Source organism: Thalia democratica, chromosome 4 (assembly GCF_965202585.1).
Source record: "Thalia democratica chromosome 4, ktThaDemo2.hap1.1, whole genome shotgun sequence".
NCBI lineage: Eukaryota > Metazoa > Chordata > Thaliacea > Salpida > Salpidae > Thalia > Thalia democratica.
In genome coordinates, this window is record NC_139168.1 from 26,940,639 (window position 1) to 27,001,586 (window position 60,948).

At 28.5% G+C, this 60,948-nt stretch overlaps 3 protein-coding genes across 4 annotated transcripts in view; all 3 read left to right on the top strand.

Annotated features, from left to right (window-relative positions):
- LOC145834409 (uncharacterized) overlaps positions 1–16,462 on the top strand; it is a 16,625-nt gene extending 163 nt beyond the window's left edge. Inside the window, exons 1-7 of one of the 2 annotated variants that reach the window (XM_082941834.1) lie at positions 1–165; positions 3,319–3,534; positions 3,786–4,011; positions 4,449–4,546; positions 12,671–12,859; positions 14,291–14,315; positions 15,686–15,821. The exon at positions 1–165 is cut by the window's left edge and continues 163 nt beyond it. In XM_082941834.1, the coding sequence (XP_082797960.1) occupies positions 1–165; positions 3,319–3,534; positions 3,786–4,011; positions 4,449–4,546; positions 12,671–12,859; positions 14,291–14,314 (918 nt within the window). In that variant the 3' untranslated portion in view covers position 14,315; positions 15,686–15,821. Of the gene's footprint in view, positions 166–3,318; positions 3,535–3,785; positions 4,012–4,448; positions 4,547–12,670; positions 12,860–14,290; positions 14,316–15,685 lie in introns of both variants that reach the window. The other variant, XM_082941833.1, reaches the window with a different exon arrangement.
- A 13,207-nt stretch (positions 16,463–29,669) lies between these two features.
- Positions 29,670–30,083, top strand: LOC145833184 (protein FAM200B-like). Its single transcript, XM_082940382.1, has one exon. The coding sequence runs from the start codon at positions 29,670–29,672 to the stop codon at positions 30,081–30,083; it is 414 nt and encodes a 137-aa protein (XP_082796508.1).
- Positions 30,084–54,120: 24,037 nt separating this feature from the next.
- LOC145833185 (visual pigment-like receptor peropsin) lies at positions 54,121–60,532 on the top strand. The gene is made up of 6 exons (XM_082940383.1): positions 54,121–54,296; positions 55,424–55,563; positions 56,910–57,075; positions 59,208–59,350; positions 59,815–60,001; positions 60,259–60,532. The coding sequence occupies exons 1-6, from the start codon at positions 54,121–54,123 to the stop codon at positions 60,530–60,532; spliced, it is 1,086 nt and encodes a 361-aa protein (XP_082796509.1).
- Positions 60,533–60,948: the final 416 nt, after the last annotated feature.

The window sequence follows — 60,948 nt, forward strand, 5'->3', positions numbered from 1 at the left end:
CCTCCCTTGTGGGGTCAGGGGGAACCCCCCAAGACGCACCACCTGAAGAGTGACGACGATCTGAGGGCCAAGCCGAAAGAGTACCTGCTGCAGATAATCAAGAAACTGGAGATGGACACCCACCGGCTCAGTCTGACGGCAGGCGACTACCAGCACACCTTGATGGTTTGTTTTTTTCATGTACTCCTAGTTTTTTTGTATTTTAAGGTGTAGTTTTTGTTTTAAATATGCTGTTTGGTTTCAATATTTTTGAAATGGTTTGTTTGAACGTGTAAAGTTGTATTTTGCAAGATGAAATGTTATATAGAAGTTAATAGTTATTTTTCTGACAAATGTAGTTTTTGTTACTGTATTTAAAAAGCCTAAAATTGTTGTTTATTACATACAAAATGAGACATTTGGTTGCTGAAAATATTGTTGTAACTAACTTTAATGTTTTGTAAAAGTTGTAATTCTTAAGCTCAAAGTATTTTAATTAACATGAAAATTTAAATTTAAAGTTAAAAAGATGTTTAAAAGATTGGCTACTTATTTTGAGTTATAGTTATTTAGTTAAATTTTATAATGTACAAGTACATACAAGGAATTTGGAAAATTTTACTGTTTTATTAAAATTTAAGGCCATAAAAGGTTTAACATTTTTTTTACAAAGTTTAACATTGGCCAATTTATGAACGTTTAGAATATATACTATAGAATGCTTTTAACAATTTGAAAAAGTTAATTAACTTTTGGATGTGTAAAAGTTTCTGTTCAATCGTATTGAAGAAAAATATTTAATCAGTGATTTTCTCTTAAATTTATAAAATTTACTATCAGTCTATCTTCACTTTTATTTTTAATCAATTTTCAGTAAATGTTTCTTGATTTTTTAAAATAATTCTATTACAATGACTAAAAAGTTAAGTTAAGGAATTTTATGACTAAAATAGAATAGTTTTTATTAATTTTTTAAGGGAAAACTTATCTAAAATAAAATAAGTACTGTGATAGGATTGTTTGTTTTTACGTTAAGATTCAACTCTGGAACTTTCAGTAGGATTGCTGTAGGGCAATAAAGATTTATAAAGAAATTCCTTCCATAAATAACCTGTTGAACTCTCTGTCTATTAGTCCTCATATATCAAAATCTAATTTGATTTTTAGAACACAGTATTGCTACAACTGCTAGCTAGTTTTAAGATATTTAAAATTAGATTATCATGTAAGAAAGTGCTTTACCCCATATGGCCTTTACTAAAGTATCAAAAACCTATCTTCTTTTAGGATTCTAAAAGTAGGAAAGATTTGGTAATTAAATTTTAAACTTAGTTCCTTTTTTTCAATCAACAGATATTTTTATAATACTATTTAAGTTTATTTAAAAGAAGAAAACTGTTTAGAAAAATAAAATTTTTGTAGTTAAAACATTTTGTGAAAAACTTAATGGTATAGAATAAATTTTAGAACTTTACTTTCATTAGTTGAAACCTTCAAAAAGAAATGATCTCCCTGAATGTGATATCTTAGAAAGTATAGTTGAGATTTAATTAATTTTAAATAATTGTTGCTAAGATGTAAATATAATAAATAATACCAAATTGTAAAGAAAACAAGGCTGATCCCTTACAATCTTAACTTTTTTTATACAATGTACTAAACTATCTTAAAACAAACATACTTTGTTAAAAAAGTATTATATATTATATATAACTAAATTTAAAATGTTTTGTTATGTTATTTTTGTGTTGAAATGATAACCTAATTGATTTTAATTTGTATTTCTATAGATATCTGGAATCACTTTTATTGTATCTTAAAACTTATCTTTTATTGAACTTATAAGAATTTTAAAAAGTATATTTAGTCTGTTATCTGAAAATAGAAAAAAAAACTAGTAAATATTTTAAAACTTTTCTATTGTCGTAGATAGTTATAGTAATAGAAAATTTAATGTAGTATAAATTTAGTAAAGTCAATATTTACTTAGTAATCAGTGCTGATAAAGTTAATCTACAAAATTTGCATATGTATTTGAAGTCTAATGATAAAGTAATGTTTAAAGTAACTGCTTTGCTTAGTTTTAATTTATATGCATAGATTTTTTATGATACTTTAAAATTTTTATACCAACTGATTGCTTCATTTTGTATTTTTACAACAAAACCAATATATGGTAAAGTCATGTGAATAAGCCACATCAGGATAAACAATTGAAATTTATTGAAAAAATGTGGTTTCACTGCCATTTAAGAAATTTCTGAGGCCAAATTTTTTATGTGTTTTATGTGTTTTTTCTATTAAAATCTTTGTTTAATTATATGAGAATTTTTGATTTTTTATCATATAAATACTTATGTTGTTTTATTAAGTTGGAAATGAACTATAATTAATATAATGAATGTTAAAAAGTGTTTTGTGAACCAACTATAATAAGTATTATACTATTATAGCCAAGTAGATGAGTAAACTTGATAATAGACGAATTAAGTTGACAAAATTTAGTTGATAATGACAGTTGCAAAGTCACCACCTTTTTATTAATGCAATAAAGATAAATAAGTTAAAAGGTTACACTAACAGTAAGCTACAAAGCAGATGTGCAATCAAAACTAAAAAATTCTTTCAACCAGTTTACTGACTTAAAAGTTTTTAGATAATGAATTATATTTGAGCCTACACAATTTATCTTGTGATGACACTACAAGAGCTCTTCAAACATTAATATTGTTGAATGTTAATACATCTCAGCTACTCTTTGATATGAATAGATTAAAAATGTCCCAAAACTGCTAAGTACCCATTTCACATAATATACTCACTTTTTCCTGGGTTCAAAGTACGTACCTAATTGATGTCCACCATACTGTAATAAGTTCTATTAGCTGTTTTACCTAGTTAACTACTTAAAGCACAAAGTAACATTTGACCTGTAATTCTTTTAATCAAAACACTTCAAAGTAACAGCAAACAAAGTTCAAAGTATATATATTTGACAATGACATTCACAAAGCATTCACCTTTTTATCAACGCAATAAAAGTATGTGTGTTAAAAGGATGCAGAGTAAGCTACAAATCAATGCCCACTTTGTAATAATTTCTATAAGTTATTTCACACACTTCATTATTTTAATTATTGTTTTTTTATCACATTTATACTTGTGTTGTTTTCTTAAGTTTAAAATGGACTGTAATATAATAAATATTAAAAAAGTGTTTTGTTAACCAACTAACATAACTATTACAGCCAAGTAGATAAGTAAACTTTGTAATAGACAAACCAACTTGTCAAAATTTAGTTGACAGATTAACACTAAAAATTCATTCCTCATTCACAGCAAAGACAGAACCAGGTGCAGCGGCTGTCCGACCTGAACCAGCAGCTGCAGCACCAGAACCTGAAGCTGCAGGAGGACCACCAGGAGGCGATGCAGACGTGCGTGCACCTGGACAGGGAGAGGAAGCGGGCGCAGAGGAACGCGTGCGAGTGGCAGAAGTTCGGCAGGTTCTGCACCAGCGCCCTGCAGAGGGAAACTTCGGGGTTCGCTGAAAAAGTTGGTTTTGTGTTGAGGGATTATAAACTAATTTATGTAAGGTATACTTGTGATTTTTATTATCTGTTTTTTTTGTTATTTTTGTTAAAGAGTGTTTATTACAGTATATTTTATACTTTGTATAACTTTTTTCATTTGATTTTTTAATTTTTTTTTTGTGTTTTACTGGAATTCAATGATAAGTATCACCTTGATATTTGAAATATTGATCGCACTAGACTAAAACAGCTTCAATAAACAATTTCGCCCAGGTGAAAGCGTTAGAGCAGAGGCAGCACAGTTTGATGAACGAAAACAGAACTTTGCGGGAAATCATCCAGATGCTTGACGACGAGAAGGAGGGCTCCCCGGCAACCGCCCTGTTGTCCGTGGCAACCAGGGATTCGGGGGACGGCAGCTCGAACGGGAGCACCACCGGGAGCAGTAGTCCCGACCACAGGGGCCACAACGCCAAGGACAGAAACATTTTTGTCCCCAGTTAGCTTGTTTTTACTTTATTTGGTAATAAAATGTTTACAGTATAAATCTTATGTGTTTAGCTTTATAATTGATCAAGTTGAAACAAAAAATGGTTGGAGTTTATAAGTTTGTCACGGTTTTAAAACCCCAATTAGTTGAAACAACTTTTAATATTTTTAATTTTGAATTATTCAATTGTCAATTACTTTTAATAATGTTAACCGATTAATTATTTTTTTATTAGTCAGTTGGTTTCCGAAAAGTTTAAAACTACTTGCGAACATGTAAAGAATAAAAACACATGTTCTCTTTTCAGATGTAAAAGCTAGTTTGGTTTTAAAGACTTAATCCAGTCTATCATTTTTAACAAACAGTAAATTACTTTATCACAACTTAACTAGAAATTATACAAGTTTTGAACTAGCATGGAAGCTTGTTAACCACCAATCTTGCAGATTCTCCCCTCAAAGGTAAGCACGACCCGCAATGCTGCCTGCAAAACAAGTACAATTCCCAAGACGACTCCGCCACCAAGGACCCCCGCCTCAAAAATGTAAGTTCATTTTTCTGTTTTCAATCAAACCATTAGTTTCATGTTTCAACATGTTTCATTTTTGTGTCTGCATACACGATTGTCTCATGCAACTACTTTTACAACATATATATATATAAATATATGTACTGTGTAGCATCAAGGTCAAACTTTTATTTCCTCATATAACAACGCAAGAAAGTAAAAATTATGTATGTTTCAATATACTAAAAATAAATCAAAAGTCTAAACGGAAAATATGCCAAAAGTTTGTTTGTGCTAAAGTAGTTCTGTGCACAAAAACATCGTTCCGTTGTTACCAAATAACTTCGCTTCACCATTATCACTTCATTCAGCTCGCGAGCTCCGCCGAGCAGCTCTTCAGCGGTTCCGAGCTCCTTACTGGCATCAGGGTTCCCGCTCACACCTCGCCAGGGGACCAGCTCGTCGTTCACAACAGAGGGTTTTCCCCCAACGACGAAGCAGTGAGTGTTGCATGTCCCTCATTGTTTGTGCTCGTGATTAGCCGTTTTGTGCAGGAAAGTCACGTTTTTTGTGGGTGCGTTTGTTTGTTGTGGGAACCGGCCGCACTACGCTTTTAATTAGTTTCAGCTGAGTAAATACTGAGCTGTTTGAACTGAAAAGTTGTAAATGCTTTGTTGAGCAAACATACTTTGACTAAATTAAAAGTGAGTTAGAAGACAGTAAAAAACTTTCACCGATTAGCTAATTGCATTGAGTTGAAGCGTGCTGCTTCTCCTCGTGAAAGACCAACCCAGCTTTTGCAGCGCCTGTGTCGAGAGCCCTCGAACGCACCAAGCGCGTTTGTTGTCGTTTTGGCGGTTAACTGCGCTACAGTCGCCATGTAGTAGCCAGCGCGCAAGTGCCCTCAGTTCGAGTGTTTGAGGCCCTTCACTTTAACCCGCTGTTTGTGTTTTCGGGTTGCCACGGGCTGCTTTTTGTTGGCGCAATCGAACGTGAAAGCTGCTTGTAAGAATTATGTGTTTGTGATTTTGTGTGTTGAAATTGATTGGGAGTTTTAAATAAATTATGTGATTTTTTTATACTATTGAAAGACTCCTGTTTACAACGACATATTTACATTGCTTCTTAAATATGTTTTCTATTTAAAAAAAAGTTAGCAATATATATTATATTAATAAATAACTTTAATTGTTTTAAGTTTTATTGATTTATTAATGTTCAAACTATAGATGAAAAAGTTTGTATTGTGTAATAAAAATTCTTATATTTATTGCTTTTTTACTATAAAGATTAACTTCTTTTGAAAAATTTAAAGTTTTTATGTAATCTTTTGTTGTATAAATGGATATTAGATATTCTTAATGTAAACAAGGTATTTTTAAAAATCTAATAAATTTCTCAGCATAAAATGAATAAATTTGATTCTGTTTTGTAATAAATATATTAAAATAAATGTGCATCTATATTTGCTTTTAGGTGTGCGACTTGCTATTTACTCGTTGAACAAGTTTGACGTTTTCTTTGTTTAAATTTGTCACAATCGACGACTACAATTAAGTGGTCTATTTTAATCTTTTTGATTGTCTCGTTGGTTCAAGTGTTTGTTTTGTTCTTACATGGTATTAGCTTTCTTTCAATAGACGAATTTAATCCTTATAGTTTCCGTAAGGCAATGTTTACAGACAGTCTTGTCAAAACCAATTAAAGTACGATTACCAAACTTATTAATTCAATAATGCCTCAACTATGCTTTAGGTTATTTGGGTTTTCGTTTTATTAAAACAAATTTGCGCGGTTTCGGTAAACAAATATTTTTTCAACAGAACAAACAAAGCTTTGTTTACTGATAAAGTTTACCAGTGACCGTAAATAAATAAATACTTTGCATAGCTGTGAAACTAAAAGTTTAATACTCAAAAAGCTCAAAACTTCAAAACAAAATTTCTTGATGAGTTCGAACTGAGGTCAAGATGTGTATCAGGTTGCTTGAAATTTAAGAATTCTTCAACAAAAATGTTTTTATTGACGGGCGTTTTTGTGCTTACTGATGCGTGAATTTCAAGACGGTGTTTGCTTACAGTGTTTGCACTGCCTAATGAAGTAAATACTGCGATTTTTAGTACAAAAACTCGACCGTTTTACTTTAAAAATGTGTATTTAGTTGAGCTGTATTTATATTTCAGTTTGATTGAATAAGTTTTTCTAAAAAAAAAATTGTTAAAAAACTGATAATTTTAAGGCAATATTTGCACTGTGTAATCAAGTTAATACTGCGCTTGGTTTTTGAAAATGTTCGAAAAAAACTTGCATTAAAAAAATTCTCATTTACTAAAGCTTTACTTTAATTTCAGTTTGATTACAACGAGCTTGTCTGGAAATTTGAACATTTTTTTATGAAATTCAAACCTCAGCCAATCTAATTGAATTTTTTGCTCAACATCACAACAACAAGTGTGAGAAAGCTCGATACTTGTTCTGTGAAAGTTTCGGGTGGCGATAGATGACTCACACGCTAGAAGAAGCAATAAAATATTTACGACGTGTTTCGTTACAATGCCTTTCTCACAAAAAAAAAATTGGCGGGCAAGAAATTGAAGTTTCCCGCAGTTAGATCACAGTGAAATGTTCGTAATTAGATTACTGCCTAGACTCTCAACTATTATTCACTTTTGACTTCAGTTTTTTTTAAACTTCCTCTGGCGCCTTTTTTCGTCACGCTTTTGGAGTTAGGTTCTTGTGAGAATCAAAAAGCGTGTTGTTAAAAGTAAATATTTGCGATTGGTGAATGGTTGGTTTGCAAGTTGTCAAACATAGTTTGCATGGTTTTTTGTGTTGTGAAAATCCGCTTGAAAAGTTTGTCTTTTTGCTTTTAGTGGAATACAGGTAACTTAGACTACAGCTTTTATATACACTTAAAATTTAATGTATGATACTTTATTTTCATAAGTATTATAAAACAATTGTAATATCCGTTTGGTAACATCACTTGAATAATTTTCATATTAGTTAAAAAAAAAAGTAGTTTTATTGTTAAATTCAATTTTTATAAAATAGAAAGCTTTTGAATATACAATTTTTCTCAGTAAAAGTAAGACTGTATATGTTTAGTTGTTATATCACATCTTGAGAATGACAATATATACTAATTATTTTGATAATAAGCTTAAAGGACATTCACATGACCTTTAAAATAAATGTATTTGTTTTTGAAACAAAATCAAGTTTTTGTTTATATAATCTAAGTGCAATACAAAAGACAATTTAACATCACAGACTGTTTATAACAACATTTATTTAATAAACACGATATTGTTGTAAACCTAATAAAAAGCTTTGTACTTAAGTTTTAGCCACTTGAATGAAACAAACTACTTTAAACATAAGTATGTGATTGTAGTTTATATGGGAAAGCTGCTTTTGATATTTTCACTTTGAACATATTTTGTGCTCTTAATAATTTTGTTTTGTATTTATAATTATATGTTTAGATTACTGTAAATGAAGTTAAAAAAGTTGTGGTTAAACAATTTCACTCCCTATTTAGTATTTAAATAAAAAAAATGATATAGAAAATTCTCATACAACTTTTTTTTGTTAAAATATTTTAGTAATTTAAACTTATCTCTACCGTGTTATAAAACTGGTATGCACAAACCCGACAGCTTATGCTGAAAGTAAACTTACGTCAAACACAATTATTAAAAACCAGAAGTAGCAAAACTAGACGACTACAAACAAACACAAGCAGTAAAACTCGATGTACAGTAACCTCTCGGATCTTTACGCACTCGTGACGTTACGTACTCTCGTTTAGTTACGCATTTCAAAATTCTATCAAATTCAGAAAAAAAAATTAATTTTTTCTAATATTGCACAAATTAAGTTTAATGTATATTTTTAAATTAAAATATGTTTTTGAATGATAACACACCTCTTTATATCTTTATACTTTTTAAATTTATGTTCCTTGACTAATTGATAAATATTTATTTATACCTCATTATATCAGAAATTTGGTTAACAATAAGAGATTAAATCAAAATTCTGAAATAAACATGACTGTGTTTAATAATGAAAGTATAATGAAATAATGAGAGTTTAAAACACAAAGAAATAATACAGCAGTCTTGCCCTGTATATTAATAAACACCATTTTATAATTGTGATGAAAGCTTAATTATAAATTGAATTTGCTAAGTAGAATAGAATATAAATGTCACATACAAAGAAAGATAAAGATAATTTCTACTTATTATTAAAATAGTAATAGTAATAAAACAATAATATAGTATTATCATTATTTTGTAGAAATTCAAATCCTTTTTTTTAATATATGTATAGTTTTATCTGTTGTTTTCATATTTATAAATGAAGTAAACATATAGTTAAAAGTGGGAAAGTGCCCAGTCTGCTTTTAACTAGAAGCAATATTAAAAAACAGCCATTATAGTGAGTATGTTTGGTACCTCTCGTTTCTTTACGATCTCTCATATCTTTACGCACTTTTTCTGTGGGCATAATGTGCGTAAATAAGCGAGAGGTTACTGTAATGAATATTTTACTTTATGGCTTTTGTCTGTTTGTTTGTTGTTGGCGCAAAGAAAAAATCATATAAGGGGGATTTGGTCATACATGGTCGAGCTGAAGGTTCTTTCGAGAAATTTAAGCCTTTTATTTTTAACGTTGAAAGCCTGTAAAAGACTCTGCAATAGTTCGCTTCACGCTTGAATTAATTCGCGCAGTATCGCTATTTTTTGTTGATGTTTCAATCGTGGTCGCTTTTATTTTTGCCTGCATTGTTTTTTTGCCTTTTAAAATTACCGCGGCTTTAAAGTTTTTGCGGCAACCTTTGATCTCAGCGCCAGAAATAATTCTCCAAGCAAATTTTCTATGCAAATCTGTTAACTCTGCGCGCAATAACAAAAAACTGAAATAATTTGTTTTGATTTTTTTGTATATTCCGCCGTTCAAGTTCACAATAGACTTAGACGAAATTTAATAAAGGTTGACGTGAAACTTTATTGTTTTTATTTGATCTCGACGACTTCATAAGCGAGACTCAGGCGTCTGCTGCTGCCAAAAAAAAATGCGACTTTTCGCTTTTAATTTAGCTCTGCTGCCTAACCTCGCTCTCTAAAGTAGAAAATCAACTCAAAAAAGCTTTGCTCGTATTTTTTGCCTCTGCACGAAGCGAGGTTTTAATCCGCGGCAAAAATGAAGAGGCGATTTTAGTTTCTTGATTCTCGCCTCTCAAGCAGAAAGAGCAAAAGTTGAACTTTTTTTTTTGATTTCCAGAAAAAACTTTGATTTGAGTCAGCCCTGAAAAATTTATGATTTCTTTTTTCTATGACTAAGTATGGAACAAAACATAAATTAAAAAGGCAGTCAATTGGCCGAGCATTTTTACTTTGAAGTGTTTCCGCTGTGCTGAAAAAATCTTAATTGTTTTTTGACACCTGCCTTCTACAACGCTTCCGCATCAAATTAGCTTCAAAGTGTGAAATTGATTTTCAGCTCTGTCCTTCAGTTCACACTTCTTGGAAAAAATAGTTTTTTTTTGATTTAAACATGTTGAAATTTCGCACCTGGAAAGTGTAGTTTCAATATGTTTCTAATTTTGCTTCTGCAATGTTTACTCTGTAAATTAACTAGAAGAAAAAGAAAGCTACATACAGCTTTGATTATTATTATTATTGCTGTTATATTGATTTTAGAACTTAGCTAAAAATTTAAACTTCTACTAAAACTCAGTCTTAATATTAACATTTGATTTGTTTAGTTTCTTAAGTAAAAATTTTCAGTAAAAATTTGGTTTTATTTTAATTTAATTGTTTAAATGCTGTTTTCCATGACTGTCACATATCTTTTTTTAGATTTATTTAAGCACTGACGAGGTCTTTGACCAAAACTTAGTTTGTAAAATAAATTTTTGAAAGAATAAACATATTACTTCTCCTCCAGCAGTTGAGATCTCTCTATTTGTTTTCTTAAAACCAAAACATATAATGTTTCTAATTTGTTATATTTATTTATTAAAGTAAATATTTAATTTTATTTTTATTTAAACTCATACCATTGTTTTCATGATAACTACTTCACTTCCAAGTTAGTAATCTTAAAAAAAATACAACATTACAAATTATACTTTTAAAATAAAACTCAACAAGGAAGTTAAACTTTACTGCAATATGAAAACAGAACGTTTAGTCTGCTCGTCTCGGTACATTATGATTAAACTGATGACTCAATACAAACAAGCTGATAATTTCTCAACACTAATAATCTCCACCATGCCTTTTTTAATTAATCACAACAACTTGTCTGCTCAAAAACTCAGGTTGTTGCGTCACAAATCACATTGTTTGGGCAAATTGATAATTGTTATATACAAATTGTGCTACAAAATAAAAGCTTAATGATGTAAAACTTATAAACTGCCACAACATGAAAACAAATCTCATAATTTAATGGTCTCGGTTGATTTCGATTGAAATGATGGCTACAAACAAGTTGAGAATTTCTCATCAACAATAATCGCTACCAAGCCTTTTTTAATTAATTACTTAATTCATAACTTGTCTGCTTAACATCTCGGATTGTCGCGTCACAAATCAGATCGCGTCATTCCGACTGATTACGTCACCGCGCAGCAATCTCGACTCGTTGTGACGTTACAATGTTAGAATTCTTGTGGTGACGTCACAATTCGTGTGCGGCTTTGAATTCGTGTCCCGGTTGTGTCAACAACAAACCGCGCTGTAATTGAGTTTTCTTGTAATTCGTGTGATCGAAATTAAATTGTCGCGGCAACGCTCTTGTGTGCTTGTTGACGAGTTGAAAAAAAAACTCGGTTGAAAATTGTGCCGGGATTAATTTCTTTCGCTTTTTTTTTTTTGAAGCAAAGTGCAGTTTTGATAGCGAGATTTTTTTGGCGTGCAAGTTGTTTTTTGACGACGAAAATCGTTGCGAATTTAATTAAGATTGTTTTCGACGAAAATTCGCTACAAGTTTGACGGTAAGTTGTGAAAGCGTCTTGAAGTTTAATTTTTTCAGTTTTTTACGAGATAAACAGCTGCAGCACTGGGTTGAATTTCAAGCGGCTTGGCGAAATAAGAAAAAGTGAGTTTTTCTAAAGCGGTCAGAAGAATATCGCTTTCTCTTAATTCTTGCAGAAAAATTGAGATTTCTCGGTTTTATTGATTTGTTCGCTGCTTGCGCCGCGTATTTGAACTTGGGCTGTTGCTAGTGGTTTTTCTTGCAAAATTCACCAAACTTAAATTAACAGTTGTTTTGAATTTGTAACTTTCACGCGTTTGTTCTTTAAAGATTTCTTTAGAAAAATGTAGTCAGTCTCAAAGCAAACCGGTATGACCTGCTTGCTAATTGAATTATTCATATTTACCGGTGGAAAATACGCGAAAGTGCCCTGAAGGTGTATTGATAAAAACAAAGATATTTCGCAGCAGATGCTGTCTGATTGATGGGAAGATTTTTGTAATTTTGTTTGATTGGCACCCCGTAATTGTGTTCTGTCTAGAAAATTAAACATGTGTTTTGATGAATTGCAAGAAAACTGTGTGCTTGTTTTTTTTCAACTGCTATTGTTTCAATTTTTTTTTTGTGTTCAGTACATGTAATGCTATGTAACTTTGTAAAGGAAAGTTTATTGTTTTATATAACAATAGTTAAAAGCTGTAACAGATTAAAAAAAAAACCTTTTGTTTCTAATTTAATTCAGTTCTATTTCTAAAAATCCAGCTAAAGTTTAGCTGGGATAATTCTGTTTGCTCAACTTTCTACAAAAGAAACTAATCTATTGTTTGCATACGGATAACATTTTTGTGAAAATATTCGCCAAAATAAACATTTGCTTAACGTAAATATTAGCACACACCTAGTACAACCAGCTAAAAACAAAAACTAAAAATCTTTGTCATAAACACTTGGTCGAAATAGCTGATGCTATTTTCATAAGAAATAATATTACAAATGTTTAGATGTTATTTTGAAAAGTTGATGATAAACTTTTATTTAGTGAAAAATCGAACTGCAAACTCTACTTTAAGTTTTTTAATGTTAAATAATAAAAATAGAATCTATATTTTATTCACTCTTATATTGTTTTATTATTACATAATTATAAACAAATATTACCCACAGATGCTGCAAGGGGCCGAGTACAGCCCCATCCCCATGGAAATCGGCGACCCGGTCGTCAAGCAGGACCAGATAGGCTCCATACTCACCCCAACCACCACCGCCAACAAGTACCATGGCAACCACCCCAGCAACCCGGGTTGCCAGGCAGCGAGGGAGGAGCAGCGGGTCAGTGTCAAGGAAATGTGCGACGTGAGTTTTCATTTGTTATTATGACGTCACAACAGCCAGTCGTTGTTCTCATTAATACTATTCGGGTTTTAATGCTTTCCCGCGGTGCTTATCATGTTTTTTTTTTGCGGGAGTCGAAATACCGAGCATATTTTCGCGATAACGAATTGCTGACAAACTCTCTGCGGGGTTTCTGCTTTGCTTTCCCCTCCTGCGGCCTCCTACTGCGATTAAATTTGACTTTAAAGTATAAATAAACATTTTGCTGGTTTTTATGTAATTGAACGCAGATAATCAACATATTTTTTTATTGCATTGAAAAAGCGGCGTTTCAACAATAAACGCTTGAAATCGGAGCTTTTAAAAGTTCAAAAAAAAAAGAAAACCAAGTCCAATGAAACTTAACACCGGGCGGTAGAATCGAAACTGAACTTTCCGACCGACATAAAACGCAGCAATTAGCAGAAAGCAAAAAGTTCGGCTTCAACGCTCATCGATTCACTGCTCTTTAGAATTCGTGTTTGTGTACAAGCCGATCGATCGAAGCAGTGGACAAATTGGAAGTTTTAAAAACTTTTTGTTCCGCAGTCAATCAGGCTGCAGTGTGGCGGTTTGACACTAAGTGCGATTAAACTGCAAACATGCCGCCGCGCTTGCCAGTGATTAATTGCCGCGTTTAAAAAAAAAAAACGGAAAGCGTTTAGAGTGGGTCAGTATGTTGACGAAAAATAGGAGAAGTGTTTAGGTTAAGCAGAGGTCAGCTGATCAATTTGAAGCGCTTCCAAACAAATTTACAAAAAAAAAAGCGTTGTTGCATGTAGCGCCTACCAGACACGCATAACTTTGTTATCGTTCAGCTGCTTTCTGCTAATGCATTATTCAGATAGCCACGAAAATTCGCCAGCAGACAAGCAACATGCCCGTGTTTGAGCATTTTGCCCGCAGTTTAATTAGCGTTTTGTAACTAAAAACTCATATGTATATATTTACATTAAAACATGGCATGCACCCGAAATATGTGAAAATCAGCGTTTTTGCTATCAATTTTTTCAATGCATATTTTCTGCAGTCATCAATGTTTCATCAAACTCATTTTTCTGTGAATCATCCTTTCGGCTGAGAAGTTTTTTGTAGTTTTGAGAAACTATTTTGTAATAATGTTCCTCCTAAACACGGGAATAAAATCTAAATAAAGACATCGGTTTAATAAAATAAATTATAAATGCACTTTAAAATAATAAACTCCTTTGTGTTAAGATAGACTAGTCGGTTTTAGAAATTTTATAACTTTTTACACAACTTGCCTTTTCTTAAGATGGCCCTGCATAATTTTAATTAAAAACAAACAAAAAATTTAAAAAAAATTAAGTCGGTAGTTTAACATGCCTATTTATTGTTTTTTATATGTTTGAGAAAATTAAAGATATTAAATTTCAATATTGTTTTTTCTAGCATTCCGGTGACACATATTTGTGACGTGAGTTTAAAAGTTGAAGATTATTTTTATTTGTTGTGTTTTGTTCGATTTTTTGTTCAAGCTTGTTTTGTTTTGTGTTGAAATGTTTTGTTTCATTTTTTGTTAATACCCTTTGTATTTAGTAAAATTTATTTATTTGTAAGTAAATTAAAAAATTACTATGAGGTATTTGTTTACTTCAAAAGTTACTTGTTTATAATTGTACATTATGATTTTAAAATGAGTTTTAAAATATTATTTTAAGTTTTTTATAAGATCAAAAGACCCTTAAAAGTCAGCAATTAAACTTAATTATATATTCAAGTATTTCAAAAATATACTAAAACTAGACTTATTGACTTACAATATTATTTTTGACATCTTTGAACATATTGTTTTTATTTGATGTCAATTATAATAGAGAGTTCATGCGTTTTTGACATATTAGCAGAGTAAACTTTAAAACTTTTAAGTTTTTTTTTAAATTTAATGTTTGCGAAGAATAAGTTCAATAAGTTGTCCATTTATCATAATAAATTATAAATGTTGTCTTGTAATGTGTCACATAGTTTATTTGGCACAAATGCTGCATGAATTTATTTGTGTTTTATATATTTTGCATGGATGATTTTTAAAGAGAATGGGTTAAGTTTACCAAAAATATAAATTTTATAAGTAACTTTTGTTTTGACAAAATAATTTTCTCTCATAATGGTAGTTTTTGCTTTAATATGTTATAAACTTTAAAATTTATTAAAGGAATTTCTTTTTTTAATATAATTTAAACAATAAAGAAATAAACAGTTTTGGCTTGAGATATTTTTTACTGCTGTTCAATTTTTCAAGTTTTAAGCAAAAAACTTTTTTCATTTTTATCCTTTTAAATATTTCTGCATTTTTACCACCAAAATGCATGATCACACAGTCATCAAAATTTTCAAGCATATGTTTTGTTGTCTAAATAATTAATAAACACAGCGAAGACGTAACTGTGTTTTATAAACAGTTTTTTTTTCATTACAACTACAAGTAAAAAAAATACTTGTCTTAAGCCGAAAATTAAAAAATTATGCACGAAATTAAATAATTCTTACTTATTTTCTCACCTTGTTTTTACAGTTAAAAACAATATTTTTAACAACCTATTGTCTTGGGTTTTGCTTTTTGGCAGTGAAATTTATTTTATGTCAAGTTCTTTCTAATTAAAATGTAATAAAAACAATTTAAGCGCTTTAAGTTTTATAGTTATTTTACAAAAAAAAATTAATAGGTTGTAAAAAATAATATTTTTATCGAAAACTTTGCAATAGTTTCAAGCATTTTTTAAGTTTAGTCTGCTTACTGTTTAAATATCAATTGAAATAATATTTTTTACACAAAAATAATTTCAGACGGTCTTCCAGCGACTGTTGATCGATGACCCGCGCAAAACACCATCTGTTACGTCACATAAAAGTATGACGTCACACAGACCTCCCGTGACGTCACAACGGAAACTGATCAAGAAGCCGAGCGTGACGAACCTCTAGTTCGACCATCCGAACTTGTTTATCCGGAGCGTAACATCGAGGTTCACCGCGGATTTTTTGAAATTTTTGACTTTCTAGTTGTAATTGAGTCTGGCAATTGTTATAAGTTATAAATGTTTCTTTGCACTTTTGCAGCCCTTGTCTTGATTGTATAAAGTTATAAGAAAGTATATTTCATTAAGTTTTAAATTAGAAGTTCTTTTTCTTGTTTTTCATTAAATTAGTTTTTTAAAACTCAAAAGCCAAATGCTTTGCTACGAGGCATGAAATTTAAAATTGTGTTTTTTTTAATAAATTTCAGCATACAAGCTAAACGACCCGATGTTTAATTAAAATTGTGATGTTTGTTTTTATAAACTGACGAGTCTTCAAGTATTTATTGTTTCACATTTTATCTTTGAAACGCAACATTCATTAGAAAGGTACTTTTAATTTAAGGTGTTATTTGGTCGTTTGCGGTACCTTGACCTTGAATCATGTAAATTCGGTCGCAAAAGTTTTGTGAACAGTTTCAACATATATATGTAGCAATAAATTGATTTTTTTTTGTTTTTCGCACAAACGTTTGTCATTTCGAGTCGTCTGAACAAAGTCTGTAAAACAAGTAAATAAGATTTTTGTGATATTTTGTCGCCTAAATGCTGCTGAAACTTGAACTATAAAATAATTGTGAAATAAAAATAAATTTTTACATCGGTTTGTGTTTTATTTAGTCTTTAATGTTATACTATATATGTACTGATAGTTTTAAATAAATTACAAACAGATATATTAATCTAACGAATAATTAACACTAAAAATACTTTTTTTGTCTTTTAATAAATTGCCAGTAATTAGAAAAAAATGATCAAGACTTAAGGAAGGAAAGAAATAAAAATATTTTGTTTGAATATTTTTAACAAAGTTTTACCAAAAAAACATTTGTTAAACTTTAAAATACATAAAACTTTTATAATGTGCTGAACAATGCTGACTTTACTTAAAATTTTTTTGGTTAAGTTGTTGAATATATGACCACAAACACTTAATATTTTTCAGATAATTTGAAATTGCACATAGTTTTTTTAACTATTTGTTACACAAAAGTTATTTGAAACGTTTACATAATATGCTTCTTATTACAAGAAGATGTACCTTGAGAGTGAAGAAATATATTTAATATATTAAACACAAAAGAAGTGCGGAACTAAATTAAATATAGTATTAGTGGCCTTTCTTTACAATAAAAAGCACACCTAGTTATTATAATAATTATGAATCAATTTCAGATCAAAAAAACTAACTTTACTCAGTACGTTGTAAGAAAAACAAAGTAATTAATTTGTACTTGAAAACTTTAAAGCTGTAAAATAATACTTGTTGTCGCTTTAATAATTGAATTAACAACCTTGAAAAAAGTTTTAGGTGTCACATGCTTTTAAAAAGAATCTTAAACGGAGTTTATGGACAAAATAACTGCTTAATTAGAATTAAGTATTTTATAAAGTTTGAGTCATGTATAAATACCATTTGCATTTTCAATTAAAGTGTATGCATATATAATTGAAAAGAATAACTTGGTTTTTTTAATATTATTTCTACTATTACTTTTACTGGATAGCTATAATGATCACAATTACCATTTAAAAACAATTTTGATCAAAACTTTATGGATGGTTTTAAAAAAAATATTAGAATAGTTAGTTATACTTTTACCTATTTTTAAATTTAAGAAAAAAAAACTAGGAGTAGATATAAAATTAAGATATTACATGTAAGACTTTTATCACTTCAAGTGTGTTTATAAATAAATTTACAATTTTGAACTGCCTCAACTTAATTTATGTTTGTTTTGACTAATTAAAAGCATGTAGTCCAAATTTTGACACTGATAATAAACCTAAATAAAATTAAATATTAAAAATGAATAGCTGTCAAGGTTAAATACTGTAGTTTAAGTAAAAAAATTATTTTAACTTTTTTTTAATTTAGGTTTTAGATTTAATTAATACTTTACAACATTGCAAAAACATTACTTGCATTTAAATACTTAATTTATAATGTTAATTGTTTTTGTAATTTTGTAGGATTAAATTTCCTGAAAATTTTTAAATTTTTTGATAAAATTTTTGTAATTGAAACTCAAGAAAATTGACTTTAAGTAATTTATTTTGTAAAAATATTTTGAAAACATACTATGTTTAATTCTTTTAGAACTTCTAGCGGATGTAAGTTTGATAAAATTTGACTTTTTATAAAGCAAAATTACATGATAAACTTTACTACTTTTTATTGGTTTACATAAAGATTGTTATCTGCTTTTATAGCTATATAATGATATAAATTTTTAAAAGCTATGTATAAACTAGAAAATTTTAACATTTAAAAAAACTTAGGTCAATGGTTATGATTATGTCACAGTTACAGAGCCACTCTACAACCATGGCTTTGTCTGAGTTTTAGAAGGGGTTCCGAACATGTTTGATAAAGGAGAAGCAGTATGTGCGGTATTTTTTGATTTAAGTAAAGCAGCTGACATTGTTAATAGAATAATTTTGCTAAATTAATCAGAACGATATAATGTAAGAGGGAAAATGCAATTGTTAATTAAGTCTTCTTGACTAAAAGGAAACATTTTGATATTTTTTACTGGTATGTTCAACATGTGAAAAAGTTGACGTAGGATTACCACAAAGTCCTAGGACCTCTTTTACTTCTTATACACATTAATGACCTACGAAACAAAACTAGCTTAAAAGTAGTAAATTTTGCAGACGATACCTTACTCTATAGAATATTAAATAAAAACACACTTTTACAAGACAACGACAACATTAATTTTGAACTTCAAAAAGTCTCGAGTTGGCTTAAATAAAATAAACTTTAAGTAAATATAGATAAAACTAGAAGTATATTATCTCATGTAATTAAAGCTGTTTTTGGAAAAATATAAATCTTGAAGTCAAAATAGGTAAAACAGCTGTAAAAATGGTAAACAGTTAAGTACTTAGGTGTAATAATAGATAACAGTTTAACTTAGGAAGAACATATTAAAACGGTGAAAATTAAATTATCAAAGGCAATTGGTATAAAACAAGGTACTTTTGAAATGAAAACTTTTTATACTTTATTTTGAACTAACTTCTTATTAGCCATATAGTGTACGGTCTGTTATGCTGGGACAAAACTAACAAAACAAAAGATAATGAAATCAATATACTCATAAATAAAGCACTCAGGTGCATTCAATATTTAAAGTATAAAGATAGTATAAGTAACTAAAAAATAACAAAAATAATATTAATGTTGAAAATTTACTAAAAAAGAGTTGAAAGTTTTTATGTTCAAACTCATAAATAATTTTTTACCAATAAGTTTTAAGTGACTTTAAAAGTATGAATAAACTACATTGCCATTCAACAAGGTCCTCAAAAAACTTTTTTTTTTACCAAGATTTAAAAACAGTAATAGTTATTAATCACTAGCTTGTCACGGTAGTAAGCTTTGGATAGACCTAACTTTTAATTTAAAAAACCAAAGCCATATTTGAAGGTTCTAGGTTCAACTAAAGGATAATTTATTAAATGACCAACTATTTAAACAAAGTTTATATAAGATGGACAACAATATTTTATTTAAATATAAGGAGTAGATTAGTATTTATTTTTCATCTGAGTAAATATTGAATGAATTGAGTAAATGAATTTATTAATCTCTATATATATTTAGCTAAAAAAGAAAAGTAGAAAATTAAAATCATAAGCTGAAATTACTGGTAAAGTTTTAATTGGTAATAGGTTGACTTATTTGATGATTATTTATTACATTTTTTTACAAAGAAAACTAATCTACTATTATAAGTGTTATTTTGGTTTAGTTAAACTTTTAGACTTTGTATTTATTCAAATTTGTAAAAACTGATAATTTTAATTGTGTTCTTTTTTTTTAGTTTAAGCATAGTTTTTTTTTGATACAGCTTTATTTTACTATTTTTGTTTAAATGTTAAAGCTTAACTTTTTTATTTTTATTTTTAATTACTACTTATTTATTAATAAATTAGAATAAGTTGATCGTAGAATCTAAATTATTAAGAATACTTATAAAAGTAAAAATTAATTAATTTAATTTTTTTTTAAACATAGCATATTTACAAAAGGTAAAGTTGTTTGCTAAAACTATTGATAAATTTTGAACGAAAAGCCATTTCAGATTAAAACTTTGCTTTCTAACGCAGAGTTCTATATATATATTTTTGTGTGTTTAATGTTAGGTACAATAAAAAATATGTATTTTGGACATCTTTTTTAGGGAAATATGTAATCTTGTAGAGTTTAATAATCTCATTTTTCGTAGAGTCTCTCGTTTTAGAGTTTAAATTTTGACTGTTCAGTTTTTTCTATTAATTTTTTAGCTCCTTATAACTTTGATTAAAGTTGGGTATGCAACTCGATGACCGAGAGGTCTTTTTGTCTACCGAGGTTTTTAAATAAAAAAAAGTTTAGATTTTTTTGTTCAATAAACTAAATATGTAGAGCAAGGAATTAGTTAAGTATAGAGGTCAACAGGCATTTGGTGGTTGCGGGAGAAATTGAAAAAAAAAATGTTCGCAGTTCACAGTTGTAGTTTTTTTTTACTCTTCATAAGAGACTCGGAATATCTAGTTTAAATTTCAACTTTACCGTGAAACGTACCCAAGACAACTTTTTCTCTTCATTTCAAGCCCAAAGGTATCTAATGTAAGTTTGATTGTTTTTTCCCGAACAAAGTTTCTTTCACGGGTCACTCTTTTCCCTTTCGCAAGCCGTCGTTTGACGACCTGTGCTACAAAACAGGGTTTTCCAAATTTTTTCCTAAGGCCTCTTTTGAAGAAATTGTAAAAACTATGGCCTTTCTCTTAAAATACTAATTTTTATAAGCCTAAGACCGTTTTTTTGTGCTCTTCATCAGCAACTACAGAACATCTAGTGTAAGTTCAAGTTATGGTCTTATGCCTCCCCCCATTCTTTGCAGTTTACGTCCCACATAATATGGTCCACTTTGGTAAACCCCGGTCTAGTATGAGTTTAAAAATAAATTTCGGGCACCCCTAAATAAATTTCAGGCACACAGTGAGACCACTAGGTAAATGAATTAATCAATCATATATTTAAAGAAAAACTAAAATAGTCGTTTTAGCTTTTTGTTTTCGTTTAGAAAAAAACAGGTCTTTAGCCTAAGAATATACTGCTTCTAATTTTTTAAAAGGTCATTTGTTTTTCAAAATAGTAATGTAGAAAAGATTTTCAGTAACAGTTTCAATAAAATTTGGAATATCAATTGATTTTTTTTCTAATAGAAGATGTACTAAAAAGTTTATTGTTCAAGTTACTAGTCTTGCCTTGCTTGTTTTATTGGAAATGCCAATCTTAATAAGTAAATCATCCGGTAGATGTTTATTTATTCTTTCAGTAACAAACTACAGTTAATGATGTTAACTAAATAATAAACAAATTTTAATAAACCATTTTTTTCAGATTAACAACAAAAAGAAAAAAGTAAATAAAATTAAAAGCTAACTTGTATTTAATTTATAATTTACTAGCATAAAAAAACCTTCAAAATAATTTAGTTTTATATGTTTCAAGCCACTTTCATCAGAGAAGTATAAAACAAAATATCCAAACCAGGCTTCAAAACACTGAAATATATTAACTGTAAGTAAATAACGAGTGAGAAAAGAATCATCAGCCTATTTACAACCAAACAAAAAATATACTTTTACATATTTTTTAACGATCAAATAGATATTCAATAGGGTTTGATATATACAAAATTGTACTAGTCTTAGTTAAAAAAACTAAGTAATTAATTTCAACTCATTTTTTTTTAAACTTCCTCTGTGGCGCCTTTTTCGTCACGCTTTTGGAGTTTGGTTGCTGTGAGAATCAAAAAGCGTGTTGTTAAAAGTAAATATTTGCGATTGGTGAATGGTTGGTTTGCAAATTGTCAAAAATAGTTTGCATGGTTTTTTGTGTTGTGAAAATCTGCTTGAAAAGTTTGTCTTTTTGCTATATTATTAGATTTATCATACTTTATTTTCATAAGTATTATAAAATAGTTGTAATTTCCGTTTGGTAACATCAATTGAATAATTTTTACATTAATAAAAAAAATGCTTATGATTATACATTTTAAAGTTGTTTTGTAAAACAATATATGTTTAGTTATTATATCACATCTTGAGAATGACAATATATACTAATTATTTTGACAATAAGCTTAAAGGACCTCCAAATGACCATAAAAATAAATAATATTTTTTGAAATAAAATCAAATTTCTTGTTTACACAATCCAAAAGTAATTTAAAAGACAATTTAACATAACAAACTGTTTATAACAACATTTATTTTATAAACACGATATTATTGAAAACCTAATAAAAAGATTTGTACTTGTTTAAAACCACTTGAATGAAACAAACTACTTGAAACATGAGTATGTGATTGTAGTTTATATGGGAAAGCTGCTTTTGATATTTTCACTTTGAACATATTTTGTGCACATGACAGTTTTGCTTTGTATTTATAATTATATGTTTAGATTACTGTAGATGAAATTAAAAAAGTTGTGTTTTAGCAATTTCACTCCCTATTTAGTATTTAAATTAAAAAAATGATATAGAAAATTGTCATACAACTTTTTTTTGTTAAAATATTTTAGTATTTTAAACTAATCTCTACCGTGTTATTAACACTGGTATGCACAAACCCGACAGCTTATGCTGAAAGCAAACTTACACTGAAATGCATCATCAAACACAAACATTAAAAGCCACAAGTAGTGAAACTCGACGACTACAAACAAACACAAGCAGTAAAGCTCGATGTAATGAATATTTTACAGTATGGTTTTTGTCTGTGTTTTTGTTTGTTGTTGGCGCAAAGCAAAAATCCCAATAGAGGGAGTCGGTCACGCATGATCAAACTAAAGATTCTTTCGAGAAATTTAAGCCTTTTATTTTGAACGCTGAAAGCCTGTGAAAGACTCCGCGATAGTTCGCTTCACGCTTGAATTAATTCGCGCAATATCGCTATTTTTTGTTGGTGCTTTAATCATGGTCGCTTTAAATTTCGCCTGAAATATTGTTTTTTTTTTGCCTTTTAAAATTACCGCGGCTTTAAAGTTTTTGCGGTTTTCGATTTGGCAACCTTTGATCTTAGCGCCAGAGATAATTCTCCAAGCAAATTTTCTATGCAAATATGTTAACTCTGCGCGCAATAACAAAAATTGAAATAATTTGTTTTGATTTTTTTGTATATTCCGCCGTTCAAGTTCACAACAGACTGAGACGAAATTTAATAAAGGTTGACGTGAAAGTCGAACTTTTATTGTTTTTATTTGATCTCGCCGACTCCATAAGCGAGACTCAGGCGTCTGCTGCTGCAAAAAAAAATTGCGACATTTCACTTTTTATTTAGCTCTGCTGCTTAATCTCGCTCTCTAAAGTAGAAAATCAACTCAAAAAAGCTTTGCTTGTGATTTTTTTTGCCTCTGCACGAAGCGCGGATTTTAATCCGCGGCAAAAATGAAGAGGCGATTTTAGTTTCTTGATTCTCGCCTCTCAAGCAGAAAGAGCAAAAGTTGAACTTTTTTTTTGATTTCCAGAAAAAACTTTGATTTGAGTCAGCCCTGAAAAATTTACGTTTTTTTTTCTATGATTAAGTATGGAACAAAACAAATTAGTAAGGCAGCCAATTGGCCGAGCATTTTTACTTTGAAGTGTTTCCGCCATGCTGAAAAATCTTAACTGTTTTTTGACACCTGCCTTCAACAACGTTTCCGCATCAAATTAGCTTCAAAGTGTGAAATTGATTTTCAGCTCTGTCCTTCAGTTCACACTTCTTAGCGAAAAAAATGTTTTTTGATTTAAACATGTTGAAATTTCGCACTAAGAAAATGTAGTTTCAATCTGTTTTCTGCTTTGTTATGTTTGTTTATTGAAACAAGTCAATAACTAAGTTTTTTTTTTAAACTCATATCATTGTTTTCATCATAACTACTTCACTTGTAAATTGGTAATTAGAAAAAAATTTAACATCAGAATTTTTACTGTTAAAATAAAATTTAACAAGGAAGTAGAAATTTAACACAACATGAAAATGAATTTCATAAAATGCTTGTCTCGGTAGATTATGATTGAACCGATGACTCAATACAAACGAGCTGCTAGTTTCTCAACACCAATAATCTCCAAAAAGTTTTTTTTAAATCAATCACAACAACTTGTCTGCTCAAAAACTCAGGTTGTTACAAATCACATTGTCTACGGCGATTAAAAAAAAAGTGATATACAAATTGTGCTAACAAATAAAAACTTGATAAGGAAAAACCTATGAATTACTAAAACATGAAAATAAATCTCATAACTTTCTGTTCTCGGTTGATTTCGATTGAAATGATGACTACAAACAAGTTGATAATTTCTCATCAACAATAATCTCCACCAAGCCATTTTTAATAAATCACACAATTCACAACTTATCTGCTTAACATCTCGGATTGTCGCGCCACAAATCGGATCGCCTCGCTCCGACATATTACGTCACCGCGCAGCGATCTCGTTGTGACGTCACAATTCGTGTGTGGCTTGGAATTCGTGTCCCGGTTGTGTCAACCATGAACCGCGCTGTAATTGAGTTTTCTTGTAACTCGTGTGATTGAAACTAAATTGTCGCGGCAACGCTCTTGTGTGCTTGTTGACGAGTGGGAAAAAACAAACTCGGTTGAAAATTGTGCCGGGATTAATTTTGTTCGCTTTTTTTTTGAAGGAATGAAGTGCAGTTTCGATAGCGAGATTTTTTGGCGTGCAAGTTGTTTTTTGACGACAAAGATCGTTGCGAATTTAATTAAGATTGTTTTCGACAAAAATTCGCTGCAAGTTTGACGGTAAATTGTGAAAGCGTCTTGAAGTTTATATATTTTTTCAGTTTTATACGAGATAAACAACTGCAGCACTAAGTTGAATTTCAAGCGGCTCAACGAAATAAGAAAAAGTGAGTTTTTCTAAAGCGGTCAGAAGAATATTGCTTTCTTTTAATTCTTGCAGAAAAAACTGAGATTTCTCGGTTTTATTGATTTGTTCGCTGCTTGCGCCGCGTATTTGAACTTGGGCTGTTGCTAGTGGCCTCTCTATGTTGTTTTTTCTTGCAAAATTAACCAAACTTGAATTAACAGTTGTTTTGGAACTTGTAACTTTCACGCGTTTGTTCAGTTGAAGATTTCTTTAGAAAAATGTAGTCAGTCTCAAAGCAAACCGGTGAGACCTGCTTGCTAATTGAATTATTGATATTTACCGGTGGAAAATACGCGAAAGTGCCCTGAAGGTATATTGATAAAAATAAAGATATTTCGCAGCAGATGCTGTCTGATTGATGGGAAGATTTTTGTAATTTTGTTTGATTGGCACCCTGTAATTGTGTTCTGTCTAAAAAATTAAACATGTGTTTTGATCGATTGCAAGAAAAAAGTGTACTTATTTTTTTTAAATGCTTTTGTTTTATTAATAATTTTTGTACTAAACACATTTAATGCTATATAACTTTGTAAAGAAAAGTTTATTGTTTTATATAAAAATACTCAAACGCTTAAACAGAAAAACTTTATTAAGTACCTTTTGTTTCTAATTTAACTTAATTCTTTTTGTAAATCCAGCTAAAGTTTAGCTGGGATAATTCTGTTTGCTCAACTTTCCACAAAAGAAACTAATCAAATGTTTGCACACAGATGACATTTTTGTGAAAATTTTCGCAAAAATAAATATTTGCTACACACAAGTATTAGCACACACCTAGTACAACCAGCTAAAAGTTTTTAAGTTTAAAAGATAGGCTTTTTGTCAAAAATACTTGGTCGAAATAGCTGATACTATTTTTATTAAAAATAATATTAGAAATGTTTATTGCTTAAAAAAAAAAGAAGTTCATATTTTATTCACTATATTGTTTTATTATTTATCAACAAACATCACCCACAGATGCTGCAGGGGGCCGAGTACAGCCCCATCCCCATGGAAATCGGCGACCCGGTCGTCAAGCAGGACCAGATAGGCTCCATACTCACCCCGACCACCCCCTCCAACAAGTACCATGGCAACCAACCCAGCAACCCGGGTTGCCAGGCAGCGAGGGAGGAGCAGCGGGTCAGCGTCAAGGAAATGTGCGACGTGAGTTTTCGTTGTTATTATGACGTCACAACAGCAAGTCGATGTTCTCATTAATATTTTTCGGGTTTAATGCTTTCCCGCGGTGCTTATCATTTTTGTTTTACGGGAGTCAAAATACCGAGCATACTTTTGCGATAACGAGTTGCTGACAAATTCTCTGCGGGTTTCCCCTCCTGCGGCATCCTACTGCGATTAAATTCGACTTTAGATCAAGAAAACATTCTGCTGGTTTTTATGTAATTGAACGTAGATAATCAACGGATTTTTTATTGCGTTGAAAAGGCGGAGTTTCAACTAAAAATTCGCTAAAAGCTTGAAATCGGAGCTTTTAAAAGTTCAAAAAAAAAAGAAAACAAAGTCCAATGAAAATTAACACCGGGCGATAAAATCAAACTGCTTTCGTGAACTTTCCGGCCGACATAAAACGCAGCAATTAGCAGAAAACAAAAAGTTTGGCTTCAAAACTCATCGATTCACTGCTCTTTAGAATTCGTGTTTGTGTACAAGCCGATCGATCGAAGCAGTGGACAAATTGGAAGTTTTATAAAAACTTTTTGTTCCGCAGTCAATCAGGCTGCCGTGTGGCGGTTTGACGCTAAGTGCGATTAAACTGCAAACATGCCGCCGCGCTTGCCAGTGATTAATTGCCGCGTTTACAAAAAAAAAACGGAAAGCGTTTAGAGTGGGTCAGTATGTTGACGAAAAATAGGAGAATTAAAGTGTTTAAGTTAAGCAGAGGTCAACTGATTAATTTGAAGCGTTTTCCAAACAAATTTACAAAAAAAAATGCGTTGTTGCATGTAGCGCCTACCAGACACGCATAACTTTGTTATCGTTCAGCTGCTTTCTGCTAATGCATTATTCAGATAGCCACGAAAATTCGCCAGCAGACAAGCAACATGCCTGTGTTTGAGCATTTTGCCCGCAGTTTAATTAGCTTTTTGTAACTGAAAACTCCTATGTATATATTTACATTAAAACATGGCATGCACCCGAATCATATGAAAATCAGCGTTTTGTTATCAAGCAATTTTTTCTGCAGTCATCAATGTTTCATCAAATTCATTTTTCTGTGAATCACCCTTTCGGCTTTGAGACGTTTTTGCAGTTTTGAGAAAATGTTTTATAATGATATTCCTTCTAAATACGGGAATAAAATCTTTATAAAGACATAAATTTTATAAATAAATTACAAATACCTTTAAAATAATGAAAATTTTTGTGTCAAGATACATTAATCGGTTTCAAAAAATATATAGCTCTTTCACACTTTGCCTTAATTAAGATGGCTCTGCATAAGTTAAATTATAAGCAAACTAAAAAAACTTTAAAAGAGTCGGTAGTTGAATGTGCCGATATATTGTTTTATATATTTTAGAAATAAAAGTAAAGATATTAAAATTTCAGCATTGTTTTTTTCTAGCATTCCGGTGACACATATTTGTGACGTGAGTTTAAAAATTAAAGATTATTTTTGTTGTGTTTTTGTTCGATTTTTTGTTCGAGCTTGTTTTGTTTTGTGTTTAAATGTTTTTGTTTCATTTTCTGTTAATACTCTTTATATTTATTAAACTTATTTACTTGTAAGTAAATTAAAAAATTATTATGAGGTATTTGTTTACTTCAAAAGTTACTTATTTATAACTGTATTATGATTTCAAATGTGTTTTAAAATTTTTATTAAGACTTATTTTTATTTTCTCACCTTGTTTTTGCAGTTGAACACAATACTTTTAACAACTTAATTGTCTTGGGTTTTTTTTTTTGGCAGTAGAATTTATTTTATGTCAAATTCTATCTAATTAAAATATAATAAAAAAAATTTAAGTGCTTCAAGTTTTATAGTTATTTTACAAAAAAATTGATAGGCTGTAAAAAATAACATTTTTATCGAAAACTTTGCAATAGTTTCAAGCATTTTTTAAGTTTAGTCTGCTTACTGTTTAAATATCAATTGAAATAATATTTTTTACACAAAAATAATTTCAGACGGTCTTCCAGCGACTGCTGATCGATGACCCGCGCAAAACACCATCTGTTACGTCACACAAAAGTATGACGTCACATAGACCTCCAGTGACGTCACAACGGAAACTGATCAAGAAGCCGAGCGTGACGAACCTCTAGTTCGACCATCCGAACTTGTTTATCCGGAGCGTAACATCGAGGTTCACCGCGGATTTTTTGAAATTTTTGACTTTCTAGTTGTAATTGAGTCTGGCAATTGTTATAAGTTTTGAATGTTTCTTTTGCACTTTTGCAGCCCTTGTCTTGATTGTATAAAGTTATAAGAAAGTATATTTCATTAAATTTTAAATTAGAAGTTCTTTTCATTGTTTTTCATTAAACTCATTTTTTAAAACTCAAAAGCCAAATGCTTTGCTACGAGGCATGAAATTTAAAATTGTGTTTTTTTAATAAATTTCAGCATACAAGCTAAACGAACCGATGTTTAATTAAAATTGTGATGTTTGTTTTTATAAACTGACGAGTCTTCAAGTATTTATCGTTTCACATTTTATCTTTGAAACGCAACATTCATTAGAAAGGTACTTTTAATTTTTAGGTGTTATTTGGTCGTTTGCGGTACCTTGACCTTGAATCATGTAAAATCAGTCGCAAAAGTTTTGTGAACAGTTTTAACATATACCTGTAGCAATAAATTGATTGTTTTTTGTTTTTATTGTTTTTCGCACAAACATTTGTCATTTCGAGTCGTCTGAACAAAGTCTGTAAAACAAGTAAATAAGATTTTTGTAATATTTTGTCGCCTGACTGCTGCTGAAACTTCAATTTTAAAATAATTGTGAAATAAAAATAAATGTTTATCATTGGTTTGTGTTTTACTTAATTTTTAAATGTTATACTTTATATCAGTGCTTCTGAAATGGGGTTCCGCGGAACCCTAGGGTTCCGCGAAGCCTTTCGAAATTTAAAAAAGAAATTTGAAAGAAAAAAAAAACATAAGCACTAAACTTCAAAAAAAATGGAACACATAAAATGGAAAACATATATAATTATAGCATTCATTGATCTGCTTAGTGTGTATCTAGCGGTAGGACTTTAAATGGGTATTCATTATTAATAGGTGTCCTGGTTGCCCAATTTTTTTGAATTTCTGTTTTTAGTGAAGTCATGAAAATACTTGTATTATCACTAAAGCAAACAATGTAGGAGCAATCAAAACAAATTCTAAATGTTTACACAATAAAACTATATAAAAAATCTTTATCAGAAACTTATTTCTGGTATATTATATTGTTTCAAATGCTGTAAAAATGTTTAAAATATGTCTATTAACTTGATTTGAAATTTAATATGTATAAAAGCTTATTTTTAACTTAAAAAATGCTACTATAATTTAAAAAAAATCTGGTCAGGCCTATAAAATTTTAACAGAAATTGAATTTTAAATAGTTTTTTTAAACTTACATGATAAAAAATGATACTCTAATTTTTAAAAATTGTGGCCAGGTCTTTAAAATTTTAACAGAAATTGAGTTTGAGATAATTTTTTAAATTTACATGATAAAAATGTTTAAATGTCTATGTCTTAGCAAAGTTTTAAAGTTTGTTATTTAAGTAATTGCTTTTTCTGTTTAATTATTATAACTCAATGATATTTTTTTGATATTCATTAATAAAAAAACTTCTGTTGAAGTAATGAAATGTGTCGAAAATTATTTCATCAGCAAGGGTTTAGAGTGGAATAAATGTGTCGGCATTTGTACTGACGGTGCAGCGTCTATGACTGGGTCCAAAAATGGTGTAGTGAGGAAAATGAAGGATAAAGCAATTGAAGCTAAATGGATACATTGTTTTTTACATAGAGAAAATTTGGCAACAAAATATCTTCCTTCTTGTTTACAAGAAGTTCTCTCAGCGTCGATTAAAACTATTAATTTTATAAAGAAAAGTGACACAAAGGCCAGATGTCTCAAAGACCAATGTGAAAGTTTAGATGCTGACCATCTGCGACTTCTTTATCACAACGAAGTTCGCTGGCTGTCGAAGGGGCGGACACTGGTTCGTCTTGTTGAATTAAAGAAGCAGGTGTTCACCTTTCTTAAAGATTAAGGCTCAGAATTAGTGAAGTTCTTTGAAGATGATGTTTTTTTGGCCAGGTTAGCTTATCTCACCGATATTTTCAAAGAATTGAACGCTTTGAACTTAAGCATGCAAGGGAAGCAAAATTCCATTTTTGTCATGACAGACAAGTTTGAGGCGTTAAAAAATAGAATTAATTTTTGGAAGAAAAAGGTTAGCAATGGTAATTTTGCGATGATTCACCGGTTTGATGAGGCCCATGAAAAATGCATAGAATTCAACTTCTCTGACGAAATATACAACCACCTTGATCTTTTGTCTATAAAGTTTCAACATTATTTTCCTGAAGATGTTCGCATCGGAAATTTATGGATTTTGAATCCTTTTATGTGTGATATTGCTTCAGAAGAAGTGAATCTTCCTACAGATACAGAAAACGAATTGCTGCAACTATCTGAAGATAGAAATTTAAAATTGAGTTTCAAAGGGAAGGAGCTTTTAGATTTTTGGATATGTGCAATTTTAGAGTACCCCGTCTTAGCAAAGCGTGCAGTAAAATTTCATATACCATTCACCACCACATATCTTTGCGAGTCCGGCTTTTCGCATGTAAGAAACATTAAAACGAAGCAAAGGAACTGTATGCTAACTCCAACCTTATCTGCCTGTCTCAGTCTCAGTCTACCCAAAATCCAGCCGCGCATTGACATGCTTGTTGCAAAGAGTCAAGTTCAAGTTTCGAACTAAATGTTTTTTATTTATTTTTCGTTAGGCATCTTACCCGTTTATTACGGTAATCTGTAAATTTGATTAGGTTCATGTTCATTTCGTTATTGTTTGTAGCTCTCGTTTAGTTTTTATTATGCAAGGAAAGATTTTTATGACGTTGCGATTAATCATGTTTGTTTTCGTTTATTTATTATAGAATCATAAAATACCTATTGCCTCTGGCGCACTTTGAGTTTGATTCGGCTTATTACTACTACAATTGGTATGATTTTTAACAATGATATATTTTTGCTAAAAAATTCGTTTTTCACTGAAAATCTTTTGTTTTTGCAGGAAATATTATGTTAAACATTTATGTAAAATTAAATTAGGGGTTCCGCGAAAAAGTTGACCTTTGGAAAAGGGTTCCGCCACTAGAAAAAGGTTCAGAAGCACTGCTTTATATGTATTGATGGTTTTGAAAAAATTACAAACAACGATTTTCAATCTAAAGAATAAGTAACACTAAAGAAAACATTTTTTCCTTAAATAAATTACAAGTAATTAAAAAAACAAACAAGTTATTAAAACTTAGTAAAGGAAATAAATTAAAATAGTTTATTTGAATACTTATAACAAAATTTTACCAAAAACATTTTAAACTTTAAAAAAGATAAAACTTTTACAATGTGCTAAACAACGCTGACTTTACTTAAAACATTTTTTGATTTAATAGTTACATATATGACCACAGATATTTATTATTTTTTATATATTATGAAATTGCACATAGTTTTTTTAACTATTTGTTACACAAAAGTTATTTGAAACGTTTATATAGTATGCTTCTTAACACAATAAAGATGTACCTTGAGAGTGAAAAAAGAGAATTGCGGAATTAAAATAAATACAATATTAGCGGCTTTTATTTTACAATAAAAAGCACACAATTGACATCTAAGTTAACAAAAACAATTATGAGTCGATTATATAATTTTATTTAAGATCAAAAAATTAACTTTACTTAGTACGTTGTAAGAAAAACAAAGTGATTAATTTGTATTTGAAAAAGTTAAAAATGTAAAAAAAATACTTGTTGTCGCTTTAGTAATTAAATTAACAACCTTGAAAAATGTTTAAGGTGTAACATGCTTTAAAAAACAAACTTAAATGGAGATAACTACATAATTAGATTTAAGTTTCTTATAAAGTTTAAATCATGTATAATAATCATTTACGTTTTCAGTTAAATAATGTGTGCATAAATAGTTTATAAGATTAGCTTTTTTTTTTTTGATATTTTTTCTACTACTACTTTTATTTAATGATCCGGCTACCGTATAAAAAAAACAACTTCGATCAAAATTTTATAAATGATTTGAAAAAAAATATTAGAAGAATGTGTTATACTTTTACCTATTTTTAAATTTGAGAAAAAAAAAAAACTAGGAGTAGATATAAAATTAAGATATTACAAGTAATGCTTTTATTCTCTTTTATTACTTCAAGTGTGTTTATAAATAAGGTTACAATTTTGAACTGCGTCAAATTAATTTATGTTTGTTTTGACTAATTAAAAGCATGTAGTCCAAACTTTGACACTGATAATAAACCTAAATAAAATTAGTTATTAAAAATGAATAGTTATCAAGGTTAAAAACTGCAGTATATGTAAAAAATTATTATATATTTGTTTTAAATAAAAAATTAAAAACTTTATAACATTGCAAAAGAAAAAACATACGTTTTATTATTTTATTTATAAAGTCGATTATATTTTCTAGTTTTTATTTTGTAGGATTAAATGTATGGTAAGTTGTTAGTTTTTTAGAATTGTCAAACATTTTGATAAAGTTTTTATATTAAAACTCAAGAAAATTAACTTAAAGTAATTTATTTGTAATACTTTTAAAAATATATACCATGTTTAAGTATTTAAGAACTTCTAACGGATTTAAGTTTGATAAAGTTTGACATTTTATAAAGCAAATTTACATGATAAACTTTACTATTTTTTATCGGTTTACACAAAGATTGTTATCTGTTTTTATAGCTATGCATAAAATAGTAATTTTCAACATTATAAAAAACTTAGGCCAATGGTTATGATAATATCTCATTTAAATTTCTTAAAAAAATTAACATTTCTGTCTCTTAAGTTATAAGTGAATTGATTAATTAAGCATATTATGAAAGTTAATATCAAAAGTTATTCCAATATTTAAATCAGGACCAAAAAAAGCCAGGTTACTATAGACCAATCTCAATATTATCTAACTTAAATAATATAAAAAGTAGTACACAACTGTCTATACAGCTTTTTTACTGAAAATAATATTTTAAACAATTCATAATTTGGTTTTCGAGAGGACCACTCTACAACCATGGCTTTGTCTGAGTTTGTATAATGGGTTCTAAACAGGTTTGATAAAGGAGAAGCAGTTTGTGCGGTATTACTTGATTTAAGTAAAGCATTTGCAGTGTTGATAGAAGGATGTTCCTAAACAAATTAGAATGATATGGTGTAAGAGGGAAAATGCAATTGTTAATTAAGTCTTACTTGACTTAAAGGGAACAGTTTGTTAACTTTTGTCGGTATGTTCAAAATGTAAAACAATGACGTAGGAGTACCATAAAGTTCAGTCCTAGGACCTATTTTACTTCTTATACACATTAATGACCTACCAAACAATACTAGCTTAAAAGTATTAAACTTTGCAGACGATACGATACCTTACTCTATAAAACATTAAATTAAAACACATTTTTACAAGACAATGACAACCTTAATTTTGAACTTTAAAAAGTCTCAAATTGACTTAAAGTAAATAAACTTAAATCAAATATAGATAAAACTAAAAGTACATTATTTTATTTAGTTAAAAGAAATTTTGGAAAAATAATAACTTTAAATGAATTTATTATTCTCTATATATATTTTCCTAAAAAAGAAAAGTTGAACACTTAAATCGTAAGCTGGAATTACTGATAAAATTTAAATTGGTAATAGGTTGACTTATTTATTGATTATTTAAAACTTTTTTACAAAGAAAACTTATCTACTACTTTAAGTGTTATTTTGGTTTGGTTAAACTCTAAGATTTAGATATTTATTTAAATTTGTAAAAACTGTTAGTTTTAATTAAAAGGGTTTATTTATTGTGTTCTTTTTATTTATTTAAAGAATTTTTTATTTTGGATACAACTTATTTTACTTATTATTTTATAATGTTAAAGCTTTTTTTTATATTTTTTTAAATGTTATAGCTTAGCTTTATTTTTAATGGTTTTTTAATAACTTAAAGCAGGTTGATCGTGAAGTCCAAGTTTTAAAAAACACTTTTCAAAACCTAAAATTTATTTATTTAATTTTCTTCTAATCATATTAAACCTACAAAAGATTTAGTTATTTGCTAAAACTATTGATAAACTTTAAATTTAAAAACAATTCAGACAAAACTTTACCTTTTAACGTAGAGTTCAATATATATTTTATGCGTGTTTAATGTTAGGTACTATGATAGATAACTTTTTTGGACATAATTTTAGGGAAAAATGTATTCTTGTAAAGTTTAATAGTCTCATGTTTCATTGAGTTTCTCGTTTTAGGGTTTAAAATTTGATTGTTCAGTTTTTTCTTTAATGTATTTGCTCCTTTTAATTTTGATTAAAGTTGGGTAAGCAACTCGATGACGAGAAGTCTTTTTGTGTACCGAGGCTCTTGAACCAAAAAGTTTTTAAGCAATATAAATTTTTTTACAAGACCTATTTTCTCTTCATTTTAAGCCCAAAGATATCTAGTGTAAGTTTGATTGTTTTTTCCCGCACAAATTTTTTTTTACGGATCACTCTTTTCCCTTTCGCAAGCCGTCGTTTCGCTACAAATCAGGGTTTCCCAAATTTTTCCTAAGGCCTCTTTTGAAGAAATTGTAAAAGCTATGGCCTTTCTCTTAAAATACTGATTTTCATAAGCCTAAGACCGTTTTTTGTGCTCTTCATCATGTAGTCCAAAATATCTTGTGTAAGTTTCAAGTTATGGTCTTATGCCTCCCCATTCTTTGCAGTTTACGTCCCACATAATATGGTCCACTTTGGTAAACCCCGGTCTAGTATGGGTTTCAAAATATATTTCGGGCACCCCTAAATATATTTCTGGCACACAGTGAGACCACTAGGTAAATGTATTAATCAATCATATATTTAAAGAAAAATTAAAATAGTAGTTTTAGCTTTTTATTTTCGTTTAGACAAAACAGGTCTTCAGGCTAAGAACATACTGCTTCTAATGTTTTTAAAAGGTCATCTGTTCTACAAAGAGATAACGTAGAAAATATTTTCTTTTACAGTTTTAATAGCATTTCGGACTATCAATTAATTTTTTTCTAATAGAAGATGTACTAAAAAGTTTATTGTTCAAGTTACTAGCCTTGCCTTGCTGGTTTTGTTGGAAATGTCAATCTTAATAAGTAAACCACCCGGTAGATGTTTATTTATTCTTTCAGTAACAAACTACAGTTCGACGTTAATTAACCATTTTATTCAGATTGACAACAAAAAGAAAAAGAAAATAAAGTCAAGAGCTAACTTGGATTTAATTTATAATTTTCTAACATAAAAAAACTCTCCAAAATAATTTAGTTTTACATGTTTCTAGTAACTCTTATCAGAGAAGTATAAAACAAAATGTACAAACAAGGTTTCATACAAAACATTAAAAACATATTGAAACTGTAAGTAAATAATGAGAGAGAAAATAATTACCAGCCTATTAATAACCAAATAAAAAATATACCTTTACATGTCTTTTATCGATCAAATAGATATTCAATAGGGTTTGATATCAACAAAAATGCACTAGTTTCAGTTAAAAAACCTAATTAATTGAATACTACTTACTTTGTTCATAAAAATTTGCAATTAATTTTTATTTTCATCAAGTATTTACCGATTACGGAAAAGTAATCAAAGTAGCTCTTTGCTCTTCAAACAGTTTTGTGATGACCATTTTGTAAAAGCTAAAATAACATGTTGCCAGTTTTTCTCTTCTCAAAAAATGGATATACACTAGAAATCCCAAAAGTTAAAAAGAAAAGCTAGCTAAAACTTTTGACGTCAAGAAATAATTAAGTTACGTAAACAATAGCGTAAACTAATAAAGAATAAATTTCATCATGGACTATGATAACTCATCAGTAGTGTTTAAGATTACAAACTTTTAAAAAGCTCAGTAAATAAACAGAGAGAATAAAGTAAAACTTGATAACTGAAAAAATTAGTCAACTTTTATACCGTGATTATATTTGTGTTCATTTTTTCAAATTTCAAAAAAAAAAATGTTGATAATAGTTAAAATTACTTAACAATATCTACTTTTAAAAAAAAATTAAGATTATGAGATCTATAAAAGTTTTCAGTAATTTACAAACTTTATTCGCTAAATTTTTACGTAACGATGTAAAATTTTTATTCCGAATTTACAGTTTTATAATTATTTCTGGAAAACAAAGTAACAACACAACAGCATCTTAAAGTATCTACATCTGGGCTCAACTATAGTACTTTTTTATACGTGACTTGAAGAGCTTTTTCAGCTCTTTGCTAAAACATGAAGCAATTTAAAAAATGGAAATATCAAGTGTTGCTTAAAGCGCACAGGTTTAGTTTTTAGATGTAAATTTGCTCAATCTTGTTCTGCTTTTAAGATGTATCTTGACGCAAGTTTCAACAAATTCTAGTAGTATATATTAAAATTAATGTCTATGGCAATGGTTCTTAAACTAATCATAAACAGTACACATTACATCACTAAAAAAATATGTGCACTGCACACTTGACCACTAAGTAAGTACTTTTCAAACAGCGAAATTGTTTAAATGTAACAAATAATATATTTTAAAACAAAGTTAGCTAAAAAAATTAAAAATATCAAAATTATTTTCAGTTTTCGGCAAAATTTACTTGCAATGTTCATTTATATGCACACTAAGGTAAACACTTTGAGAAATATTGTTTTATGGTACCTTTTTATGTTTTTCATACAGTTTAAATCTGTTTTTTTTTTATAATTGATGAGTCCTTTGAGTTCAGATCAGGTACATATATAAATAAATATTTATACGCGATTTATAACAAAAAAAATCTTATACCAACTTCTACCAAGGATATCTTTAATTTTTTATTGATTTTAAACCTAAGAGTACCTAACTTAAATTTTAAATATTTGTTTTGCAGGCTAAGTTTGCATGTTGGAGGCCTCGAGTTTTACCTTGCATTGGCCGCATCCAATTTGAAATAAAAAATTGTCGGCGGGGCCAAAGCCTGTCGACCCTTGGGTTAAAACGCAGATTTAAGCAAACAATGTAAGTTTTACGGAAAGTTTCTTGTTGGCATATTTGTTTCAAATACTTGCAGAAGTTTTAAAGCAGTAAAAATTTAATACATCCACTAACAAGTTAAAAAATAAAACTAAATTTCAAATTGTCTAAAACACGGAATTTCGCAAACAACTTTGGACTTTTCATTGGAACATTTGCCGGCCGTGCACTCGGTTTCTGAACATCCAGTGTTCAACAAGCATCTTGTTTTAGGGAAACTATTTCTATCTTCGCCATCACACCGTAAAAACAAAACATTTTCATTATTTCCAACTAACTTCCTGAAAAAATATTATTTAATTATTTGTGTTTATATGTTTTAACGTTTTATCTTTAAGCAGTGCTATTTTTTTAACAATTAGCTAAATAAATTTTAAAAAGTTACTAACTTATTTAGGCTTTAAGACAAAACTTAAATTTTTTTCGTGTAAAAGTTTGTTAAGTAATGTTTTAATTTTTTTGTTAAACTATAATAACAGTGATTCATAATAAAAACAGTTTAAAGACCTTATAAACAGATTATAGTTTCAGTTATATAACAAATATATGTATTAAATTTACACATTAACTTATGTGCACAAAAAGTATACATTTCTATCAAAATATTTTAAAATAAATATTTATACTAAACTTGCTTTCTAAAATAAATACGCAAAAATCTAAAAAAAATGTCTCATTAAAACCTCTAAGCGTAAAATTATTAACTAGGTTGTGGTTTTGAGTCATGTAAATTCTAACCTAATTTCGTCACAAATTTCTAAACGATCATCCGATTTCGGATATATTGACACGATTCTCCCGTTGTACTCTTTGCAAGCTGTTTCAATACTATCATTGTCACATGAGTACTTTTCATCGAGAACTTGGTACACGACTCCGTTCCAATAGGAAGTTGAATTTCGAAGTTTTTCTGCACACTTTTCAAAACCTAAGAAAGTTTAGGGTTGGCAATGATTAAAACAAATAAAAACAGAACTTAAAAAAATCTATCGGTTTTTGTTTATATAACTTAAACTCTGTTTTGTTAACAAATACAGGTTTCAAAAACGATGTTCGAAGATAAAAGTTCATTGTAGTTTTATGTAAAAAAAAATTTAAGAATAATTTCTTTACCATTTTTTAGAGAAAATGCATTTAAAAATGTCTTTAAATATCGTCTAAGAAAGAAACTTAGAAACGTTAAATGATTTAAATTAAACCAATTAATTTAACTATACATGGTACTGTAAGTCGTAACTTAAAGTTTAAAAATGCATACTTTTAAATTTTCAAGTCAGGTTTTTTAAAAATTTAATTTTAATGTCAACCATAATGACAAGTAAACAAATAAAACTAAAAAAAAATCTTACTCGTAACTTTTTTTTTTGTAACAAAAATTATATTCTTTTGTTTAATTAAGTTATGCTACTAATATTAAATGAAATACAAATACAAAAATTAGGCTGTTAAGTTACTTCTAATTGATAAGTAATGACCATTTTTAGAGAATATAATAGTTTTTAAGGGAACGGGTCACTTTTGCACGAGCATCACTTTAGTACGTAGGGACACTTTTGCACAGCATCACCTATTGCACGACGTTACATTTGCATGGCAAAATTTTTGCACGATGTCTTTTTTTTCACGGAACATCACTTTTGCATGCAAGCCGATTAAATATTTCTAGCTGGTACCGAATCTGTAAAACAAAATACTGAAAACTACAACTTTATAAAAGACTCATATTAAAGACAAAAAATCAAAGATTTAAAAGCTTTTTAAATTAATGTTATAAACAAAATAAAAACTGTACTTATCTACTTTGTTTTGGTTGAGATTAAAAATATGATTAAAATGACTTGTAGTACGTTGTTATATTATTCTAGATAAAACTTCAAATAAAAACTTTACGTTAAAATTTCATTGAAAAATTATCACATTTTATTCTAAAGTAGTTTGCGTTTAAAAGCTAGTTTTATTTAATTTGATGAAAATAATATTCTATATTTAATTTGTTTAAATTTTTATTCAAAAAATTAAAAATTAGAAGCGTGCAAAAGTGAAACCGTGCAATAATGAAGCTCCGTTCAAAATTGATCGACTCTTTAAAGTTTTTGCAGTGCATAAGTATTTCCGTGAAAATATAACGCCATGCAAAAATGTCGCCATACAAATGTAACGTCGTGCAATAGGTGACGCCGTGCAAAAGAGTCGCTGCGCAAAAGTGTTCTCGTGCAAAAGTGACCCTGCGTACAAAAGTGTCCCCTCGTACTAAAGTGACGGCCGTAAAAAATAGTTACTGTGCAAAAACAACGCCGTGCAAAAGTACCCCTCGTGCATAAGTGACCCTTCGTGCAAAAGTGACGCTCGTGCAAAAGTGTCCCATCGTGCAAAAGTGACACCCACCCAGTTTATAAAGATAGAATGCCCTTAACCTTCAATAAATTCTAAAATTTAAAAACTAATTAAAATCTTAACTTGTATATAGAAAGCTTAAAAGATATTTAATTGAAATAGTCAATAAACATAATATGCAAGACTTAAAAAGATTTAAAAAAAAATACTTATAAAAACGAACCAACATACTTTTAATTATTTTCAAATTTTTGTTGTAAGTACTTTGTAACTCTTTATACCTTGCTTCATCTGCTGCATTACACTGCTACAATTTTTTTTAGATAATTTATGCTCTGATTTTTAATACTTTTATAAATGTAAAAAATTCTATGGTTGATATATGGCTTAAAATTAATTACCTAAATTGTTTAAATAGGTTTTTTATTTCTTTACAGGAATAAATTATAAAGTAAACATTTTATTAATGAGGTCTTTGAATAAACGATTGTTTGCAGAATGAACTTTAGAAAAAATTAACAGTATAAAGTTGAAAAAAATAATAGTTTTAGGTTTTAAGTTATATAAAAATAAAAAAAGTTTCTTCTAAAAAACACTACATGATAAAACAGATTTATCGAGTAAATCTTTAATATTATTTTTAGAATTTTTACTAAATAAAATATTAATATTAACCTTTTTTTGTTATTAGCTTAAAAAATTTGTAAAGTATTTAGCTAAACAATTTTAATATTTTACAAAATTGATTCAAACAAAGATATACAAGCCTAATATTAAACTTATTTGTTCTAGAAAGAAAAAATCAAAACATTTAGAACTTTAATAAGAATATTAAAGCATTTAGAAAATTAGTATACGTGTATTAATATTATCACGCTAGAATCATCTTTTAGATTTACTTACTGGCTTTATAGGAGAAGTAGTTTCAATGTAGGTTTCAGTTGTAGATTTCACTCCAACCTCAATGATATAACTACTTAAAAATGTGCTAAACACTTTTACTTTAACTAATAAATGTGTAAGTAATAAAATTAACAACTATAAGATACTAATCTGTTACTTAAATTGCGAATTATATGACAACAAATTTAAGAAAAAAACTTTTATTTAGTTATAATTAACCTACCGGTGGTGACATTGGAATTGTTGAAGTAATTTGCAGACTTAACAGTACAAAGTAAACAATCTTGTTTGTAATTATCAACATTGTAAATAAAAGTATCAACTGAATAAAACAGTAGTTATTATTCGATTAAGTTTAGTTATAATTTCAGAATAATACTTTCTAACAGTAAAACAAAAGTTAAGCACACAAGTTTTCAAGAAACTTCTAAAAACGAAATTTACAGTATAATCATAGTACTAATTTACGAACTAGACAGCTCAATACAAAAGGCTTTGCTTATAACTTTAGTTTTTACAGTTTTAACAATAAACAAAATTATAAATTCAATTCATAAGTAAATACTAATCTACAGTAAAATAATAAAAATAAAAGTTAAATATAACCATTTTATTTGAAATTACAAAAATACCAGATACATATCTATTTTAATTTTTAAGGTTAAAGATTGACAGAATTAATCATTAAATTGAACTTTATAAAAATTGCATATTAATCTACGCATGTACATGTACTGAGAAGGTTTATAAAAATTGCATACTTAATAAATAAGTTTCTTTTGTTAATCTAAATACATATGCAATTTATAATCCTATTTTGATTTTAAAATATTTAACTTAACTCAAATAGAACACTTACTGAATAAATAAGCTCAATCTAGTAAGATTTTGAAACATTATCATACAGCGCATCTTTAAACGTAATTCAACCTATTAATCATACTTCCAAAACGGAAACGCATGTGTTAAGCAGGTTAAAAGTATTTGATTGCTTTTTTTAATTGTAATATAAATTTTGTTTTAATGTTTGCCTTTTTACATGAGCTATGATTTGTAGTTTCTCAAATTTAGAACTTTTACAAAGCTTAACACAATTTAAATACCAGTTTGTATATACTTTTCATATAGCATTTATAAGTACAAGGTTTATGCTTTGTGATTATGTTGCAAAACAAAATAGCAATGTATGTTTTAACTAGAGTGTTTAAAAACTAAATTAAGTAAACTAAACACTGAATAGAATTTGTTTATATTTTCAAATTATTCAAATTTTTTTATAATTATTAAACACAGTTTAAACATATTAAACATATTTTGTCATAAATACAATAGCAATGTTAAACAGCTGATAATAATATTGTTAAATTTTATTTAATTTTAAATATTATTAATATTATCACATAAAATAATTATCATGTTTTTAAATTGCATCAAAAGTAAATTAAAGTACTTTTGCATAAATTTTACTTTTTATATATGTACTACTGTAATGTTTTTTTTAACATTACTGACTAAATTAATTTTTAATAAATTAAATTTTAAACATAAAAATAAGTTTTTTTTTCTTACTCCTAGAAGATTTCTCGAACTTTTTAGTTTAAGTAATTTTCAATTATTTGTCATTGAGATCCATATAATAAATAATAAATCAACTAAAATTGATCACAATAATCAATCGGTAAGCATTTGATAATCTTGGGCACAACTTTGAAAATAAAAATAAAAAGTGAAAAGAAACAATTTTCTTCAAACTTTACTTTGTTTTAAACTAACGTTTTAGCACATTTTTACATGCTACAATTTACGATTTTTGCTTCACTTTTATTATTAAACTGGGTCTATATTAAATTATATAAGATTCCTTAAAAAAATATATATAAGAAAATAGTGCTGCAAAAAAGTGGCAAAATTCTCTTCTGCGGAATGAATTGTTTTTATATAAAAATTATTAAGTTGCACTACTGGATAATATTTCACTTTTACATATGTTTTATACGTAATAAACGCAATTGCCTATCTTAACACTATATAATGTCAAATTCAAAACGAAAACTAGAACTGTTTACAACAGAGGTAAATAATTCATTTTCAATAAAGTTACATAATTAGAATCGATATTTTTATACTCTTCAGCTTATCAAATATTTTAACTTAAGTGATCAAAATTATAGTAAATTTTATCTATTGAATATCAACCTATTTTTGAAAAATAGAATTGAAATTTTATCTAATGTTTTAATCAATTTTAAAAACACAATATGATAAAAATTTCTGCAGCATAAATGAGAGGTCTTAAAAATCTTTTTGTTTTAAAACCTTGTTGCTAATGTGCATATCACGACATTTTAAAGCTTCAAGTAATTTTCCATTGTTTTGAACTTTAATATAGTTTGACTATCAAGTTAACTTGTTTTCAATACTTTTAAAATTTGTTCATCGTTAAATAGACTTGTTCTAGCTCAAAACGGCAGACTTGTTTGATTATGCTTAAAAATCGAAGTAGATTGTTCAACCTTTGATAAAAGCGAAGTGATGCGATAAAACATAATTAGTTGTCAATACATGAAGTTGCAACCAGTAGAGTGATGCAAAAAATTAATTTAACAAAAAAATAGAATAAAACAAAAGTTTTAATTTATTTTAAAAACAAATAGTTAAATATTTTAACATCTGTCTTGTTTTATCATTAACATAAGTTTTTTTTTCTTTAAACAAACTTTAATTGAAAAGGAAATGATTAAATTAAAGTTTTCAAAGTAGATAATAGCCTATAAAATGGAGCAAGAATAAACTGTTCTTAAGTTGTGCTTTTTAAACTTTGTAAAATAAATACAAGCATTGCTCCCCTTGAGCTCCCGAGTAGTATTAACGAGTATAATTAAATTATTTCGTCTGATGAAACAAAGACTCCTTGATAATTTTTTTATATAAGTTTTTAAAAAAATAATTTTAATTTAGTAGTTTTAATGGTTTGGTTTTTTGTTTTTATTAAATAATTGCAAAGACTGATGCTGATATTTAATCAATGTATTTCTAAGCAGTCCAAATGTATAAGTTGAAATTCCGCACTTCCCATTTGAAAGAGGTCCTATTAACTTTTAATAAAAATATTAACTTGGTGTTAAACTTTATATTACTAATATAACTGCTAACTTTATAAACTTAATTGGACTTTAATTTACCTCAGGCTACGTTTTCACTTAACTTGTTAATTTTAACGTTTATTTACAATTTAACTTACCTTTAAAGTTTAAACTTCTAATTTTATAGGTAACATTGTACAAACCAAAAAGTATTCTTTTTTATTGTTTAAAATACTGAAACATAATATTAGCATTTATTTTAAGATGACAAAAAGGAATCGTCTTTATCTAATATGTCTAAAATCATTAAAAACATAAAATTTTTTGTAGTAAAAGTTTATTGAAAACCATTCACTTGTTGCTAGAGCTAAAGAAATTATTAATTATTAGAGATCGAATCCAACAATTGTTTCAAAATAATTTTGACAGTTTCTATTGGTAGAAAATAAAAAGATTTGTATTGTAATCCTCAAACTGCCAGCGCAATTTTTTCATTTATTCAAAATTTGATTAGTAGTAAATTTTTAATCTTAAATGTTAATTTTTGGTTTAAAAAAAGAATCAGTTTTTTTTTGTATTTTTATTCAGCTTATTTTCCATAAAAGACTAAAGAAAACAATAAATATTCCATACAACGGAAAAAAATAGTTTCAAGTTAATTTTCGTTTCGTTAATAGTTTTTTATTTTGTTACAAAAGGTAAGTAAATATACTAGAGTTTTTTATTTTAGTGTTAAGAAAATGATACTTTTTATACTGCTTCAAAAATATTCTCAGCAAGATTCGAGAAAATACTCAAAAATTAAACAAAAATTCTACATAATTTATTTCCAAAAATACTACTGTTGCTCAATAAATAAAAATTATATTTTAAGACGTTTGCTTCTCTAAACATGTTTTTTTTCAATGATGTTTTTTAAACTATGATTGATTCGTTAAAAAATAAAATAAGATTTTAAAGTTTAAATATTGTGCATTTGTTGTTGTAAAATTATTCTTAGTTAAATTTCATGTAATGTTTTGTTTTTAATCTCTTTTCAATCTGCATTTCTTAAACATTGCATTTAATGTAGTTTAAAAACCGTCTGGTGCTAAAAATGTTTACAGAAAATGAATCACCAACCTTCTAAAACAACACAAAAATATTTTCTTTGAAAACTTTTATCACGAGACACTTTTTAAACTGAATTTAAATTTACTGCTGACATAAAGGTAGTACCTTACTACCAACACGATCTGTTCAACACAAAAACAAGTTGCTTCAAACTTGTGTAACATAAAACATAGATGGTAGAATGTTACCTTTATTTAACTAGTAGACCGAAATTTAGCTTAAGTAATGTCTTATGCAAACAATTCTCAATAAATATGATTCAATAACCTTTTAATTAACGCAACAAAAAAAAATTTTTTAACTGTTATCAGCGTACATTAAAAATATTACGTTTAACAATGATGCACTTGATATTACTTAAAACGTTACACGTTAAACCAAAAAGTTCTAGTAAACATTTGGTGATTGTTTTAAAAAATTTAAGGGTAATTTGAAATAATAGTATCAAAATACTTCAAAAAGTTAAGTTAAAACGCAAATGTTTACAAAGCTTACTTTTTATATTTATTTCCGCTGGTACTAACTTAAAAAAATTACACATACTTAGTGATGTGATAGATGTGATAGATGTCAATTAATGTAAATAAACCCTTTTGTTCAAAATAGAAAAATAAAAATATATAAACTTTAGTTAGAAAGATACTAAAAATATTAGTAATATAAACACTAGTTTTGACTAAATATATAAGTTTTACTTTCATATAGCTCAAAGTAAATTTTATTTAAAAAACATGCACAACTTTAAAAACTTTGTATTTTTTTATTTTTAGTGCACATAAAAACACAATTACTTATAGTTATTAAGGTTTTTAAGTATCTTAAATATTTTATACAATTGATTTTGTACAAGCGCGATAAATTATACACACAAAACTTGTATAAATTAATGGTATAGTTGCAAAAAATGTATGCTTTAGGTTCAATTAGACTTGAAAAATTGTTTCTAATTAAAAATATAGTAAAATATTTCTGTAGAACTTCTTATCATTAGAAGTCTTTAAAATATTGATAAGAAATAAAACTTGTTAGTTCAAGTTTAATATACAAGTGAAAATTTAAAATTTAATGAGTTATTTTTTTTACTATACAATTAAAGTGTTTAAATTTTAGCAAGAAATTGTGACATACGAAACATTTGAACATTATTACAATAAAAAGTGTACTTTAACGAAACAATTTCTTTTACTTTAGCTTTTACCATCACGCAGTATTTATAATCTTTTTATGAAATTATTTTAAATATAATGCATATTTTATAACCTTAGTTTCCTGTTTTCATAAATAAGCACCAGCCTAGTTTTTTAAGAAAAAAAAAACTAATCTTTTTTTTTTAACTTAATCAACATCAAGTTCATAAAAAAATTTGTTTTCATTCGAAATAGTTTTGAAACTAAACGGATAGATTAGAAAATATTTAAGTTAAGGAGTACGAACTTGAATAACTGTGTTTAAACGGTAAACTTAGCTAACAAGAAAAAAAAAACTAGTACTTAAAGAACAGACTTGTTTTTATCAATTTAGAAAAACCTAAACACTAAATATGGCTACAAGTTTTTCTAAATTGACCAACTCAGTTATTTTGTATAATATTTTTTTTTGTTTAAGCAAAGCTCTGAAAATTTTGCCAACAACTGATTTCGTTACTTTACAGGTTGAAAATTTGTTTAAAAAGTATATTATTTAAAGTTTTTTAGTAGGAATATATTTGTGTTTATGGTTTATTTGATAAAATTATTTATCAATTCATAAGTTCAGCAATAAGTTAAAAAATATTAAGCTACATTTAGCCACACTAAGCTAAACTTTAAAACAAAAGCCATAATTTAAGAAAAATAAGCAAACTTCGATCAATGAATGGTAAAACGATAGTTGTTAGGTAATCTACAAAACGCTTGTGTAATTTTTATTTACAGATGAAAAATATGTAAATGATGAATTTAATGACGATTTTACATATTTGTAGGTAAACTATTTAATTATATCTTTACATAACTGCCATAGTTTAGAGCTTTTTAGTTAAATACAGGAGGCAATATTTTGGTTTTTAAATACCATTTAAAAAAGATACACATTGTTAACTTATACTTTATTAGACGCCATTTCGACTTTTCATCAGTCATTATCTATAAAAAAACTGTGCAAAATAACAAAAAGTTAGTGTTTAACAACTAAATGTATAAGAAAGTTAAGTAATAAGATAAACATAAGCAGTTGTATATTAAAATTATTAACTACAGTAAAATAACAGGTTACATTAAAACTTATGCATTGTTAAATGTATGTATATATAAAAAATATATAAAATATATTATCTTATATATATATAAAATAAGGTTAATGTTCCAACTTAAACACCTTCTACTGAACCCACTTGATGGGTTTTAAATAATTTATTGAAATGGCGATTTTAAAAACTCTGGTAAAACTCTGGATTTTAAAAACATATGTTTCATAAAGCTTTAATTTTTCATAAAGCTTTAATCATCAGCCAGTTAAATTCAAAATGATTAATGTTAAATGCTTAATTTTAAACTTGTTTTGAAGCTGATGAGTGCATAGGAACGAAGCTCGAGTCCTTTGAGTTTTACATCTTTAAATAAATCTTTTAATATATATATATACATATATATATATATATATATACAACTAATCAAAAATTCTTAGTGTTTGGGTATTACCCGGTTTAGTTAATTGTTTATAAAAGGTTGGATTATAACGTTTAACTGAAATAGCTTCGCTGATCAGGGTCTGAAGTTTATTTCTACATCCTTTTAAAATACCAAAGTTGTTAACAGTTACTCATTCATTTTTACAAATGTTACAATTACTATTGTGGTCAGATACAGTTCTTGAATCTTTTAAATGTTCTTTGACTCTTCCTATTATTGTTCTCGAAGTAAATCCTGTACATTGGATGCTCTTATCCTTAGAGCACTTTTATTCGTAGACCACGTTAAATTTCAATTCGTGAGATATCTTGTCTTTGTTGCTGAAGTAGTTACCTACTTTGCTTGTAGTAAAAATAACCTTGAAGTGTTCAATACAATTGTTTAATAGTTTGTCTAGTTTCTTTTTATAACCACTACTTGGTTGTGAAATGTAAGGTACTTTTAGGATGTTTTTGAAGTTTGAACTATTTAGTTTTTCCTTAGTGCATTCTTTATTGTTGTTAATAGATCTTTCAATTACATCATCAACAAATTTCTTTGAATAACCATTTTTTATGAACTTTTCTTTTAAGTTAATGATTTCTTGTTTGTAAATTGTATCGGTAGAAGCTACAATTTTTACTCTATTAAAAAACCATAGTATTAGACCCCTTTTCCATTTAATTGGTGTTATTGCACTAAAATTTAAAATAAAATCTGTATCAGTTTCCTTTTTGTGTACCTTTGTTATTACTTTTTCTGCCGTTAGTTTGATTTTAATGTCCAAAAAATGAGAATTTGTTTCTATTTAATTCATAGGTGAACTTTATTGATTAATGTGATTTGTTTATTTTTTCTTGGAAATTTTCAAATTAAACATCTTTTCAAAAGATACAGAATATGTCATCTACCTATCGGAGGTATAGCACTGAATTTTTTCATCTTCTGTTTTTAACTATTTTTTTTTAATGTTCCCATATAGTAATTTGCTAGTGTAAAAGCAAACGGGTTTCCCATACTTACACTATCTATTTGTGTAATTGGTAATGACTGATGAAAAGTCGAAACGGCGTCTTATAAAAAATAAATTTATAATATGTATCTCTTTGTAATCGTACTTTTTAGTTAAGTTAAAAATAGTTACATAAAAGCAAATAAAAAAGCTTCATACAATGGTAATAAGGCATCTTTAAGATCCGTCGACTGCAATTTGAAGGCGCTTCTGTTTGGAAATTGTTTTACTTGTGTTTATTTTTAGTTTTAATTCTTTTACTTTTATACTTTTGGGTAACGGCTCAGGATTAGGATTTCGAATATGCTAGGTGAGAGATAGAGGTTTAAATGATGTTAGTATACTGATGTATTATTACTTTGTCTTATACAACTAAGGTAATTTCAAAACCGTACTACTGCATCCAGAACTTGCTCAGTTCCAACCGGTATAAAAAAAAAAAGACTTCATGTAGAAAAGTTTTACTTCACTTAGTTTTAGTTCAAATAACAAAATGCTGTACTGTCATCAAGGACAAACTTTAATATTATTAAATTTTTTTTTGAAACTAAACTCCTTGTGTTTAACAAAAAGTAGTGCTTCCAAAAAATATTCATTTTATTATTTTTTTGTAAATAGTTTAAAACGACCTAACTTTCCTTCATGTTTGTTATAGGGTTTGTAATTAGGAATTTATAATTATTTTGTTTTTTTTTGTTTAGAGGAGAATAGTTTCTTACCTGTATTCAGTGGTTTTTATGAGAATGAAATGCACATCAAAAATTTTTTGAGTTTGAACTTCGAAGATGTATATTTAAACTACGTATATACAAATAACTATGGCTAAACTTAACAAGTATGTTGAAGTTGATAAAAAAAAGTCTATGATATGCATAATTTATTGAACGACAAAACATTCCTAGGACCTGTTGCACAAAGAACCTTTTGGTTATCGAGTCGCACACCAGGGATACCTTTAAACGTCTTGTCCAGGATAATAATTAATTAACATTTTTAGTAGTTATAACTATTTATTACGTTAATGATGTAACTATTGTATAAATATAGACTGTTAGTATTCTAGAACAAGATATATACTATGTCTCAAAAGTTTTTATAAGTCGAACAACTATTTCGAAAAGCATTTAAAACACAGCTTAAACACGTTTATATACTTATAAGTACTATTTGTTTGTATCAATCTAGTTCAGTGGTCGGCACGCTATTTCGAATCCGTGAACCTTAAATCACAAAATTAAAATTCTATGCACCCCAATTTGCATTCTTGAGCGCCGCTAGTGTTTAAGAATATGTAAACACTTTTAATCGTTTTTTTACTAATAATTAAGTAAAACCCAGTTAATTTTCACCAATAACCTTTAAATTTACCAGTTTACCCTATCCATTTTAATAAACTTTAATATCGATAATCTAATTTTTAAAACAACCAGAGTTTTAGTAGTTAAAATTTAATAAGTAAGTTTGACACTATTACATGTTAACCCCTTTTGAGTCAGAAAATAAGCCTGAGTGACTAAAGACTGGACTGTGTACACTAGCTTTTCTTAAAGAGTGGTATGTATAAGCAAAAACTAATTTAAATTACAATGAAAATTAGACATTTATAGATCTTGAATTATTTAAATAATAATAATTAATCACAAATTAAAAAAAATCAAGTAAAGTAACAATAAACCCAAGATTTTTAATAAATTTATAACTAGTCTCAGTCAAGCTGAGTTTTTGTAAATATATTAAAACTAGCCTCAGTTGGTCTAGGTTTTTCATGATCTAAAACTAGACTTAATTATTTTTAGAGAGCTAAGTATGTGACAGTTCTGATATTATTGACCCTTCCTATACTTTAACTTTTTTATAAGTAAAACATATTTGAATTTTTTTGGCCTAACTAATTTTTTGTCAAATATCAGTTATTAAGCTGATTAATATAGTGTTTTTAATGTAGCAAAACGCTTTTAAACAATAAGAGCTAATAAAATTAAACATTAATAGAATACTAACCGTTTTATTTTGTTTTAAGAATCTATGAGATTTGCTCACTTCGGTTTTTCTTTGGGCGGTTAAGGGTGGAAGAATTTTTACATAAGGTAACAGAATAGAGCTAGGAGAGTACAAAAATGGTCGTTTTATTAACAACAAAATGGTCAATTAGATATCAAGGTTGAATATGTCTTAAATGTAGAAAGATTTAAAAAAAATTAATTTACTTTCTGCGCGAAAAAAAAATTCATGTACCCCAAAATAAGTTTCATGCACCCCAAAAGTCTAGTGCACCTTAAAAGAAATTTCATGTACACTAGTGTGTACCATTGTACACCGTGCAGACCACTGATCTAGTTCATACACATATGAAAATTATCCTGCTCGGGTGCTCATTACAAGTTTGATGAAAAAAATGTTAACATAAGTTCAGTTTGGTAACAAGTATTAATTGAATGAATGTACATTAATATTTCATTGCAATATTTGTTTTGTACAATTTGCTTTAAATGTGTAAAGCTTACAAAACAACTTTGACTGTGTGTTTTTATTAAACGAATGACAGTAACAACATTATATTACTTAAGTTTTTCAAATCGTACTTTAGGTATGTCAATTATTCTTCGTGTTTTTTTTTTGTCTTGACTATTTAAAAAAAATTGTTAAAAAAAACAACAAAGTTTTTATTTTACTTTCAGTAGGTTGCTAGAGGTACTTTCAAAACCGTAGTCAGCAAGCAAGTTGAGTGTAAACCAGCAGTCAAAAAAGTTATTTGATGAATGAAATGTAAAAACCAGGTAACACCTAACGAAAAAAAGTTGTTATAGCTATAAAAAATACTGTTTTGGATATCCTTTTCCGTCTCAATTTGAAAAACAAAAAAAAAACAGTTTTAGATGTTATTACAAGTTTTAACGAGCTAAATTCAGCAAAAGTTTTAAGTTAACAGATTGTCAGACCCCAATCAAACAAACATTTTTAAATTTGTCACAAAATGCTAAAAACAAATATTTAAATCAATATTATTCTATAAGCCACTTAGTAAAGTGTTGCTAAAGAAACTAAACTGGAAATTAATTGCTAACTATATAACAACTAAATTAATTTTAAGCGTTTTTCTTTAAGTTTTAAAATTGTAATCAATCAGTGTATATTAAATAAAGCATAATTATTCTAAATTGGTAAAAATACTTAAAATTACTTATTGTTGAAGAATTTTCACTGCAAATGCAAGTCTTATATATATATAAATTCGTCTGACTACCGTAAAAATCAAATTAAAGATATAATAAATTATGACACTATTAAGTCTCTTTTATTTAGTTGTTCGCCCGATGATTCTGGCAAACGCTATAATAATAACAATTAATTTTTCTTAAACTTTGTGTTCTGCAAGCCAATGTTTTTTTTTCAATTTTTGACGTAATCGCAGGCTCTGTTATTGAATAAAGTTTTGTGTCGACTACCGCTAATTGATATGGCCATGACATTCGGGCGAGTGTTCGTCATTATAAAAACACGAACGTTTAATTAAACTAATTTATATGCAAAAATAAACTAATTTCAATTGAGGTGCACATGTTCAAGTAAAAATGCAGGAAATTTAATTAGGCAAACGATATTTAAAAAGCTCTAAACTGTTGTTGAGCAATAGCAGTTCAGAAAAAACAAAAACAAATAAAGTAGCTTTATTCCTTAAAGTAAGCTGTTGGTTTGTTTACAAATAAAAGGAGTTATAATAAACAAACAGTTCAATTTATTCTTCAAATACATAGAAAAAAATTGCAACTAGAAGAAATATTGTAATTTAGTTGATATGAAAATTGAAATGTGCGAAATATTTTCCTTCAGTACTGAAAAATATTGTCGTATGACAAGTATTATGTATTACTTGAAGTTAAAGTTTTTTGCATAACACTTCTACATGACGCTTTTACAAAATTATTTAACCGTATTCTGTAACTGTTTTGTAATACATCAGCTAAAATTTATTTTAATTACCGCGTTAAAAGAAAAACAAAACCAACAATACAAAAGTGTTAGATAAAAATATTATATAGTGTTTTCTTAACGTATAGTTGAATTGCGATTTATTATCAACAATTAAATGGTATAGTTTACCTATTAACTATCTTACTTACGTAATATGATACTCTCTACCGCGTTATTGATTAATAAATTATGCACACTCTACAAACAGTAAACATCAAATAGCTGAAGTACGTACTTTATTTTTATAACATTGAAAACATTTTTTTTGAAATGCTTTGGTTAAATTTAACTTTTGTATATTACTTTACTTATACTTTAGTCTTTTAATACAGTAATTTTGGACAACTTTTATAAAGTTGATATATTATTAAAAACCTGTAGCGTAACTATAATGAAAAAGCTATTATTAACTTGTCCATTCTTAGGATTTTTTATCAATCCGAGTTTGAATTCAAGTTATGTCAGGACAATTAGTATTAACGTTTAGAAGAAAAGCACTTTATAAAGACTAGGTAAAATAAAAAAAGTTTTTACAATTTATTAACATGTTGGAGGTTCTCCTACAAAAAAACACTTATAAGAAATAAACTGTTTTAAACTATTAACAGAACATTAAAACTAAAAGAATAATTTATAGTTTACTTAAAATTTATGCGAAGTGTGAGATTTGTGTATTAACTTAAATAAACAGAATACTAACTTAATTACTGTGTGATATTGATTTTTGTTGTCTTTGTAGTTTAAGGTCTTGTTTTGAAATTTAGTTTATTTTACAAAATTTATATTAATGTGCAAATTATGTTTGTTTAAACATAATAATTAAAGTATCGTGCTTTTGACCTCGAAAAGAAAATTAGACTAAAGTAACAAATAAACAAAATATACAATGTTTTGCTGTTTTTAGAAAAAGTTTAATTTATTCTGGTTATCATAAATTAAACAAAAACAATTCCTTATTAACTTCAGTTACGCAATATTATATATATATTATTGCTACGTTTTCATTTAACTTTTTTTTGCACTTAATAGAAGGCAGAAAAATAAACAAGCAAAAAATTGTAGTCTGATATTAACGAAGGTTATTATTAAAATTTAACATTTGCAGAACATATTGCTTATGCTTAAGTTTTTTTGAAATGTTTGAAAAGCATTCGGAACTCTTAGTTGTGATAAAATTATGCTTATAAGTAAACAAGTATATAAGATTAGTTTTCAAAATCAAAACATTTTCAATTTAAAACATGTTAGGATATAAGAGACAGTATTTTTGTACTTTTAAGCTATAATTTAAAGAATGTTACCAACCAAATTAAAATGTTATTTTATAATAAAGCAGTCTACAAAACTAAATTGACGTTTTGAAGTTGTAAGATAAATAGTAAATTGAAACTTTGTAGCAAAAACATATAAACATTTTTAAATTAAGAACAAGCATTAAACCCCACACACCCTAGCTAATTTTAAGATAAACAAAGAACAAAATTTTAGATAAGTTCACTTCTTAACTGAAGTGAAATTTAATTTGCAGGAGTTTCGCTCAAACAATTATAACAAACACGTTTTTTCTATAGAAGTAAACACCATGTGCTGATTCTAACAAAAAGTCACAGCAAAGAAAAGTCAAGTGAGGAAGTTATCAAAAACAGATGTGATTATTAAGACGCAGGTGAGAAATTACACAAATCTAAAAAAAAATTGTTAACACCAATCTTATTATTTCTCAAAACAACTGTTTTATGATGAAACGGTAGTTTTTATTTGTTAGAAGTTGGCTGTTTATCCTTTATAAAAAAAAACTTCGGAGATTGAAAAGCAAACTTAAAAACGATTTGAGAAAAAAAAAAAGAAAAAAATGCGGCGTTGAAAAGCGGCGAGTTCCGACGGCAGGGAAGATATTCAACGCGAACGCGCCAAGTTCAAATGGAAAACTCAACGACGCCGGTTAGCGGCAACTGCGCAAGCAACCAATCAGCTTCGAACAAGCCAAACTTCAGCCAATCAGAACTGCTGCTGCTGGATTGCTTCGCCGCTGTCGTTACGATCGTCGCAGTGGTCGGCTTCCTCGTCAACTTGATCGTCCTGCTGGCCTTTCCCAAGTTCGACAAATTTTTTATTTTTGTTTGCAGTTTGCATTTTTATTTATTTTCGTTACTTTGTACATGAATGAAAAAATTTAAATAACCACCGCATGGAACTTTAGGCAATAACCATTACTTTTTTTTATAAGAGTCGCTCAAAACCTTCTGCTAATCTATTTTGTTTTAAACAAACAACCATAGTTTTATTACATTTATTTGCTCATTTCTTATATACTTTAATTAAAAAGTATATTTTTTTAGTTCGTGCTGAAAATTAACTTAAGGAAGAAGCAGCTAAATTTCTAATAGTTTATTATATGTTTTAAAAGAATATTTTGTCTAAAACTTACTTGCTAATTAAGGAGAAGGTTCATCATAAATCCAAGTCCTATTCTTTATTTGCTATGAATAATGTAAACAGCAATTAACTTTCTATAACTATAAGTGGTGCAGTTAAGTTCGATATTTTCAATCATACTGCTTATAAGTTTTTAATTTTTAAATTTTTCGTTTGGCTTTAAAAACGTTTAAAGCATTTTATTTTAAACACCTATCAAGATTTATGCATTTGTTAAATAAAACTGTTATCTTTAGAAGTTTTCCATAAGATTAACAATCTTTTTTTTTCAACTAATTACTTTTTTTTAATACTATTTATAATCGAAATTATTTATGGAATTCTGCATTTATCTGAACATTAATTGATCAGTAGTTTATATTTATATTCCAGACAAATGATCAATTATACACAGTACACATATGCTGGGAAACGCTCAAATTTTTCCGCAAATACCGAATTCATTAGAGCCAAACATTGTCAAGCGGGATTTTTTATTTGTTTACGAAAGCGTCACAAAACCTACGCAATTAAAAACAAAACCACAAAAAAATTGCTAAAATTTTTGTGACTAACACTTATTTAAAGAAAACATCAGCGAAAGACTACAGAGCCTGAGCTCGCGTTCACCGTTAACACGAGCGTCCGATCGCGCCGCTTCGCTTGCCAAACCGGTCCAACCATCGGCGGTTGATTTTTTGCAACGAAACAAAACGCAAGCTGGTTTGTTCTATCAAACATTGCTTTCGAACAGAACATTAACAAAACAAAAACGAGACTGAAACAAACTAATTTTGCGCGTTAACAGAGTGTTCGGCACGAAAAGGAAGAGGGTGATCAACCTGAACCTGATATCCCTGGTGGCCTCCAACATCGGCATCAACTCCCAGCTGCCGTTCGTGGTCAAGTCGTGCGTGGAACGCCAAGCTCAGTCCAGCTCCGATAAAGGTTTGCGTTCTAAATTTTGCATTTGATTACACCCACATTTTTTGCGCTTTCCATATTCATATATATTTTATCATTGTTGTTTATTCAACGATAAAAAATGCTGAAAATATTAGGTTCTGGAACCTGGTGCACGAAGAGCCTTTCGGTTATCGAGTCGCACACCTTGGGTTCCTTTTAATGTCTTGCTCAGGACAGTTTCATATGATTATTTTTAATCTATACACATTTTATGTGCTGACTCATACTTTATTTATTTGTATTTCTCCAATGCTGAATATTTTTATCAATTCAGCACAGTTAAAAGTTTTACTGGCATTTTAAGTTATGTGATATTTACGCTTTTACTGTTTTATTTTTGGTTAATTTTTTTCTTAAGTTTCATTTATGGGTTGGTGTCGTTTTGATCCGAATTTTTATCTGATACTCAAGTTCCAAGTTTAACTACCGAAAAGTGTTTAAATTTTTTTATAATTAAACTTTATCCACCAAATGTAATTACTTTAACAACAAAATACACAAAGTATTGGTTATGAAAATAGTTAAAAACTCAAAGGTAAAATTATATTTTTTCAAGTCTAAAACACATTTTAAAAGCTAAAAAAAAACGAAAAACACTTTTAAATTAGCTGCCAAAACTAGCCGGTTTGTTCGACCTAAAGTTTCTGTAACAGCAAACTTTGTAAAAAGATAGGTTTTGTTTACAAAAGTTTAGCTGCATGGCATTAGATAAGTCGTTTTTGTTAACTCGTTTTTGCCAGGTGGCTTATAAAATAATTTTACTAAATATTTTTAACCTGTTAGTCTTTGTTTGTAAAGCAAATAGCTTTTATATTTGTCTATCACTAAAACTTTAAACTAAATCTATTTTTTGAAGCGTTGAGCTTAATTTAAAACACTTTTTATGTAAAACTTAATTAAATAAATTAAATATTAAATACTGAATAGTTTTTATGCTTCTAATCTTCACTTAACTTGTTTTCACTTCCAAATCTGCATTAGCGGAGTGTATAAACTAATCTATGATTTACAAGTAACTAAACACATCCCCAAACTAAATATGTTCAGGGACGTGACGTTTTATTTTTAAAACCGGCTATATTTTGAAGTTTTCAAACTCACTTGAGTGTTGGCACTAATAAAGCAGTTATTTTTTAGGTTTGTCAAATAAGTTTTGATGCTTTTAAACTTTTTAAAAAACGACGGAGCAAAAAGTGTAAGTTTACTTACTTTCAAACTCGACTAATATATATATATATAAAAGTATCATATTATAAATTTATTCTCTAGTTTTGCAAAACAATTTTTTCTATATTTAACCATAATCACTCACCCACCCGACATTGCAGACTGCCACCTGCGCGCGTACATGGACGGCCTGATGGCGTACGCGCAGATATACACGCTCACCTGCACCGCCATGGAGCGGCACAAGGTGGCCAACAACCACTTGAAGGTCTACGAGCCCCGGGCCGCGACGTCGCTGCTCAAGCTGGTCCCGGTGTGGGTCGGCGCGTCAGTTTGCTTTTTGTTTTGTTGATTAAATCTTCGCAACGCTGACAACCGAGTGTTGGTGTTCGGAGCGAGGGCTGGCGAAGTCAGCAGGCCGAGCTCACAATGAAAGTGTTTGTTTGTGGCTTGCTTTAACGTTAGTTTGAAAATTGACAGTACGCTAGTGCTTAAGGTTCCCAGACCGTCCGGACAGGTCAACCGTCCTGCATGGTTTTTTTTACTGGCTTGCTGTCCAAGTTTTTGAAAGTGTTCCGGCAATGTTTGTTCGGCAAATTGAAGTATGTATGTTGGTATATCTGACAGTTGTTAGTTTGAAAAAAGAATGAGCAACGTTTCTGGTCGGCAGAGCAAACTTACAACAAAATACTTAGCGGAAAGGATTTGTTAAATAAGTCTTATTGGGCCAGGATATTTAAACATTTTTACTGTAGAAAGTAATTGCTCAAAAATTCAGTTAAATACTTAAAAGTAGTTGAAATATCAGTTATTAAGCACTACTTCGTGCTCTATTTCACTAAAAAGCAAGGGAATAGCTCGAAACATCTTAATTAAAAAGCTCAATTTACCTTGAATTTTGGAATGTGTTTTAAAGCTGAAAAATATGTAAGTTGCTCACAACTAGCTTAATGTGTTTTAATTGTGTTAAAATGTGCATATATTTTTTCGTGAAAACGTCTTTTGTATACTTTGATAATTTCTAACACAAAAAAAAGTTAAGCTAACTTTTTCTTGTAAACATGTTAAAGTATTCCTGTAAAATAGTTTTTAGAAGTTTGATTTGATATAAAACTGAAAAAGTTATAGTATATAGCTTTTAAATAAACTTTTTGCACTAATATATTTAGTTTTTAACATTAGATTACATGCTGAATAAAGCTAGTATTCTGTTAAACTGAATTATATTTTGCTAAGTTATACAATTCAAAGAATTTATGATAAGATAGTGTCAACTTTCGTTTAGTAGTATCTTAATTTAAAAGTAAATTTAATTGTTTTTCCAAGTTTGTTTGTTTAAACGATTTTTCTGAAGTAACCTTAAGTTGTTAAAGTTTTTTTTAATGATTCTAAGTTTGTGTAAAATTTTATTTTATTAGTTCATTATGTTAATGCCAGACAAAATTATGTAGACATATTTTTCTACTTGAACAATAGTCAACAAATATAAGCCCTTTGAAAGAAAACGTGTAAATGGAATTTGTTTTGACTCGGTAAAATGTCAAATAAATTTTGAAAATACTTGCTTATTTTATAATGCAAAATTGATATTTTAATGCATTTATTACTAAGATAATACTCCTTAAAATAATATCTTAGTCTAACAAGTAAAGCATATATTATGACTTTACCGAAACTCGACACAAAAATTTAAATAGTATATAAAACTTTTTTGAACTATTGTACTTAGAGATAATCTTTGTAAAGTACAATAACGTGAAAATTTTTCTAAAACTAACTTTAACATACTAACTATTTTAAAACAAACATATTTTATTGATACTTAACTCTACGAGTTCATATAAACTTATGTATTTAATCAGTTTAAATATTTTCAAAGGATTTATGGCTTTTTCAAATTTTCTCCAGCTTTTTGAAAGCAATTTTTAAATTCTTAATATTAAACAATTTCCACACCAAACGTTTTGGTATTTCTTAATTGAGTTAGTTTGAGTTCTTGATTGACGATACTGTAATAAAATTGTTAAAAACTGTAAAAACTCACGCAAAATCTTTGTTTTTTGTTTTCTAAAACCATTCTTATTTATTGATTTAGTTATTGATGAAAAAACATTAGTAAGTATTTTTTATGCTAAAAATAGCTTTTTATACAATTTGCACTTAATGTAATTATATTTTTGACTAAGAATTGTAGTATACTTAAAGTTTTTCGAATGTATCTTCAATTCTTTATCAAAAGTTTAATTAAATTTAAAACAGCTTTTGCTAAAGACTGAAGATACAACTCAAAAAGCTTTTAGTACTTCGATATTTAATTAAAAGCATTGCTCCTTCAAGTTGTTAAAATTATTTAAATACAATAAAATATATTCTGGCAATAGAAACCCATAGTAAAACTTAACTATTATCTAAACCAACAAACTTCAAACTTTATCTTTTACAACATAACTTTTCTGCAGCGCCCTTATTTCCGGCCTACCCTACCTCGGCTTAGGCAGCTTTTCCTACGACAGCCTGCGCATCCACTGCACGATCAACTATTTCGAGAGTGACGTCACAAACATCGTTTATCTCCTCACCAGCATGTGCCTCGGCTTTGTCGGTTGGTTTGCAGATTTTTTGTTTATTTTATTTTGAAACGCTTAGTATGAATTAAAATATATAAAACTCTTTTGCATGCACTATTTAATGAGAGGTAATTTGCTAGTTTTGCTTCTGTTCGCTTTGTTTGTCTGTGTGCCAAACAGCTTCTCGGAAAATATAAACGAGGCTTGTTTAGACATAAAACGGTAAACTAATATTTAAAATGTTAAACAGTTGAAGTTAAACAGAAATTATTATAATTTATATGCTATAATCTGATTGATAGTTGTTCTACATATGGTTTTATTGAAATTAAAGCAGTTAACAAACCTAACTCTATTTTAAATCAACCTTTTTTTTTCACTTATACTATTTTTTTTTTTTATGTTTGCATCACTGCGCTAGCAATTTAAACCCGGGTTGAAGCCGAACAGCTTTTATCAACGAAAAACGACTTTTCTATTCGAAATAAAATTCACTCAGCCCCGCTGTGCGTCATCTTCTACTGCTACGTCACTATCATGCGCATCTTCGGCACGGTGTCGTCGAAAACGTCTTCTACCGTGACGTCACGACAAAGGAAGGACAGGGCGCGCAACGTCACCCTGATGCTGACGACGGTGAAGGCGGTGACGACGTTCGTTTGCGGCTGGACGCCCTACTGGGCCAGGTTGGTTTTTGTTGACCACTCAATATTCTTGTTGTTCTTTTTTTTTTTTATTGTGACCTTGATAAGTTTTTTAACTGTTTAAAACTTCACTTGCTTTACAGCTCGGTTAAAAAAAAACATTCCAGTTTTTAAAAAACTCTGTAAATAGCTTACTTTTAATTGCTAAAGACTTTTGCTGAAGTGAAATAAAACATATTTTTTGACGGTTGTATGAAATAAATTTAGAAAAAATTTAAATTTTCAAACAATTTAACTAGCTACCATCCAAAACCTGTACATAAGTTCCAAAACTTGCTGCTGACTTTTAAAAAAGATATTGAACGTCATCAGCTTTCTAACCGCTTTGTCATCCAACAGCCAGTCTCGCCGTGGCTGCAGTTCGGCGCGAGCATCGCCGCCAAGGTGTCCTCTACGACGAACGCCTTCGTGTACGCCTTCGGTCATCCCGACTTTAAAAAGTACTTCGCGAAGAGGAGGTTGGAGGAGGAGGGACCGGCGGAGCGCCTCGCTTTCGCCACCACTCGCCTTTGAGTTTTTACGTCATCAGTACGTCATCAAAACGCTTGAGAGTTTTTTTGCATAAAAAAATCCGTTTTTCACGCTTGACCATGTTGATTTTCTGTGCGAGGAAGCGATCTTGTACGAGCACCCGCTGTCAGGCGCCATGGAGCCGAAAACTTTGTGCTTGAAATAAAACCTTCAATTTTGACTTGGACCTTTTCGGGCGGCGTTCAAAGCGTGCGCTCTTCTGAAAGATAACTGTGTTTGTGTGTGTAGAATATCTTCTTAAGCGTTGCCAATTGCATTGATCTAGTTAGAAATAGTAGACTGGTCGTTGAATTAAACATGTAATTTTTCGGGTAAATATCACTTTCAGTCCATGTTCTTTGTTTACTAAACTTTTATGTATTTAAAGAATAAAAAATTTAAGTACTATTATAGGAAGG

Excerpts from the sequence above, each read along its gene's own strand:
- LOC145833184 (XM_082940382.1), top strand. The coding sequence starts at position 29,670 with ATGAAATGTGTCGAAAATTATTTCATCAGCAAGGGTTTAGAGTGGAAT.
- LOC145833185 (XM_082940383.1), top strand. The coding sequence starts at position 54,121 with ATGGAAAACTCAACGACGCCGGTTAGCGGCAACTGCGCAAGCAACCAA. Across the intron at positions 55,564-56,909 it reads TCAGTCCAGCTCCGATAAAG|ACTGCCACCTGCGCGCGTAC; the intron begins GTTTGCGTTCTA and ends CCGACATTGCAG. Across the intron at positions 59,351-59,814 it reads CATGTGCCTCGGCTTTGTCG|CCCCGCTGTGCGTCATCTTC; the intron begins GTTGGTTTGCAG and ends AAATTCACTCAG.